The sequence below is a fragment of the Equus przewalskii genome, chromosome 14 (genome assembly GCF_037783145.1).
Source record: "Equus przewalskii isolate Varuska chromosome 14, EquPr2, whole genome shotgun sequence".
NCBI lineage: Eukaryota > Metazoa > Chordata > Mammalia > Perissodactyla > Equidae > Equus > Equus przewalskii.
The window spans coordinates 85,864,075-85,936,163 of NC_091844.1; the positions used below are offsets into that span (position 1 = coordinate 85,864,075).

The following is a 72,089-nucleotide window of genomic DNA, read 5'->3' on the forward strand; positions in this document are numbered from 1 at the left end:
TTGTTCTGGCTTGGAGAAGATTGGGGTTGTACAGAAAAGTGAAAAAGAAAATCCCAACACACATGACTGTAAGGAAACACAGGTGTGCAATATTTGTATTGATTTGGTTTCCTTCCTTGTTGAACTTCGACCTAATGATTTCCAAAGCCTTGTTAAACGCTACAGAACAACCCATCAAAGATACATGGGAGGTAAAGAAAATAGAGTTTCCTTTAAAACTTTGTATGTGACACTTTTAACGAAAGAGCCAATAAGATGTATGTACTGTTAGACCATTTCTCTACTGCCACTGCCATTAAGAATTGTATTTAAATAAAAAAGTCTGTTTAGATGAGGAGGCATTCTGGACTAAAACCTCTCTTTTGCTGAAAAAAATAAATGATGTCCCATCTCCTTATACGCTCCTGCCCTCTTGGAATTATTGGGCTAGTTTTTTTTACTTTCCTGTATGTCGATAGTGATACTGCATTCTTGCCCAGATGTTTGAGCAGGATGCAGATCTAGATATTGAGAGGATCACAGTTCACTTTTCATTCCTCTTCAACCTGCCTTGAAAGCAAGAGTTAATCACTATAGCCAACCAGTGATCCAGGGGCATTCTCGGGGAGACCCCACCGTTAATTTCACCAAAGCCGGTGCAGAGACTTTGCCTTATGTTTAGACCAATCACACTGGAGTACTGAGGGTTAGCGTGGCCCTAACAATGGCTCAGTGTTGTACATACATCAATGTCAGCAGCATCAGGTAGAAACAATTTTTCAGGAAAGAAAGGCAGATTGGTAAAGAGAGTATGGTTTAGTGCAAAATAATACAACCTAGAACGTGAGGACATGATTTCCTGTACTTTTTCTTGTTTTAATGCTAAAAACATAGTAAATATATCAGGTTCAATTGTAAATAGTACAAAAGCTCTTGCAATGATAAGCAACAATTCTCCGCTCCACCACTCCCAACTCCAGCCCCTCCTCAAAAATCAGCCATATTTCACCATATTTTGTATTAGCTCTGGTAGTTGCCTTTCTAGCTAAATAATATTCTCTTAATATTAATTCAGATGTTGACTATTAGCTTCTACCTATGAAAGATGGATCTTTAGCTCACTTTGTTTATTCAACACTGATACCTCTTGAATTCTGAGTTCTGAGAATATAACAGGAAAAAGACAGACGACAACTCTGCCCCAACACAGGTTACCTTCTAGGGGAGAAGACATAAAATAAACAAATAGACACACAATATAATTCTGCACAGTGATCAGTTCCATGAAGAACAATAAACTAGGGCAAGGGAATGAAAAATTGAAGGAGATTCCTATTTTAGAAGCGACGGTCAGGGAGGCCTTTCTGATAAGGTAACATCAGTAATCTGAATAGGGAAGCAATTAAAATCTTTGGGAGGGAGGAGAGCCTTCTTGAAAGAGGAAACAGAAAATTCAAAATTGTAAGAGAGGTGCTTTGGCATGTCCAGGGAGAAGCAAGGGGCTTGGGGGTGGGGTTGGGCACTTTGCCCACAGCCTAATGGGTCAGGGAGAAAGTGCCAGGCTGCATGTGCTGGCAGCTCCCAGGAGCCAGCTCAGGGGGCAAATTGTAGGAAATGACTACATCTTCGAATGTATTAGAAGTTTGTGGGGAAACTTTGGGGCGTTTAGAGTAGAAGAGTTAAATAATCTGCTTTATTTATGGAAATATAACAAATGTACAGAGCTGTGCGTACATCATAATGTCGTAGGTCCATAGATTATCATGAAGTAAAGAATACCCAGAGTGAGAAATATAAAATTAAGAGAAGCACAGATCTCTACTTGGGCTGCCTCCCAGTCGCTCCTCACTCCTCTCCAAAGGCAGCCACAATGCCAACTTCTATCAGCGTAGATCAGTTTTGTCTCTTTCTGAACTTTATGTAAAGGGAATCATACAATATGGCATATTTACGTCTGCCCACATTTACTTAATATTATATTTCTGCGTGTCATATGGCAGCAGCTCATCATTTCATCGCTGGGGAAGTTGGTTAAGATCTCCAGTTACGACCACGGGTTTGCTATTATCTCGTTTTAATTCTATCAATAGTAGCTTTATATATTTCGAAGCTGGGTTATTAAGCACATACACATTTAGAACTGTTGTGTCTTCCTGTCGATTTGACTCTATTATCATTTTGGAATTTTCTCCTTACTCTCTAGTAGTGTTTCTTGCCGTAAAGTCTACTTTGTCTTAAATTAGGAGAGATATGCTGACTTTCTTTTGGGTAACTTTTTCTTTTCTTTAGCTTTTATGTTTTTCTCCCCTATACTTAAATGTATATCTTTTAAGCAGTATATGACTTTGAAAATTCAATTTTAATTGGAGTAATTATTGTGTTTTCGTTCAAATTAATTATTTTTTTTGTTTCAACTTCCATTGATTTTCCTCATTTGGGGTTATGAGCTAAAAGAGTTTTAAGCTCAGGATCATGAACTAGATTTTCCTTCATTGAAAATTTTCCATAACAATTTAGTAGGCTATGTGACATCAAACATATTGCAAACAAATATAGGCCGTAATGTTTTCATTCTGACAGTGAGGTAGATAACACCACCTACCGACAAATTATCATATACTGCCTTACTTATCAAATTAGAGAATGAATTTAGCAAAAAGCATGTGGTGCACATTAGTTATTATTATACTAATTTGGAGTAAAAATTTGGTATATATTTATCATGATTTGGGTTGGATTTGCCTAATTATATTTTCTTTATATGGCATATTATTGATCTGTGAAATTGACAGATTTTTCATTACAAAACAGAATTCTCTGTCACTATCTCTGGAAAAAAATGTTTCATGCAAAATTTACACATTATCAGAACAAAGCAATCTTCTTCATTAGGTGTAAAGTGATAAAGCTGTTCTGCTCCTAACTGTGCAGAAATGGGAAATTCGTCTCATAGGAGCTGTCCATCCACTGGCAATTCTTTCGTAAGGCAACCAAAGAAGTAGGGAATATACTCACTTGGTGTCTTAAATTGCACAAAACTGTATATGGTTATTAGCCAATCATCTTTGAACTGTGATCCAAGGAAATACAAAAAAATGAGGATCGAGGAAGTTATTAGTTAACTCAAACAATGGATAAACCAAATAAGATGCAATTAAACTGAACTAGATATTAGGACCCACACTTTAAATCAAGAAAACCAATTACAGAAATATGCGACAAAGGGGAAGATTTGGTTTAGCATCGGATTACGTGAACAAATTTTGGGACTTTTAGATGATCACATAAAAGTAAATATATTTAAACACTGCAGTGTGGTTTCCAAAAAATCAACATGACCTGAGACTGAATTCCTCCAAGCATGGCGTGCCGAGCGGGGCATGTAGAGTTGCTGGGTGATCAGAAGTTAAGTTCCCCTATAAAGAATGTCACTCTGTGCCTGGCAGTGACATTTACAGGAGAATGGCCAGCATGGTGGAAGAACCAAAGCCATTCCACAGAGGAAATGGGTGAAGGAATTTAGTCTGTCTTTCCTGGGTGTGTGCAAACAAAAGCTGAAGCAGCCCATGATCTTGGAAAATTCAATGGCTTTCTGGGATCGTCTTGGGTAGGATGGGGATAGAAATGGTTGGATTTGATGACTTAACTTTCTTTTCAGTTGATAATTAGAGCCAACAGAGCAATGTGTAAATGTGAATTTCCATTAAGACTCTGTCTAAGTAACTACCTAATATTTGGAAAACAGCATGAAAACAGAGTGCTAGGGAGATGTGGGTTTGCATCTGGATCTTACCACTTAAAATGCTTTGTCACTTTACGCTTTATCCTCCCTCAACCTCCACTCTCCTCATCTGGGAAAATAAGGATAATATTCATCACATGGAGGTTTTTATAAGAATTAAATGACCTAATGCATATGTAATGGCGATAACATGTCTGTAAAATTACCTTCCTTTTAAAACTTAGCTATGAGGCTGGAGTGGGTAAGGAGGACATGACTTAGGGGAAAACGACCAAAAGTAAACAATACCAGAAACTAGTTAGAGGCAATGAAAACAGACTTTATTGTCTTTTGCAAAAAGAAAGAGAGTCCAGTCCAAGCGGAATTCATCTTTTGGCTGTGTGCTGAGGTGACTGGATGTTTTAAAGGAAGAACAAGGGAGCAGAGAGGGGATAAGTGGAGAATCAGGGAAGGGCAAATTAACAAAAAACAGGAAGCAGGCATTGGCCAAAAATTACAAAAAGCAGGAAGGGGAGTTTGTCTATGAAACCTATATGGGTTTGCCTACTGGTGCATATGGAAGTTAGGTTCCTGCCCTCCCACTGAGGCTGGGAGACAGGGCACCCATCTGCAGGTGTTGGATGCAATAAAACAGACAATTGTTTTGGCGGCCTTGAGGTCTCCTACTGTGGGGGGTTGGAGGTGCGCATGGGGCTGGAGTTGGCATGCTGGTTACATGTCCTTGAGCTGTTGGAAACCATGCTAGAACTTGTTCAACTCCCTTAGTTGTTGCTGGCAGGGACAAAATCATTTGTGCTGAGAGTCTGCAGTCCTTAGAGGCCAAGGTTGAAGCCTAGTTGAGGAGAGGGCTCAGAGGGGCCTGTGTTTAGTTAGGAAGAGTTAATGTGGAGGACAGAAGGGCTCCAACACGCTGTAACATAAGAACAAGTTTGGCTGTGCCAAGAAGATATTCAAAAAGAGACCCCTTTGTCTGAGTTCTGGAGTTGTCAGGTTACCCAGTGTAGGAGGTTGGGACTCGTATGGCAGGTAAATGGGACCTGGCCTCACAATGGGTTCTGATGGGATACGGCAAGGAGCTACCAGAGCAATGTCTGGGGTGGGGTTCCCTAGTCAGAAGCCACATGGAAAATGTGACAGGGATCCTGCAAACAGCTTCACAGCACCAGTGAGAGCAACAGCAAGGTTGAGCAGACAGGACACACACAAGACAACATGGCCAGGCTCACAACTCCATCAGCTGCGGACATCAGCTGTGCATTCCAGCTGTATCTCAGTGGTCACAAGCCTGGGCACACCAAGGACCAGCCTTGAAACTCAATGTCACGTGATTCTCTTTCCCAGTCACTCTGACAGCAGCTTAGAGAGAAGATGCGTCAGGAGTGAGAGGACAAGGAGAGGCTGAGCCCAAAGATTGAGCATTATCTATAAAGACTACTTAAGTTATTACATTGGCTCAAGCTTCACACACACACACTCACACACAAACACCACATACACCACATACACCTCCGTCTAGTGGGTAGAAGCTTAGAAGGAAAACCAGATTAGCCATAGACACAAGTTTACACTCATGATGGGGGTGTGAGTAAGCCAATTACCACACTAGCTCCCTGTCTCAATAATTATACATTATTATTTTCATTTCTGCTCTTATTATTAAAGCATCCAGTGCCTGGTACATGGTAGGTATCCATACGTTATTGTCGTTATTCTGGTTTTCAATACAGTTTTCCATGGGAAGCTCTCTTGCTTCACATGCCATGCACAATTCAATGCCAAGGCTTCAATTTGGTTTTCAAAAGTTCCTGTGGCTTCTTATGCTCATTGAGGGCAGCGAGGATTGTCTGAACCTTCTTGTCTATTCTGGGTCTGCCTTAGTTGCATGCTCAGGGACAGTCTACACATGCTCGAGTACTGGAGAGGCTGTCTCGTGACACCCTTGAAACCAAATTGACACCAGATAACTTTCTCTACTTCGTCTTAGGTTTACTTATCTCTAAAATGATAAGATAGAGTGAAGTCATTTTTGAAAATCTTTCAGTGAAAGCATTCTGTCTATAATCTCTGCATTCATGTGAAGGACGTGAAGGCCAATTTACAAGGAAGTGGTGGATAAATGAGAGGACATATGGGCGGGGTCAGAGGAGAAAGGAGATGAGTGAGGAGAGCAGAGTCAGAACGGGAGCAGGCTGGCGAGCTGAGGAGACTTTGCCGGTGGATGGCTCCAGCCCATCCAGTCCCGGCCAGAGGCTCTGGTCTTTGGACATTTATACACTGGTAGGAGGTGTTCTTAAATCCTTCTTAGCAACTCCACCCCCAGGGAGGTGGTGGCTAGGATCCCATCATCCACAGTCTCTGCCACCCACACTCTCTCACAAGTCACATCGCTGTCCTTTGTTTCAGATGGTCTCTCAACACGATTGTGACACAATTATGGATAAGCTTTTATTAGGCATTTTAGATTGAGAGTGCCTTAGTCAGTTCAGGCCATTATAACAAAGTACCACAGAATGAGTGGCTTATAAATGTCAAACATTAATTCTCACAGTTCTGAAGGCTGGAAGTCTGAGGTCAGGGTGTCAGCATGTTTGGGTTCTGGCAGGAGTTCTCTTCTGGGTCACCCCTTCTGCCTGTATCCTCACCTAGTAGAAAGAAAGGGAGACAGTTACCCCCTGGGATCTGTTTTACAAAGGCACTAATCCCATTCATGAGCGCTCAACTCTCATGACCTAATCACTTCCCAAAGACCCCACCTCCTAACACCGTTGCCTTGGGTGTTAGGTTCCAACATTTGAATTTTGGAAGGACACAAACATTCAGTCCATAGCAGAGAGAAAGGAGGAACAAAGAAGGAAAAAACAGAAAGAGAAGTAGGGAGGATGTGCCTTGAACCAGACTCCTAGTCATTATGGTAGACAGAATGGTGTTTCCCTTCTCCAAGAGGCCCAACAGCACAGCTGCTAACACTTCTCCACTTTCAGGTATCTTTGTTTGTTCACGAACAGATAGAGCCGAATTAGGTAAGCATGGGTAAATATGAACTTTGTATCGCAAATTGGATATAAAGTCAAATTAAATCTAAAACTGAATTTGGAGAAAAGTATTCCCCAATGCTCATACTTTTACTGAAAAAGTATAGGCTCTGGAATTACATTCATCTAGATTTGATTTTCTTCCCCATTATTCTTTTTTTGGTGCCACGTGTCCTGGGACAAACTTTCAGAGACTCAATTTCCTAATTTGAAAGAGGAACTCTCAGTGTGATTAATACAGTAAACCCAGCAAAAATACCACTGCATATGTAATGCAATGGGAGACTGCCTCAGACTCTCCTCCCGGCTTCCCTGTGCTCAGACGGTGGTGCACTGAAGTTCTTCCAGAACTTTGTAGAGAGAACAAATTGGGTGTGGTGGTAAGAGTAAGTCCTGAGAGAATAGCAGACAACCTCACAGGACGGGGGAGTCGAGAATGTACCTCCATGTCCCAGTATTCTACCGCCCGTGTTCTTGGATCAGGTTGACCAAAATATTCCTGTTTTGGAAGCGTTAGTCATCCACAGTTCCAAGGCCCATCTCCATCTGGGTAATTCTTGCCTCACCCCAAGGCTGCCATCTTATCTGCCCCCTTCTGGGCATTTCTGTCACCCCCACTCTAGACCTGGCTTCCTCTCCTGTGACAGGATTTTCAAAACAACCTCTTGCTGGTGTTCAGCCAAGTTTATCTTCACTTCAGCCGTATTTTCTAAGTGCCATTTTCTCCAGGCTCCTCTTCTCTTGTCCATGCCCAGCCTGGAGCGGTGGCACTGTTCCCCATGACCTGCTACAGCCAATCTAAATTTGTCAGCCTCAAATCAAGTCCTTGGACCAACTAGAGCATCAGGTCTCCAACTTCATCTTTGGACTTCACTGACACCCCTCCTCTCTAGCTCATGGGTTGGCAAACATTTTCTGAAAAGGGTAATAAATATTTCCAGCTTTTGGGGCCATGTGGTCTCTGCTGCAACCCCTCAGCTCTGACACTGTAGTGTGAAACTGGACAATATAAAAACGAACAGGCCTGGTGCGCTCTAATAAACCTTTATCTACAAAAACAGGCACCTGGTCAGATTTGGCCCTCAGCTTGTGGTTTGCTGACCCTTGTGGTTAAACCCTCTCGGGTGGTTATTCCTGCCTTCTCACTAATATGCATAGGAGACACACACCTGAGCACACCAATGTTCCCACCCCTGAGCCTTTACAGACCTCTCTCCCATTCTATGAAGCTGCTGCTCCTTCCTGGGGACAAATGCACTTAACGTTACCTTGGTATATCCTTCCTGCCTTAACGTAAGTGCCAATCAGATAAGCAGCTTAGTGACTGAATCTATATACTGGAACCAGCTGCTTGGATTTGATTCCTGGATCTGTCACTGCCAATTATTTGACCTTAGTTTCCTCATCTGAAAATAGATGCAGTGTCCACTGGCAGTTATGGGCAGCTCAGCTGAGGCTGAGGTCTGGGAGGGCCTCCTTCACGTGGCTGTGGCCTCAATTGAGGTGCTGGTGCAGCGAGGAGGGATGGAGTTTCTCCATATTTTCTTTCTTCCTCCAAGATGCTAGTCTAGGCTTGTACATATGGATAAGGAAGTGTCCCAGCAGGGAGAACCGGTTGGCCCTAACTTGCAAGCACTTTTCAAGCTTCTGGTTGGTGACATTTGCTATTGTTTCATTGACCAAAGCCAGACTCAGTGTGAAGGGGCAATTGTAGGGCGTGTATACGGGGTCGGTGGTGGGGGGGGGGGGTTATGGCGGCCATGTTGCAAACACTTCCCCAAAGGGATAATGATACTGCCTAGTACAGTTGTTTTGAGGATTGAATAAACTAATATTCATAAAGCATTTAAAGCAGTGCTGGAATACAGTAAGTACTAAATAAGGGGTTGCCATTGTTAACTCCTGGGGTCTTCTCAGTGCTAAGGTCTGTGACCCTAATGATTTTACTCCGGAAATTTCATCCTCTCTTTATCTTATTTTGACTGTACCACAAATTAGTGGAGTGAGTTTGGGCATGCAACTAACTTATTCTAGTGGTTCTAGTTTCCATTTAATTTGCATATATTTTTTAGTTACACAAGTAATACATGAATACGTGGTTATTATGGATAAAATGAAAAACATAATGTAGAATAAAAAGTATAATTCCTCTACCAATAGCCTTCTCTTCAAACTCATTTTATATTCCTATTAAAAGTTTATGATTTAACCTTCCTCCCAGTTATGTATGTGTGTGTATACATATATATACAAAATCTATTTTATATATACAAAATACGTATAGAAATAGAGATATAAATTTCACATACATGAAATCTATGTATGTCTATATATTACATAATTTATAAATTACATAGCATAATTTATTGTATATACATAGGGCCATACTCTGTCTACTTTATTGCGAATTGCTTTGTAAAATTAATATATATTGGAGATAATATATATTTAATGATATGCATAATTTATATCATATTTTTTTAACTCCATGATGTTTCATAGTATGAATACACCTTAGTTTATTTCAATATTCTTATGAAGAAATATTGAGGTTATTCCTAATTTTTCTTAATTAAGCAAGCAGTGCCATGCATCTCCCTGCTTGTGTTATGAGCATCTATATAGATATTTTGAGAGTTGTTCACTTGCTGGGTTGAAGCCGTGCATGTCTTACATTTTGAGAGACTTTGAAAAGACACACTTTTCAAAGGCTGTGTCAGTCCTTCTCAGTGAACATATATATTAAGTGGCAGGATTGGAGAACATAATTTCTAAATTATCTTCCAATTTTATAATTCTTAGGTTCTGATCAAGACGTTGGCACCAGAAGCATGATGACATTAACGAACTGTCCTGTACTTACCATTACAGAGTTCTGCTGTAATTTGAGGCCACATTCAGATAACTTAGTGAGTTAGTAGGCACAAATAGCTAAGAGCTAATTGACTCTGTGCTTTTAAGTTTTTATTTTATAAAATCCTCATATTCTGGGTTAAGTAGGCAAGGACCTCCCCTCTCTGCAGGAAGCCCAGGTCTGTCATACTCCGTGCCACGTACTGCTGTTGGGTCACGGTGTGCACTCATTCAGGCACAGTGTGTCCATGTGCTTGTTGCCAATGCTAACAGAGGAAGCCCACCTGTCCTGCTGCTTCACCAGTTTCCTCCCAGGAGCTTTAGTGGGTGGTCTTGGGGGCCAGAGTCGTTTGGGGTGGTTCTAATAAGGTAGTATGTGCTAAAGCATGACTGGCAGAAATAATAAGTTAACATTTATGGAGAAACCTCAGTCCTGGAGCTGTGGTAGGCAGACAGCCAACAGAAATTGTTTTGTGGATGAAATATTTCCTAAAAATAGCTCTCCCAGCTCAGCCTAATGCAATTAAAGTTAGTGATGTACATAATAAGAAAACTGGGAGCTCTTCCTGCTAATAACCACTGTGGAACCAAGGCAATCCATTCCATTAATTTAATATACACTTTCAGAGTCTCCTGGTAATAGAAGTATAATTAAAATGATATGCTTTGATAGGCTTTTCTTTCCAAAATGAAATTTTGCGAGACCGGTTTTTGAAATAAATATACATATTTTTTCCTGTAATTATTACTCATTGTACATTTATTTTGGACTCTGCGTCTTCCACTCCCCTCTTCTCAAACATTTCCTTAAGGTTGAATCCTCCTGACAATGATCCTGATACGTTTCCTGATACAGGAAGTTGGTGGAAGGAGCGCTGTCAAGAGCACGGGAATTAACTGCTGAAAGAGGAAGGCTGGGAAGATTTTGGATTTATTTAAGATTTTTCTTCTACCGACATACAAAAAGGCTAAATTCAACTTATCAACTAAAAGAACACAAGACTTAAAAATCAAAAGGATTGAAAACAATTAAAACCATGACATTCTAAGAAAATAAACTCCCATGTAATGAACAATTGGATAAGCTGTCATTTCCTTTAATTTTCTGACCATAGAATTTCCACAAACTTGTTAGAATTAACGTTGTAGATTATTTTAATTAAAAAAAATTGTGCTGCACTGTTTGGGGTTCATTTGGAAATAAATTGTCTTATTATTTATTTAACTCTATTTTAAGTTACATGAAGTTAGTCCTTCTGTGTCTCCAACTAAGGATGAATATGCATGTATTTAAATCAGCTCATAAAATGAAATTCAAAAGCTATGTGCCATTAAAAAAAAGAAAGAAGACACTTTTGAAGGGAAAGGATACTACTGTGTGGGGAAGTTTGAACTAAGACGTACAATCTGATGGGAAGTCAGAATATTGATATAGAACATTGCTGACCATGTTTTTCCATGGCAGTGTTTTGGTTTTTGTTTTTGGGGGGATTTGCTGAGGAAGATTAACCCTGAGCTAACATCTGTGCCCATCTTCCTCTATTTTATATGCAGAACACCTCCCACAGCATGGCTTGATGAGCAGTGCCATGTCCACGCCCGGGATCCGAACTGGAGAACCTGAGGCCATCTAAGCGGAGTGTGCAAAATTAACCACTGTGCCACAGGGTCAACCCCTCTGTGGCAAGACTGATGATGATGCAAGGGAATGCACCATTTTCTACCACACTGCATCATCTTTGAGAGCAGAATTAAACCTTCCCCAGATGCTTTTGTCATTGTCAGAAAAACTCAGAGTAGGTTGAGAGGTTTCCAAGAAAGTCAAGACTTGGCTTCACAGTGCCAGGCAAATGTTGCCTGGGAAAGATGGGGGATGGAAATGGCTCCTTTCTTGTGCTCCAGACTCTTCCTCACCTTCCTCCTCTAGCAAAGGAGATTTAAAATTTTTCAACTTTCAAAGGAAATACATCTGCAATTAGAAAGATTTGAGGACTGTCAGATTAATGCGGAAATAATGTCTGTGAGAAATTCTACTTTATCAACATTGAATTCTTCCAAGCTTGGTGATGGCTGCTGAACTGTTATGACTTAAGACACGTTTGTCTATTTGGCATAAAAAAGAGTTTGATTATGCAGAGAAATAGCACTCTTTTTGCCCCATCATTTCTTCATTCATAAGAGAAACAGCTAATTTATCGACACAGCCATACTCTCCCTTCTGCTGGCCCCAGGGAGAGGTCATGGCACATAATGCCTGGTAGTGGAGAAAGGACTGGGAAGTACTCTTTTTGATACAAAGTTCTTAATCACTCTGACTTAGTACTCAGATTCTTAAAATCATAACACACTGTGTTCGAGAAGGAAACAGAATCCTAAAGTTTGCATAATTTAGCAGTTTTTAAATTGTTCTTTCTGAGGGAGTTTCTTCACCGGTTCCTTAAACAATGCAGAATTTTTCCACCAAATACCAACAAGACTGAGGAACTATACAGCTCCACAACCTGCTTCTGTGTTTTCTTTTCCACATCTGGTGTTCCCATATTTATCTTTTTAAGAAGTATCAAAACTACTGATGCCCAATCCTTTCCTTCTTAGATGAAGAAAGTGAGAAGGTGCAATGATTTGCTGGGGGTCACAGAGCCACCTGATGGCACACACGGGACCAGTGACTACAAGTCACCTCTCCTGGTTCAGTGTTTTTTCTACTGGTGAAGAAGCTCATACTACTTGTATGCACATTTCTTTTCATCTCTTGTACCTCTACTCAGAGCCTGTGTTAGTCAGGGTTCTCCGGAGAAACAGAACCAATAGGATATACAGATAGACATAGAGATAGATATAGACATCTTATAGATACAGATAGATAGATATCAATCTCTATACCTATCTGTGAAGAGAACTATTATGAGGAATCTGTTCACATGATTATGGAGGCTGAGAAGTCCCACGATCTGCCATCTGCAAGCTGGAAACTCAGGGATGCTGGTGATGCAATTCAGCCTGAGTCAAAGGCCTGAGAACTGGAGGAACCGATGGGGTAAATCCAGTCCAAGGGCCGGAGAAGACCAATGTCCCAGCTCAAATCAGTCAGAAGAAGGGTAAATTACCCCCTCCTTTGTCTTTTCTTTTTTTTTTATTCAGGCCCTTGATGGATTGGACGATGCCCACCCACATTAGGGAAGATAACCTGCTTTATTCAGTCCACCTATTAAAAGGCTCATCTCACCCAGAACCACCCCCACAGACACACCCAGACATAGTGTTTAGCCAAATATCTGGGCATCCTGTGGCCCAATCAAGTTAACACATAAAATTAACCATCATAGAGCCATACTGCTGGTATTTGCCTACTGTCTTCTAGAATGGCCCCAAAATGTAATTATTGATACTCTTTTTAGCAATACATAGTGTGGCACATGAATAAAGTTCAAGCAGATTATGACATATTCCCTTAGTGTGTTTGAAACCAAAATGTGGTAAACACGAAGCAGTCTTATGTAATTATGGGTGATGCTTAGGACACCAAGTCAACAACAACAATAGAATAAATAATTTCATCAGAAGAATGATAGCAATTCTGAAAAAATGTATGTACAAGGTTATATGGAAAGGAGCAGAGATAAATGGAAATATTTGTTTTTTGGTGTTAGAATTTTTTTCTTTTAACTTAATTTCTGCTAAGGCTATCATAATGTTATTTGTACAACAAAGTATTGCAAATAAATTTAAAATATGGTTTACAAGTTAAGATATGTAGATGCTTGTTTTACAGCTGATATAACCAATATTACTCATACAGGAATATACATTCTAATACGGACTTGTAGAAAATACTTCAGAACTAAAGGAAATCCCTTATAGTGTTTGAATATCTAGTCTCATGACTTTAAATATCATCAGTTATGCTGAAAGTGCACAAATTGATATCTCCCATCTTCTCTGACTTCTAAAACTCCAGATTCTGACACAGTCACTTGGCTCTTTCTTAGGCTCTGAAACTTAACACGCGAGAATGTTTTGTCTGCTCCACCCCCTTCCCTGAAACTCAAGCCTCACATCACTCAGTCTCCTTCATCTCAGTAAATGGCAGCTCCCTTTTTCCAGATGTTCAGTCCCCAAAGCCTGGAGCGACACTCCACTTTTCTGTGTCATACCCCACGTGCAAGACATGAGCAGAGCCTGTTGCTGTGTTTACCTCCAAAATATATTGAGTTTCTGACCCTATCTCAACCACATTATCACTAAATCTTCGTCCAAGGAATCGTTGTCTCCTATCTTGACCATTTAAATAAACTATGGACTGGGCTCCAACTTCCACACTTCGCCTTCTTGTAGAAGATTGTTGTCCAGGGAAAAGAGTTAGCTATGGCCCCTTTATTCTCAAAAACACTCAGTGCCTCCCTTCTCTCTCTCCCTCTCCTACCGCCATCCCCATCCTTTTAATCCCAGCCCAGACTCTGTGCACACACACCCAGCTGTGCTGGTTTCCTTGCATTGGCTCCAGGAATGCTTTCCCCAGATATCTCAGTGTCTTCTTCCTTCAAATTCTTTGGCTTTGCTCAAATTTTGCTTAACGAAAAATGCCAAGACAGAACACCCCCCAAAAAAGCAACTCCATCATGTCACTATCCATATCATTTACTCAGCTTTTTATTCGTACAGCCCTTAGTACACCTGACATGTTATATATGTATTTATTTCTTGTCTATCTCTCTTCATCCAAATCTACGATCCTTGAAAGAATGATATTTTTTGATCATATTCTTGCTACCTAGAATAATGCCTTGCACATAACAGCTATTAAATAAACACTTGCTGTATACATTAATTTTCCTTTTTTCATTGCAGTGTTCAGTAATTTCTAAAACTCCAAAACTCCATATTCCATAAGGAGAAGGCCATAATCCAGTTGATAACACAAATTTTGAGGTATATTATCTCTACAATTTCATGGATTCATCACCAGGATTAAAGATTATTCATCTGTTTGTATGACACATTCCTTATACTAGTTTTCTTCATTAAAAGTATAAAATAAAATTTGCTGATTAAACCTACCAAATTCACTATCAAATGAGTTGTCATGGACATGATATAGTACATAATTTTATGCTTATCAAATGAACTTGCTTTTTTAAACAGAGTTTTAAAGCTGATTATACACATTGACATAGAATTAGCCATGTCCTGATTAGATCTTTCATTTGAACACTAATCTTAAATTAGTGTGGATCTATTTTCTGATTGATAATTTAGAAAAGCTTTCTGAGTGTAGAAGTATATTTTCTCTTGATTGAAAACAGTTCCAGGCTTTTTGAATTAATTTGTAAAATGCCGTTCACAGTATTAGAATTTTAAATATATTTTTGTGCTGTATGATAGATGCGTGCTCATATTCTCAGTTATATAACATATCTTGAGAACGGCCACAGTGAAAAAAGAACATGAAACATTATATTTTGGAGATATTTTGCAGGTATAAATGTTGAAGGAGACGGGCATTATGGAATAATTTTTATGTAAATTAAATGATTGCCTAAGATTCTTACTTAGTAATTAATTAATCTTATTTAGTCTACTACAATATTATAACTTTATGAAATAGTGCTTCTGTCATTCCTTTACTTTTTATGTGCTTATTTTATCTCACCAACTTGATTACAAGTCCCTTGATCACTGGAGCCATATCACACCCATGGTTATTGACTGAATGTTTGTGTCCCCCCAAAATGCATACGTTGATAACCTAATGCCCAATGCGATGGTATTAGTTGATGGGGCTTTTGTTTAGGTCATGAGAGTGGGGCCCTCATGAATGGGATTAGTGGCCTTATAAAGGATACTCCAGAGAGCTCCTTTACCCCTTCCGCCATGCGAGGACACAGTGAGAAGATGCTGTCTATGACCCAGGAAGAGGGTTCTCCCCAGACACCCGCTGTGCCAGCACCTTGATCTCAGACTTCCAGCCTCCAGAACCATGAGAAATAAATTTCTGTTGTTTATAAGCCATCCAGTCTGTGGGGTTCTATCAGAGTATCCTGAAAAGCCTGAGACACCTACTTTATGTATTTCTAGATGGCCCAACACAGTATTTTATACATGGAAGATACACAAAACGTATTTCATGGTCCATCAATTGGTTCCACAGGATACAGTGGAAGACAAGATGATTAACCTGCAACTAGATTGAAACAAGTCAGGAACCATGTCTGTTTATCTCTGCGGCCCCAGGACTTAAAACAATTCTTGACATCTACCAGGCATTCAATAAAAGTGTCTTCATCTGGACTGTGGTACCAGTATACATTCCTCATTCTTCAGGAGTACCACAAAATAGAAAAATACTAACTGAACTCATACAATATTCATGCAATAATCAAATGAAAACTTTTGCTTTGATTGCTACAAAGTCTTATTGTACCTGAATCTGCATTTGGGGTAAAATAGTGTCATTTATTTACATTATTTTCTACGAAGATTATCTATATTTTGTGAAAGAATGAATTATTTTGCACAATTGTGGCAAATCCTATACAGTTTTTACTATTGTTGACCATGTACTACTATCATGTGTTAATGCCTTTTATAAGAATTACAGCCATTAATATTATAGCTTTTTAATTTTTCTGTTGTCTCTTTGCATAATTTGCATTTTTTTGTAATATTTCTCTGGAATTTCCGTGTTTAATGGGACTTGGTTCTTTCACAATGTCATAGAATGGTTGGGCGGGAAATGCTACTATCAAACATCTATCCCCCCACTCCTCACATTATTTTACTGTGGGAGAAAATATGATCCAAAGATATGAATGCTTTTCCCAAACAGATGCAGAATCAAATCCCAACTGAGTTAGGCAAACATCACTAGGAATGCACTGTCCTCACTACCTTAGAAGGGACTCTGCTTGGGCCCACTGAACATTGTTGCACAGGTTGTGCACTGAAACACTCCAGGGTATATCATTTATATTGCAACCCTTTTTAGTGGCACCCCCATTTTGCACGGTATACAACTATGCAGCCAATCATCTAGATCCTTAAGCTGTTCCATGTTTTCTTCTTGGGTTAACATGCCCTGTTTCATGAAACTCAAGTACTCTCACCATAGTTGAAAGGACCAAAAAGTGAAAACCTCACTCTAGGGCAGCCAATCCATGAGATGGTCAACTTATACTTCGATTCACAAAAGAATAACTAGACTAGTCAGATTTCTGTCTTGGATATTGGGAGAACAATGTAGCTATTAGTGGGGGTAGAAACTGACAACAAAAATATGCTGAGAAATGTCATGATGTAGAAGAGGGAAGGAATCTCTAACGAGCCATGCACAAGCAAGAGTTATGAAGGATCAGAAATTATGAGTGTACAGAAGAGGCAGGTGTTTGGATAGAGAAGAATGGAAAAGAATCCTAAAGAAGAGTAGAGATACATTTGCCCTGAGAGACAGAACTGGGTAGCAATTTCTTTAGCAAAATTCTCATATCGTTGGGTTCATATTGCTTGGTCACCTCTGTGCTTTAAATATTTAATCTTAGTGCTTTTAGGTAAGAGTGGCATTCTCCTCTTCATCATAGTCTTATCATCCTCTATTGTCTTCTATCTCGACAAACATTTGCATTATTTACCTGGCTCTTGAAGGATTCTAGTTTACACCAGAGGTTGACTTCCATTCCAGAGCAAATATAGGTGTGTTTCAGGTCCTGTTCCATTCCTGCGAGAGCCTGCTGTCCTCACCACCAAGCTCATTTTCCCTGAGCTATTTTAAGTGGCCTCTCGTTCATGTAACAGCAACAACATTCCTGAATAGAGCCCCAGATCTTTCCACAGCAAGTTCAAAGCTCATTTCATGACATCCAGAGTAGACCTGTCAGCTGAGCTAGTCATTGCAAGAGGGTCTTTTACTTCATCCTATCCACAGACGAGTTCTTAACCTGGCTGATGGACTTAATGATTTGAAAACTAACTAATATTGATTAGTTGTATGTTAGAATAAAGAAGGAAGAAAAGTAGACGAAAGAAAGAAAGGGAAAGAAAGAAAGAAAGAAGGAAGGAAGAAAGGAAGGAAGAAAGAAAAAGAGAAAGAAAGAAAAAAGAAAGAAAGGGCAAGGAGGGAAAAGAAATAGGAAAAATGTAATCCTTCTGATGGTAGGGAGATTCCCTGTTGCATCTAAAGCTGCAATGGCGTATTTAAAACCTCAGGGCGCTGGGCTTCCTCACTTTGCTCCTGCTTGCACTGTTTTCTTTTGGTAGATTTCAATATTTTCTTCAGCTTTGTTGTTTTCTACTTCAAACTTTTCCAGTCTTTCTTAGGGAAACTGCTGTAAAAAATCCAGACTCTTCAGAAAGGCATTCCTACAGATGGGGAAAGATGAGCTCAAGTGCTTTGTGTTTCTCCCTACCAGGGACAGGACACACTCCTCCCAAATGTTAGCTATGGGAATTCTGTAACTTTGGCATTTTGGGAATGAACGTGGGCACTGAGAAAGGATGTGTCTGAAGTAGAAAAGAAGCATCAGGTGACAAATTGAGGTTACTGCAAATGTGCTTTTATTAACAATAAAAATCATAATAAAGTGTCATCTTGTATATAAACTCAACGTTGTACAAAGGCTTTGTTCATTTCCCCATGACAACCCTACAGGGTTGGTATCATTTCCATTTTATAGATGAGAAAACTGAGATTAATTGTGTTTCAAAGTCTCCTGATCAGATCTCATGATTGGAAGCCTAGTGCTCTTTCCACCATACCACACCTGCTTTCCACTATGTCGGGGCCAGGCACCAAATGAGACAAACATGGTTGCCATGTGTCTCCACTTCTCCTTCATCGGAATTTGTTGTGGACGGGATGGTCTCACTCTGCCTGGACGGCTCCTCATTCATAGTCAATTTGCTTTTTACCTCCTCAGCATATCTTTATGCATCACTAACCACTGGGTTTAACACTTCTCAGAAAAGCAGAGATAACATCTGCGAAAAGTTAAAAAACTTAATAGAACTTAGAGATGCTAACAGAAGACATGAATGATCTGAGTCTGAACGTGCAAATGCCAACTACTGACGAGATTGACTTACAGGTGAAACAGACCAAAGACAGTGAACCAAAACATCTGCCTGTTAGAATTTCATCGAAAGCACTCAAATACAGCTCTTTAGAAATATTTTGCTAACAGTCCCCCATAGCATCAACTGTGTGGTTGTCACATTTGGATGGTAACATGGTTGATGGAAAGAGGCCAACAGACACAGTTAGAGGGTGTAATGTTTCTTTAATGGCAGAGGATGTGGAAACTTCAGAATATCATTACAGAATCAGAGATGACACAGCATTCTCCCACACAGAGTTGGAATCCAAGCTGTCTCAAAGCTCCCTTTAGATAGGGTAGTGCTAAGGATACTGCCCTTGTGGAGTGCGGATTTTGCCAGATAAAAGAATCTTTGTTATTCTGAAAGCTACTCTGATTTTCTCCTGGTGGCTCTGGGGACTGAGCCTCCTCTGCAGATCTGTGTATAACTCATGTGGAACAACTCCAACAGAATCAGGAGTGCATCGTGCCTCCAGCAGTATTAGGAAACTGGAGGTCAGCTCCGAGGAGCTCTCCTGGCAGGCCCTGATCCTGGCTCTGTCTGAGGACTGCTTTGGAAGCAACACAGTGAAATCATTTAAGGTGACTAACTGCATACACAAAATCAATTTGTATCTCAGTTTATTGCCATCATTGTGTATACAAAGGTTTGATTTTTTGATGGTCTCTGCTATAGACTGAATGTTTGCGTCCCTCCAAAATCCGTATGTTGAGAACCTTACCCCCAGTATGTGGGTATTAGGAGGTGGGGCTTTGGGAGGTGGTCAGGTCATGAAGGTGGAGTCCTCATGATGGGATTAGTGCCCTTCTAAAGGAGCTCCCAGAGAGCTCCCTCAGCCCTTCCAGGATGTGAGGACAGCGAGAAGAAGGCGGTCTTTGAGCCAGGAAGCAGGCTCTCATCAGTCACTAGACGTGCCGGCACCATGATCTTGGACTTCCTAGCCTCCAAAACTGTGAGAAATAAATTTCTTTTGTTTATAAGCTAACCAGTCTATGGTATTTTGTTATAGCAGCCTGAATAGTCTCTAAGCGTTTGTCAAGTAGGAAGAAAGAAACGTTAATGAGATGCAAAATTACTATTGTCTGGGCAGAGGAATTTGCAACATAAATCTTGTTTACTGATGATAAATTTATTTGAAAAGGGAGATAATCTGAGTTTGGCCTCATGGTAATGCCGTGATAATGTCAATCCTGTATCAAAGATTGATCACTATCAATAATCAGTAGCAATGTGTTTGTAACTAGAGCCTAGAAGGTCCCACTGAACTCTCTTCTGCTGAACAGAAATCTTTCTGGGACAGTCTTTCTGACTAGCGGAGACTCGATGAATTCTGTTACTGACAGAGAGATGGGGCCATTCTGTACTATTTCAATCGTATAGCTGTGGGCGTTTCAGGCTTTGCCCTGAGTACTACATCGTTAGCTGTGGGACTGTAGGACTGACCAGGCGTGGTGTCAGAGGTGACATAGCAGTTACATAATTTCACTTGCTTAGAGTGACGGGCTTGTTCTGGTTGCTCCTGAGCGTCTTTCTTGCTTTAATATCTAAAATTCCCTGAATGTTGATTTTAGTAACTTTGGGGGCAGGATTTAAGCGTGTTTTTTAAAAATATTTTTTAAATATTATGTTTTACCCCGATGTGAAATCTACCATTACTGTAGTCTACACACACCCACATGCATGCACACTAAGAGATTTGTTTCACAGAACTGGCTCACAATGATTACGGGGGAGTGGAAAGTCTAAAATCTGTAGAGTCAGCCTGTGGCTGGAAATTCAAAAAGAGTTGACACTGCAGTCTTGAGGCAGAGTTTATTTTTTGGTGTGAAAGTCCAGTTTTTGCTCTTCAGCCCTTTCAACATATTAGAGGAAGCCCGCTTACATCATTACTGAAAATCTCCTTTACTTACAGCGAACTGATTGTACATTTTAACCAGTTTGACGAAATGCCTTCACAGTGACACCGAGACTACTGTTTGATTGAACAATTGGGCACCATAGTCCAGCCACATTGACACATAAAGCTAACCATTGCAGGGTGTGAAAAAGCCTTGGATATATGTTTAACTCACTTTAGAATGAATAAATTCTTCACCATAGTGGTAATCAGTAACTTTTCTTGGACTTCTCATCAAAACTGATCTATATTGCTATTCTGAAAGCTGGAAAGGACCCTAAAGCTATCTCTGCTGGAGAGTTTTCTGGAAAAGAGGCTCCCTTCCCTCCAATCCTGTGTTTTCCATTTGCAGTGGATATTTTACTCCTGACTTGAAGAACGGGTGGAAATCTGGTTACTGTCCCACTCTGAGCTTATCTCTTAGAGCAGAGAGAGACCAGAGGACTAGCCTCTGACAGCCCTGGGCAAGGTTTTATCTGAGCTTCCTCGTTCTTATCTTGTTTCATTTGAGGGAGAGTCAGGAGCTGGGAGGCAGAGTGTAGTGGGAAGAGCAAGGACTTGTGTAAAACCTGCAATCCCTTCTCATCTCCTCCCTCCCTCCCTTCTTTCCAGGACCATTCCTCAGGCAGATCTGAGCTCTGGAGCTCCCAGTCCCGAGATTCCTGGCTAGCTTCACTGTCTGAGACTCTCCCAGCCTTTTCCAGCTCCCAATTCACTTTTTTTTTCTCCACAAATATCCCCCCTAATAAAATCCTTGCATATTTATCCCCATCTTGGCGTCTGCTTCTCAGGACCCCCTGGGTGACCAATCCTCTCAGTTTGCCCTGGACTCTCCCAGTTTTAGCTCTGAAGGTCCCATATCTTTGGAAGCCCCAATCCCTGCCAGTCAGGACAGTTGATCACCCTGGGGCCAGATCTAACCCAAGGGGAGGTCACCTTTCAGGTTCCTTGGGGCATGTGCAACTGGGAGGGCAATTCTGGAGGAGGAGAGCAAGTAACATGGTGTGGCGCCCCTGCAGAAGTAGAAGCAGCTCGGGGAAATAGAAATTGGTTAAAAGGGAATTTTAGGCTTTTTTTAGAAAAGATTTTCAGTGTAAACCTCTCTTTCTATCACCCTTACAGAATCTTCTATAACGTCTTCACTCCTTGCTAAATTTGGTATGTTGATTCTTTCTAGCAAATTCTAAGGAGCTGAGTTCCATGCCCAGATTGATACAGCATGAAAACGGGCTGTTGTTCCTAACGTGTGTCCCAGAAAACAGGGGAGAGGAGTGAAGTTACACTGGGTTACAGTGAAGTTCCGAGATGGTGGGCAACACCAAGGAGATGCTTACTGGGTGGGTGGTCCATACACCAAAGATGGACCCCTCAGTCTTAGAGACCTTCTTTCCCTCGATGAACATTCATGAAGCATGAACTATGTGCCAGGCGTGTGTTGGGAACTAGGGATCCAGGGATAAAAAAGACGCGGTCCCTGCCCTGGGGGTGCTGAACAGTGCAGTAGTGTCAGACATGCATTTAAACACTGAACTATTTAGTCGTGTGGTTGCTCTGACGAAAGTTTGTGAGTGCAGTAGGTGGCGAGAGATTATGGAAATCAGCCTGGAGAAATCCGTGAAGTCATCAGAAACTTAAACCGAGGCTTGAAAGGAGAATAGGAGTTTGTTGTTTATAAGGCAGATAAGTAAATATTTCCAATAGGCAGAAAGATGTATCCAGTGACCCAGAACCATGAGCAAACCAGCGGTAGCTCTGCATATTTGGAGGATAAAGAGGGCAGGGCAGTTAGTGCTGCCAGACAGCTGTGTGGGGTCTACTCTCCGACAGCCTTGGAGGCTGTGCATAGAACTGTATATCCTGCGGATGACTGAGTACAAGTGAGGACTATGGAAAAAGGAAGAAGGCATGAGGTTAAGGCTTGCACTAAAAAAATCTGCGTGTAGACTAATTTTGAGGTAGGCTAGAAATAGGGCCATAGAGAGGAAGTGATGGAAATGATGCAGGGAACTGAGAAAGGCAGATTTGTGGAAGACATCTGGAAGACAAAAGGAAGTGCATCTTTTGTTTTTGGTGAAGAAGGGTCATGAAAATTCTGAATTTTGCTGTGTCTCCACAAAGCATTATGTACACGAGGACACAGTAGTTTGTCTCTATTGATACATTCATTGCTGATGTTTTTTAAACTAGTACTTATTTTTTTTTAATTGGATAAAGACCATTTGCCAACTAAATTTTATGTTGCTTAGAAGAAATATAAAAGTAAAATCTGTATTTATTTGTTGATTTATTTAGACAGGACTTTACTCTACCCATCACCTAGGAATCTACAGCGTCTAGGAAGTACCAATTAATGTGTTGTCTGATTTCAGTGAAATTACAGAAATCCTATTGGTAATATGCATCACGTGCCCAGAGGTATGCAGCCGGTGGAAAATGCAGCCTGTGCTGAGCAGGCCCATCTTTGCACCACGCTCCCACAAGACAAGCCAAGGAACAGCTTTTTGCCTTGCTGCTCCAGTGGAGCAAGAGGGATATTTTACAATCAAAACTCATTGTATCTTCACCTAAGGTTTGGCTCCTAATGTAAGCTTCCCAGGACCAGTCTTGCTGTTTCTCTAGTGAACTCTAGAATGCAGAAGTTGAAAGATTCATCTTTGTGCATTCATTCAACAAATATTTGAAGGTCTCTTAGCTGTCAGGAAATGAGACATTTACAGAGGGAAGTTGAGCAGAGAGAAGTCATTTTATTTCTCTTCTGGGCGTGGAAGAAGGCTGCACTTCCCCATGTCCTTGTCTCCATGTAAGACGATGTGATTAGTTGGGGCCGTGGCATTTGAGCCACTTCTGGCCACTTACTTTATCTTTCACTCTCTCACCTCCCTGTTTTGTGGTCTAGATTATGGGCAGCACAAGGAGATACTACAGGTTGGTGGATCCACTCAGTGGGAAGCCTCTTGCCTGAGTCATCACGTGGCAACTGCCTGACAAACCTTTCATTGCCCTACTGTGAGGGAGCAAGAAGCCTTTATTTTAATAATCCAATGGATATTTTGGAGTTAGCTGTTACAGCATCTGAGCTTTACATACCCTGACTAATACAGCTTAAATTTTTCTGCCAGCATCTATTTCCTGCTACCATATCTGTCTTTTGGAATACTGAAATACCTGACAACTCATCCTTCCTCATGCTCTCTTGCCCTCCTCCAATCTATTTCTAGGTGTACTCAGAAATATTTTTAAAGCAAAAATTTGATAACTACCTCTCATTGCTTAAAATCTTTTAATAGCTTTCCAAAGTTCTTAGGGTAAACCTTCCCCCTAGGAACTGGTTCCTACCAGTGTCATCTCTCCTCCTTGTCTCCCTTTCTCTCTCTCTATTTCTTTCATAACATCTGTCTTCCAGCTCTTCTATTACAGCATGATAAAAGTTGATCTCCTACCCAATGGTGTTCTGTTAAATGTTTAATGACTAGCTCTCTGGAAAAAAAACTGTGTATGTGTATAAGTAAAATACACAATATTCTTTGTTGTAACTTCCATTTTGCCAGTTGCTTCTCCCAGAGTGTGTTCACCGATATTTGCCAAACTCCTGTATTCATCATCAGCCTACGGATGCAGTCAAACTATAATTTAACAAAATCAGAACTTCAATAAATGTTTGATTACTGTCTGATTCAGCAAAGAAGTTGCTCACAACGTTGACAAATGAATGTAGTTACAACACGAATGTTGGTTGGTGTTTTACTTTAATTAACAAGTAAAACACCAAAGATTTCTCTTGGAACTCCTCTCTTCCATTCACTCCAAAGGGTGACTTCTTTGCTGAACAAGGTTTTTCAATTATTGGAAGAATATGGCTGCAATTTTTTGTGCTACTCACAATGTAGCAGCTGTAGATGTACACACTTATAAATTGCATCAGCATTATTAAGATTTTTTCCATCACTTTCTTAAATCTAGACAATCAACCTAATCTTAAATCTGGACTATAAATCAGGCCCTATTTGTAGAGTTTACCTGTTTTTATGATGCAAATACTCCCGTCAAGGCTGATTTTAATCTGCCAGTGTAACACCACTGAAGGCAGAATTGGTAAACACACATAGTCACCCATTATATAGTATTTCCACCATACAAACACAACAGATGTAAACAATCTAAGGAAAATACGTGATACTAAACTATAGAAAAATAATTGGGAAGTGAGTTTTGAGTGTTTATCATCTTTGTTTTTAATATAATTCATTTGACTGTAATTATTTTTTAACAATGGCTGTGTTTAACAACTGGCTTGCAAGATTCCTGACAATTTCATCATTAGCTCTCTTAAGCTAGTCTCAGCTGATGCCAGCCCGCTGTGGCTCCCACACAGGACCTTTGTGTCTGCTGGTCCACGTCTGGAATTCTCTTCTCACCCCTTCATTCTTAGATGTCTATCCTGCACACTCCAACTCATACTTTACTTAGTCAGGGAAGGCTTTTCTGAGTTTCTGGACTGTATTTTTGCCCCATCTTGTTCTATATGATTATAAGTGTGTTTTTGCAGATGATAGAACAAATTTTTATTTTGATAAATTTACCATGTATAAAGAACTTTTACACAAATTTTGACATTCTTTTTTCACTTCTGTGTGTTAGCTAGAACATATATACTGTCCTCTCTTTTTAGCTGAGAGGCAGAACTTCAGAAAATATATGGGTGTTTTCTTAAATAACCTGCACAGGTGGAAGTTACAGAGATGATATCAGAATTCAGAGTCTTCAGACTTCAAATGCAGTGTTTTCAGTTTTGACACACAGCCTTCAGGCTGTGTAACCTTGAGAAATCATTCTATGGCTAATGTTATAAGAATGAAAATTGTTTTAGGAATGCATTTTGATTTGAAAACTAATTAGGAACTGTTATTAAGTAAACATGTTGTGCAAAATACAGAAAAACGTTAGGTAAGTTGCCACAAACTTGTTGTTTTCTTAATTTAAAAAATCACCATAAGTACATAGGATAAGAAAGAGAATTAGAAGGATAGCCATGGGCAGGATCAGGAACTGGGAAAGCTTCCAGGTCGGGCAGCCTGGGAACTTCCTGCTGCCTGAGGGTTTTCTCTCAACTCACATTCTGTCATTTTCATGGCATCTTTCCTTACTTGGGTGCATCACTTCCCTTTTGCTATGAATTGGTGAATTCTCTTTGCATTCTCCAGTGTAGGATCCAGAAAGTTCCCATCTGATTGACCTAACTCATGACTATAGGACCTCAGGGGCAAAGCCCTTCGTATTGGAACACCTCCTTGGTCACCTGCCAGCTTGCAGGTGGGCCACCCAAGAGTGACCTTTCAATTGTTTCCAGTCAGCAGTGGCGTCTTAAATAATAGCTGATGCTGCTTCTTTTATGAGGAGGCTGAGGGTGGGGCAGCTTCAGTATCCAGGTTTTGGAGAGAAATGATGATCATGACCAGCGTGGGCTCCAGTCTGTATCTTTGAACTCCAGAGCAATGAGATGACAGAACAACTGAATTTTTTTTTGCTCAGAAAGAACTGAGTTAGTTTCTTGAGTAATTTCTATTTCTTACTACCTATTGAAACCCTGTGCAAATCGCTTACCTTTTTTGCGTCTTGATTTTCCTAACAGAAAAAAGGAGGGATTCAAAATATCTGTCTTACAAGATAATAATTAAGGGCAGCAACATATGGAAATCTCTTGGCTTGGTACCTGCAACATGGTAGGGACTCCAAAAATGTCATTTCCTTCCTCTAGATGAAAATTTCATTCAGAAAACTCATTTACACAGTTAAAGGGATTTTATACTAGACACTAAAAATAAGGAAATGAATAATAAACTTAAGTAATTTAACTGCAAACATAATTTTCATTTCGTGAGATTAGGTGTCTTGCACCGTTTTCTCCACATGATAATTTAAGGCGATGTCTGGTGGGGACCTCAGGGCGCTAGGGGATGGCAGAGGATGCTGGTCAAGAACCAACTCTGGAGCCAGACTCCTTAGTTTGAATTCTGGCTCAGACATTTGCACGCTGTGTGAGCTTGTACAAGTTATTTGGCCTCTCTGTACGTCAGTTTTCTGATCTGCAAGTGAAGATATGGAGAGTACCTACTTCATAGGGTTATTGGGGATATAAAATGTTACCGGAGAGAAAGCAACTAGAACAGTGCCTAGCAACAATGCAATCATATAGATGATTTGTCCACCATGCAGTTTGTAGCATAATATCCTCATATCACTGAGTATTTTTGGATCATCTCTAAGTACATGGAACAAAATTAAGCCCCCTCAAGAGTTTTCATTAGACCCCTAACGACGAGATTAGTGTGGACGGTTCCACAACTTCATTCGGTCCTTGGAATTGAGCGGGACGGTTCTCCGTGGCCTGGACCCACCCACATGGCGTGTGTGCATATAAAACCGGCCAAATCACCCGGGTGAGCTCGGATTCCAGACAGACCCCTGCAGGTGTGGTTGGGAAGAAGATGGTGTCATATGCCCTTGTCCTCCCTGGGGACATACCCTGGAAAACCCCTCTTTTGTCCCGATTCCCAGCCCCATATTTAAAGATGGCAGTGACTCTAAGGGACTGTTAGCCTTGCTAGCATTAAATAATATTATTTTGTGATTCTGTGTTCCCTTGTTTGGGGTGGCATGCCAAATTTGGGGCAACCAGAACAGGTTTTAAGGCAGTGCAGGCATTGTCTACAGAACATTCAAAACAGTAATAAAACTGACTTTCAGTCTTCTTTTCATTATCAAAATGTGCTGGCAATTCTAAAGAAAGCCAGCGATAAAATATGCCTCTCTGACAAATAATATATTTGTTGGTCTAAGTTGTAAACAACTGCTCTGGCTATTGTTGAGTTTTAATAATATATCTGTAAACTTCAAACTAGCCCTTTTTTTTTTTCCTTAAAGATTTTATTTTTTTCCTTTTTCTCCCCAAAGCCCCCCAGTACATAGTTGTATATTCTTCGTTGTGGGTCCTTCTAGTTGTGGCATGTGGGACGCTGCCTCAGAGTGGTCTGATGAGCAGTGCCATGTCCGCACCCAGGATTCGAACCCCAAAACTAGCCCATTTTTATAACTTATCCTTTAATAAACATAATAGTCCACAAGAAGTTAATTTAGAGAACTCTCAGTTATATAGTTACCCCCCATCACACACGGACTCAGCTACATATGTTTGTTTGGGAATAAATTCTTAAGAAATCGGAATTGTTGGTGTTCACTTTAGGAGCAGTTCTTATCACGAACCCTGTGTTACTCCACTTTCCTGTATTTAATACACATTCCCATATTTAAATAGTACTTTTGAAATAGACAATCATAACTCAGTGGTTTTGCAGATAAAGAAACAGAATCTCAGTTCCTTCAACTCTGCCATTCTATACGATCACTGGAGTTTTAAGTCTGTCTAAAGTTTAAAACAGTGAAACACTGCTAACTGAAAGCCATGAGGTTTTAGTTTGTAAATTCAAATTTTTGATCATATAATAAATATTTCATTAAATTTGAATGATATATTTATAATTAGTTTTTGGGTGGTGAACGTGATATAATCTACACAGAATTCAAAATGTATTACAATGTACACCTGAAAGCTATATAATGTTTATAATCCAATGTTACTGCAAAAATAAAAAATTTAAAAAAATAAAAATTAAAAGAAATAAAATTGGAACTTTTTCTTAATTTTTAGTTGTTTTAAAACTAATGAACAAATCAATAAAATAATGATTATTACTGAAAAATAACTTCGCTGTAGAGAGGAAGAACGTGTTGAGAGGGTGGAAGGATCCACTTTGGGTGTAACGTCGAGTAAGTGGCCATGGCTTGCCCATGTGCTTCTGGAGGCTGTGCATTTCTCAAAAGCAGGGACCATGAAGGAATTATCTGTGTATCTGAGGGACACAGTATAGTATATGGCTCACAGTAAGTGATAATCTACATGTTCCTGGAGTAAAGGAATAAAGGAATGGGATGATTTTTCATTCAGCTGACATAATGAGTGAATTCTATTTACTAGGAAATACTCTTGGTTCTGCAGGTACAGATGAACAGGAGGGACAAGAAAGGAGGGAAGGGAGGGTGGAAGGAAGAATTGGAGGGAAGATAGAGGGAAACAAGGAAAGAGGGGAGAAAGGAAGGGGCCCAACAGGGAGCGGCTTTTGTTCCGGCACCAACAGCTGTAAGAGGTTTCCGTAGCTGTGATATTACTGTCTGGACTCCAGAAAACACAGGCTGGCTCCTGACCCTTTGAAAAAATTGGAAGACTCTGGTTTGGACCAATCTAGAATTGACAAATTATATGTGGAATTAAGCCAGGCTCAGGAATATTGCAAGTTTGTCCCAGATTTTACGTTTTTTTCCCAAGCAAAATGCATGCTATAACCTTAAAAATCTAACAAATCAATGTGCAAATAATCCAAGCATTTTCTTAATGAAATCTGCTGTTATTCAAATTAATTTATCTACGCAGTGTGCATGTACATAAATCTAGAACATATATTGTACTTCCATTAAATAAAATATTTACTTTAAATAAAACTAACCTCCCTTTTTAGATTCCATTTGAATTTTGGAATGCATATATTTTCCAAATTTACTAGAAGGACCTTAGATTCCTAGGCCCTTTGTAGAAACTCCACACAGGACCTCTCTGAGATGAGCGTCATTTTAATAATGAACATATCTGATCATACCATTGAAAGAACACACATGCACATATTAAAATTTCACATCTATATGGAACAGTATTTGGAAACAAAGCTCACATTATTTGAATGTGTTTTAACACTTTTCTTTTATATTTAAAAAATATATTTAATTATTCTCCCATAGTGAGTAATACTGTGTGTGTGAATACATATGTGTAAATGCATGCAGGGATGTATGTGTGATGCGGTGTGGTGTGTGTTGTATGTGTGTGAGAGTTTGTGAATGGTGTGTGTGGTATGGTGTGTATGTAAGTGGTGTGTGTGTGATGTGTGTGTGAATGCTGGTGTGAATGCACACACACTTAATGGTCAGGTCACGTGGGCTTTAGTTGGACAAATCGCTATTCAAACTTCTCCTGTCATTCCGCGTGCACTGCTCGCTGCTCAGTACTGTTTAATTCATTTTATGCAGCCATGATTTTGAAAGAGATGCGTGGGAGGGCTTCTTCCAGAGGCTCACAGGTCATCAAAGGGGCGTGTGTGTGTGTGTCGGGGGGGGGTGGCCTCCTGAGCGCAGCGGGAGGGGAACCCCTCAGACCATCCTTTCTGAGCCTCAGGTCCAGCTGCAGGGCCTCTGACAAAAGCACCACAAAAGCCTGAATCTGAGAGCCAGGATCACTCTGTCTTCTCCTTTCAGAGCTTCTGTGCTAAGTGTAGCCATGTGTGGGGAGGGGATGGACGCCTCCTCGTCAGAAAGAGACTGGAGGGCTCTGGAAATGAGAGGAAGCGCTAACCTCTGCCTCCTAGAAACTGGACCCCATCCAGAGTGGACCCTCAACAATTCCACGGGGATATCCACTTCTCCTGGCTTTCATTTAGTTTTAAAGCATTTTAACTCCTCAATTTTGCAAGGTCGCAATTGATTTTATTTGGACGACACTTGTTTAATATTCCTTTAAAAATCGTGAGTTTCCATGTGGATTCCCTAAATATATCAATACATTTAATTGTTTTAGGCACAACTAAAAGAAAAAATAGATCAATGTAAATAAAATACAAGAATGGTTACTTCTCAAGAATGTTTCTGTTAATGAAAAATGGCAGACACAGTACAAATAAACCAAAGGTAACCATTTCACCAAGGCAAGTAGCAATGTAAAAGGTCAAGTCCAAGAATGAAACCAAATTGTGTAAAGGTTATTATGTCACAGATCCTGGACAGATCTCAGACTCAGAGTTGGCCATGTTAATTCCTACCTGGCTGGAGGGCTACCGTGATTTACATTCCAGGAATGGTGCTCAGAGTATTCTACTTTTGTTTCATACGGTGTTCCTGTTTGTTAAAAGTTGTTTAGCATCGCTCAGACCAGTAGAGGTTATCCGGAAAGCATCAATCCTCTACCAGGAATTTCCCGGAACTGTAGTATTCAACACAACACCTCACCTGCTCCCCTTCCTGCGGCGTCTCCTAAGTCCCAACAAGAACAGCCGAGTGTCAGAGGCCAGGGAAAGGGTGCTGCTGGGTGGGGGCCCAGTCTGCAGGCTGCATTGATCCGAGCAGAAGACTCAATGCACTTTGACTGCTGATCAATAGATATTGATGTAATCCCGGCTCGAAATGCAGCAGGGTTAATCAGTGTCTACACAGAACACTGGGCTGAAACGCAATCTCCCTATTCGAGGAGCCTGGGGAGGTGGGACTGTTTTTGCTTCAGCAGCTGCCTGGGGAGAAGGGGGAGGCGGCAGCTTGGACCTTTCCCCGAATGTGGCCTGGAGCAGTCTGGGCTGGCCCGGGTGCTGTGCTCTAGAGACAGCTGCACAGCGGACGCTGACGCGAGCAGCACGGTCAGATGGCGTGTTTCTGTCTCTGATAGACGGCGTGTGAAACTGCTCATGGTTTTGTGCCTGAGACCTCTGGGTCTCGTGGATTAGCCCTCCTCTGGTCACATTTTCAAACAGGAATAAGAACAAAAACGTCTTAGATCAAATTATTTCAGTTCTATGATGTACACTTTTATAACTAATTATTTAATTGCGTGAAAAATGGTATTTCAGTGTTTTAATATTTTAGATTTTCCACATATTTCCTCAGTCATGACCTCTACTCACAGCCTCCTCATTCTCTGACTCTTGTGTCTGATTCCGTTACTCTAGAAGCTAAGAAGAAGGAAGGAAGAACAGAAGGAAAAGAGAGTCCTCAAGTACATTTTTATCATTTTTATGCTTAATGTGAGGATAAGGCAATAATATCAATTCTGCAACCCAAAATCAATAGCTCTTTTTATTAGTGCAACTTTACACGTTGTGGGCATGGAGAACTCTGGCAGAAAAGTACTGGAAGCCAGTAGAAAAGTCTGGGTCTATTTCCTCTGTTCTTACTGGCAAGTAATCTAAGTGAGCAATTATCTTCTTTCTCTGTTTCTTTCGCATTAAAATGAAGGTGGTAACAGTGGTCTCTCTTCCTTGATAGGGGTGCTTTGCAGATAGAAAGATCTTCAGTTTATAAGCTTATAGTAACCATATTCTTTAAATAAAAATATTAAGCTATATTCTGGCAGTGGGATAAGCTGTTTTAAATCAGGAATCTTCTGGAAAATCTTCATAGAAATAAATTCTAATTCATTGCAAAAACTGACAATTATTTTCCCTTTTGCATGAAAACATATTCATTACATACAAGTATGATCATTTTCTGAAGTTAGTATTCACAACACGGTCATTATGGAATTTTTAAGTATGTGTGAATTTAACAGATAGTTGGTACTGCTTTATAGCTTTTGAATAAGGTTGTAATTCTAGGGTTGTGATTTTGGGTTGTTTTCCCTTTATTTCTTCCAATAAAGAAGGCTTTCGTGTCTACAGGGAGCTATCATCTTGGGTAATCTGCAATGCCAATTCTCTGCGTTTTGCTCCAGCGAGAGTCACATGAAATGAGCTTCAGTCCCACTGAAATAGAGTCTGAAGGATGCAAATAGGTAAATTGTGACCCTTTAAAAATTACGCTCCTTGTTTTCTTTGGACTTCTCAGCCATATTGGGTATGGGATTTCCCATTAATCTTCTGATTTTGTTATCTTACCATATTAGACAGAGCTGAGGCTTTGGAAATGGAAATAAAGAGAAGTTGGAACAGATGGAAAACATACAGAAGTGTGTGACTATGGGTAAGTCATTTAAATACTCTGAGCTTCAAATTATAATTTATAAAATAAATATAATATCATCTACCTCGAATAGATTATTTTCTGAATCAATCAAAACTCTTTAAGCATAGTGCTCACAGTGTCTGGTGTATCATGAATGTTCAAATTGATATCTTTTATTATGATTACTTTTATCTACACTATGAGGGGTTAAGGAGCCCTGACAATGATCCAAACCAAAATGAAGACAGAAAAGGAAAGGCCGCCACAGCCTGGAGAATAAAGCTAAATAGCTTGAGGAGTCAGGTTTAATTTATTTTCTGTGGTCAGCCAGGTCAGCGTATCCGCCTGGGCCCGCAATGTCTGAGAAGCGGTGATTGAGAATCAAGAGGGACAGGGCCCGTATTGACATTTCTTTCCTGTTCTAACCTTGAATCCACTGCTATTCTTTGTTGCTGAGGGGCTCTGTCTTTTCTGGAGGATGTTTATTCTTTCTACTCTTAAAGGTCCCTTCATACCAATCCTCATTAATACAGGGCAGTAGGGAGCAGCCACGTTTTCCGCTTCTACAAGTCATTCCTTCACAGTCCCACACAGCCCATACTTGATCTACTTCCCTTTGCCCAAAGTGTGTAAGTTGTGTTTATCCAAGGCATTTGGTGTGAATCTCATTAAGGAAATTCGACCAGACAGTGGTGAGTGACTCTTCCAATCTAACTGTGAGTTCCAACAACAAGAGAGAAGCACCGCTGTCTCTGGCACGTCTTTGGACTTTGGGGGAAGACTGAGCTGAATATGTAAATCAGCAAGCAGACACATGAGAAAGGGGGCTCACGTGATAGGCCAGTTCTCAAACTTGCTGTGTTGTTTCTCACAAGAAGTGGCAGGAAAACAATTCTTGGAGTGTTATTTATGTTGTGAGGTCCTCCTGGATCAAAACGAAAAGGACTTTTTGGGAGGAGAGAAGTGGTGCTAATACTCCAAAGACAACTGCTAACATGTTCGCATAAACAGGAGGCATTAAAGGAGGAATCAAGAGTAACTTTTCTAAATAAATACTTAGTAATTCTGTAGAAGGAATGGAAGACAAATTTGAGGAGATTTCCCAGAAAGTTGAACAAAAAGACCAACAGACAGATAATAAAAAATTTCATCAAATTAGAGGCTCAGCCCAGAAGTCAGGTACTAGGGTTTTCAGACAGAGAAACCAAAGGAAAAGGAGAGAAGAACATTTTCCACGAAACACTTGAATATCATTGCTCAGAAATGAAAGGCATGGATTCTGAAATTGAAAGTATCCACACGATGGAAGGAAAAAGCTCCATACTGAGTCACATTACCATGGCATTTCACACACTGGAGACATGGACCCCAACAGCTCCTTGAGAGGAAAAAAATAATTCACTTACAAAGCAAGGGGCTTCAGAACATAATGGATTTTGAACCAGCAGCACTGAAAGCTACAGAAAAATAGAATAATGCCTTCACAGTTCTGAGAAAAACTGATCTTCGATTTACATCAACATTCAGAGAAACCATCGAGCAAGTATGAGGACAGAGTAAAGACATTTACTAGACATGCAAGGTGTCAGAAATTTACTGCTATAGGATATGCTGCTCAAGATGAGCATGAAGACTAAGAAACAGGAATATGTGAGTTCCAAGAACTAGAGTGTTCATAGAAAAGAAAGGTAACAGGGATTGCTAGGATGATGATGAAGAGAGAGGCCAGGACAAGGATCTGTGGGTGTGACCAAATGAGAGAAGGAGGACCATTTACACCAGCAAGAGGGAAAACTAAGAGTCGAAGAGCATCCAAATTGATCTAGTGTATTGAGTGGAGCTTTATGTTTCGTATGGAGATCTGGAGATGAGTTAGTTGAGAGACACATAGAAACCAAGCTAATACAAAAATGAGAATTGAATTTCACGGCACAAAACAGCCTCCAAGAAAGGAACTGTAAGTACCATGGGGCGCACCACTCAGCTAGCATTCAGATTTATATAGTAATCTTGTTGCCGAATCTTGGTCCACCCACAATTATGAAGGGACAATATTGGAAGGATGCGTATATTGCCTTTGCTTTGACAATTGCTTCTCACACCACAGAGTTGGCAGACTCTCCTCTCAATTTTGACGACAGGCAAAGTGACTTTAAAGTTTTTTATGAGATAAGCTATTCTTAGGATCCGGTTAAACAGTTGTGGGAAACATTGCAAAGACAAGATCATTTCTCAACTGGGAATTGCTCTTTGGTTTTCAGAGTTTGCTTTATTCAGATATGAAGTTAATTTACTTGTTTTTCTCCACAGAGTTCTGAAGAGGATGGGCGGTTTGTTCGGAGGCTGAAGGGGCAGTGAATGAAGGCTGAGAGTGATTTGGAGGCCTGACTCTGTGAAGTATTTCGATGCCAAAGAAATCTGAGGAAAAAAACAAAAGAACCACTCTGGCGAGAGGTCCACTTCCAGAGCATTTCCAGTTGTAAGAATCATTCCCACAGCAGGTCATTAAGTGGAGACCTGCTTCTAAGCATGAATCTTCTCCTTCCTCTGCTTTGGTCTGCCATCTGTCATTGAAAGAAATTAGGAAAGCATAGAAAAATACAATGACGTGACCATTGGTGTCATATCGTCAGGTTTTCTTCCCATCTTTTGCTGATGTACTTCTCAAACAGTGGGCATTTTTTTTTGTATATAAGAGTCTATATTCTACTTTCTGCTAAACCTTGTACAATGTTCCCATTCATTTAAAATTCTTTATAAAATGCCTTTTAATGCTGAACAATGTTTCAACGTATATGATAATTTACATAACTGTGTCTCTGATATTGGTATAAAGGTCTTTCTGATTCTTCATAATGTTGAGGCAAATATCTCTGTTCAGAATTTCTTGACTATATTTCTGAGTATTTGGAAGAAGATTTCGAAAAATGGAATCATTGCATCAAATTGCTTTTGGAAAGTTTGCGCCCAGCGCCACAATTAGTGCGTGCAGGAAGGAGTCCATTTGTTCTGTTACATTCCAGTCATGACTGTGTCTGTTTTAAAGATCTTTGCTTATGTAGTAAGATAATATTAAATATTTTGATTTATAGTTCTTTTATTTATGAGTGATATTGAATATGTTTTCAAATAATATCCATCGTTTGTATTTTTGCTTTTGTGGATTATCTGTTAATGTGTTTCATTCGTTATTCATTTGAAGGTTTTTAAAAATGTATTTTGACTATTTATCTTCATCTGCCATGTCTGTTGCAATTACATTTTCCTCTGGTGTGTTAGTTTGCTAAGACTAGTCTTTGTATTTTTGTGTGCAAAGTGAAATTTTGATTGCCCCCATTCTCCCTCTCACAAAACCTGGGTCTGCCTTGTATTCCGCATGTCACTGCTCAAGGTAGGAACTTGGCTATCATTGTTGGTTTCATCTCTCTCTTCCTCTCCATCTTTAAGCATTAGAAGTCTGGCTGCCAACATTATGCCTCCAATCACTCTTATTATTATGTTAACTACACCCCCTGGTCCACAGTACCCTCATCTTTCATTTGGGCTGCTGCAGACTCCTCCCTGGTCTCCACTTCCTCTTCCACATAGGTGGCGTTCCAGCTGCTTGGAATGCATTCACCAAGCACAGGCATACATTATGCATGCACACTCACACACTCTCTTCACAATGTCTGTCTTCTAGATTCCTCATATTTGTTAATCCCAAAGTCATCTGTACTGAGTTTAATGATGGCCCCACAAAACATATGTCCTTGTCCTGGCCTCCAGAACACGTGAGTGTGACTTTATTTGCAAAAAGAGTCTTTGTAGATGCAATTAAGTTAAAGATCGCGCGATGAGGGCCCTAAAACAAACTATACATCTCTTTATGAGACACAGAAGAGAAGACACTCATGGAGGGGAAGACCGTGTGGAGACGGAGGTGGAGGATGGAGTGATGCGGCCAGAAGGAAAGCTTACGGCCACCAGAAGCTGGAAGATGCAAGGAACGCATTGTCTTCTAGAGACTTTGGAGAGAGTGGGGCTCTGCTTACCCCTCAGTTTTGGACTTCTGGCCTCCAGAACTGTGAGAGAATCAATTCCTGTTGTTTTCAGACACCTGGTTTGTGGCAGTTTTTATGACAGCCACAGGAAACCAAAACACTCTCTTCTCAGAGATACCTTACGGATCCTCTGGTCCCAAAAGGGTTCTGCCAGTGTTTCCGTTACTGAAACATCTTTGGCTCCTGTATAGAATGCATGATATTTTCTAATTGTAATTTTAAAAAATTTCTTTCTCAATGTTATTTTACAAACAGCATAAGGGCAGGCACTGTCTTTAATTATTCTTTAACGTATATCTAGCTCTTGGCGTATTGTAATTGCTCACATTGTGGAAAGAGAGGAGACCAGGAGAGAGAAGACAAAGAAGGAAGAAAACTCTAAGTGGCTCTGCTCTTCACTGCATCCTTCTCTTCTGAGTTAAATGGTTAACGATGTCCATGCGGTCAGATCTCATAGAAACATTGAGTGTTTAACCTTCATTGGTAAGGGTGTTTTATTTCTTTCTGATTTTTGCTTTGGTTAGTTGTGTAATACGTGACAGATTCTAGCAGAGTTCAGTCAACACACATGTCTATTGAGTAAACCGTGAGAGACCCCTTCACCTTCCACTGACATTCCCATTTCATGGATATTTTACCCTATTATTATACATTTACATACGCATACATATAAACATGTGCTACGTATTTTAGAATATTAATAGGCTCATATAAGCACAAATGTTTCTTAAAATTTGCTTTTCTATTTAGTAATGTGAATACGCATTTTCAAGTCAGCTCCGGTAGCATTAGCTCGTCATTTTCAGTAACTGTGTTTGTTCCATGGGGGACCTTTGCGTGATTTCTTTCACCATTGTCCTATTGATGGACATTTATATTTACTATTCTACCAAGTGTGACAATGAATACTTTTATACTTAAAACTTTAACTTTTTTGAATGTCCTTAAAAAATACTTTCCAAGAAATCCAATTACGAGATCTAACAAAATTTAAATTTTTGATGGAGACTGACAATTAGTGTGCAAAAGTTTTACTAACTTACACTCTCTTCAAAGTTATATGATACTACCAGTTTCTCACATTCTTGCAACACTTTAAAAGCTTTTGCAATCTATCCGGTGAAAAATAATGTTCATTTATTGTTTTAATTACTTTTCACTTGACTGCTAACGACATTAAGCTTCTTTTTGTATTAATTGGCCATAAAATTTCTTCTCCATGCACTGCCTGTTCATTTGCTTTGCTCACTTTTATTAGCTTGTGACTATTTTCTTTTATTGATTTGTAGGTACTCTTTATATATTCTTGAATAAATCATTTTACCCTTTCCGTTACTTATATATTTTGCACAGTTTTTAAAAAATAATTCAAATAACACATTATGATAATATAGCTAGCATGGGAACACTGACCTTTCCAGGGGAAACTAGTTATAGTCATGCTCTGTAAAATAACATTTTGATCAATGATGGACTGCATATATGACAGAGGTCCCATAAGATTAACATCATATTGCTGAGGTGGGTAGTAGGCTATATCAAGTAAGTTTGTGTAAGGACACTCTATGATGTTCGCACAGCCACAAAAATCACCTAATAATGCATTTCTCACAACATATCCCATCATTCAGTGATGTGTGATGGTGTATGTCTACGAGTGGAGTGTAATTCTCTTTCCATTCTTAACTAATTATTGATAGTGTCAAGGTCCTATATTTGCTGTAGTTCATTCACACTTGAGGACAAGGTGATTGACGATAACAGAAATGCCATTTGACTCTGCTTGTCAAGTGACCTACCTGTGGAAGCAGAACACCTGAACACAGGTTGTAACAGGACTGAATCGGTTACACTGAACCACAAGGGGGAGGTGTCTGACCTTAACTGTGAGAGATAAAATTTAATATCCTGACCCTCAATTGAAAGACAAATGGAAGACAAAGCACACCCACCTGGCTGTTAGCCTTGATTAACATATTAAAATTTTTCTCTCCCTTGGCCGAATCACATGCACTAATTTAGTGTCATAATTTAACAGACCCTAATGACTGCAGGACATTTTTTGAAATGTAAATCATATCATCTGTTTCCTCCATCAGTGTGACATCTGCCAATTCGAAGGACATCTAATGTAGATGGGATAGAGTACGTTTGTATATGTGTCTATTTAATACCTTTTAAGCTGTCATTTAATTCCTATCTTCTTCAAATACCTGGACAAATGCAAGGAAAACATTTGGCTGAGTCAAAAGTGCAGAATTATTAATCAATCCTCGCAAACAAGTGGGCTAGTTGGCCCCCTAGCTGGGCCGAATTCTCAGAATTGCAGAAATGAAGGATCGTGGTGATATGGACGGCATTTTATTCTTGTCTGGCTGAGTTTATCTCAACTCCCTGTTTACTCTTCATTACCTTTGAGCAAAACACAAAATTGCCTTGGAAGGTGCGGTACTTCCACCCTGTGAGGGTCTCTTAATTGCTAACCCCATCCATTAATCAAAGGCTGGAGAGCCCGGCCTGGGGCTCACTGGTGACCCAGTGGGTTTAGGCCACCTAGTTCAGTATGCTAATGACAACCGACTCTTCTAATATGCTCATCAAAAATGACTTTCTCTAATCTGCCCTAAACTGTTGTGACACTCTGAGCACACGGTGACAGCTGTGAAGTCAGACGCTGCTTCCCCCTCAGAGGGGCTTGGTGACTCTGTTTAGCATCTCAGGGGGGCCGTGGGACGCAGGAAAGCCTGAGAGGGCAGAGCGGGGCAAGCTCTCACAGTTGGGTCAGAAATGACAAGGTACACATGACTCCCTCAGTGACTTTCACGGATGTGAAACCACAGCACCCCAACTCCCCTTTTGTCTCAGCGTCAAATCCTGCTGGGAGACCCATCCTAGATATTAAAGGATCAACAAAAAATCATCGAAAACTTGAACTAGCCTAATGTTTTAGTGAACACTTAAAAAATATGTTCCTTCCAGTGGGGGGCATGGGGTGTGGTGGGGTGGGGCAACAGTTTGATCCAGAGACGTGTTTCAGAAAGTTTCCTAACCTAGGCTGCAATTGGATTTACTTTTTCTGAAAGCCTAATGCTTGAAGGCATGAGCATCTTCGCAGACAATGTAGCTGGGAGCATAAAGGGTTCAGAGGCGCTCTTTTATCTGATGAAGGAATGAAGCAGATGGTGACCCGGTTATGAGCATTGTAAACTCACCCTGATGGTGTTTCTTCATTGTTTCCCACCCCAAACTTTGAGGAAACTCTTTCCTCCCCCCTCTTAATAAAAACACTGCAAATACATATTTTTTTTTGGTGGGAGAGGGATGCAGGATTTGAAAGGGTGGCTCCCTTTGCAGGCGTTGCTGCGACGCAGGAGACGTATGAAAGGTTTTTAGCAGAGTGGACACTGTGGAGGTCCTGACAGCCTGGGGACGATTTGTTTGTGTTGGACTAACCAGTAAGTCGGCCGTTAGCATTTGAGTAATCGCTCCTGTCAGCTTGTTAAACATGAAAAACAAATGCACTAGAGAAAAGCCATGCCTCTTGTTCGGAGAGGGAGGCATTTTTAGGACTGTTTCCAGTCCGGGTGGTCATCGGCAGTCCTGGCGGTTGTGGAGGTGGCGTGTGCCCTCTCATCGACCACATCTGCGACAGAGCAGGATGGAGACGTTGAACTTCTGACCTGGGAGCCAGTCCAGCCCTTGGCTTGGTCTCTAGGTGGTCGTATTTCTGGTCACTGATGTCAGAGCATAGAGAACAATTTCCTTCCTGGGGGCTGCTCTGGTTCTTCTAATCATAAAAGTCTCTCAGGTTTAGAGGAAGAGGGAGCCATTCAAGAGCTGTGAATGATGTTTAGTCAGAAAATTAACGTCAAGTACCAGGCAGGTGCTGAGGCTGCTGGGGACCAGCGGTCTAATGGAAACTTGCTTTCTCTTATTTTTAATGCTCTTCATCGCCTCTCCTTTCTTTCTCCGTTATCCCTTCTCCTTCACGTCTTTTTACATTCTCTCTGCATAAGTTCTATGCCACCATTCTTCTTTCCTGCCTCTAAGTGTACGTCTCCTTCCCATATCTGCCTCAGGGATCACTCATCTATTCTGATTGTATTGTGTGCCTGGATGCATTCCCATGTTGGACTAAGCCTTAGCAGGAGTCTCTATTAAAAAGGTGTTTTATAAAACAACTTGTCCATTCTCATTCAATAAACAGCTGTTGACTGCATATAAGGCAATCCCCAAAGTTATTAAAACTAAAGGTATATATTTTAAGAGGAATTTTGGGGACTCTTTCAACAAGCTAACTCTATTCTACAAGGTAGAGCCGTGATCTTAAGGACGTTTGTTCTGCAGATATAAAGTGAAAAGTGGCTTTCTTCTGTGGTACAACTGCTTCTTTTTAGGCTTAAGTTTATTGAAATTAATCAGTTGGTGATCCATCATCGGTGTGTTTATCTTTGCGACACTGTGTGGAGTTTATTTTCACATCTCACACAGGAAGACTACGAGTCAGAGAGAGAATCTTTGCAGGGACAGTCTATACTGCACATTGAAATGGGGTATGTGGTCATGTGACTTGCTTTCCTCTTATCCTAGAGAAAGGAGTTCATGAGCAAAGCAGCCTCTGCTCCTCTATAAGAAGACACTTAGCATTAACCAGGCTGGAGAATTTCAGAGACATCACTGGCGCGAGATTCAACGACAGCCAGACAGGGCCTACTTCTAGAATTTTATTGAATATACACTTTCTAAAAGCTGTTTTTCTTTGTTGAAATGACTTTTAACCAAAATGTCACTTTTAAAAGCCAGTTTCAATTATCAATCTGTCATCAGGTTCAAACTGCAGATCCCAGAGCGCCTTTTCAGACAAACTAAGATAAATACATTCACTGGGAACTCAGGGTAAGGCTCAAGGAAAAGTCAAACCAAAGGGATAAAAAGTCTCAAAAATGCATCCGTGAGATAAATTTCCAGGGAAAATTCATGAATTCTACCAAGAACAATCTTAGGTTCCCATATTTTAGGGGATATTTAGGGATTTTAAATATTCCTGCAGAATCGGATCCATGCAGCAAGGAAGACCTAGAAAAATTGACGAGGGAAGATGAGAAGGAGCTGTCCGTGGCAGATTCTAAACGCAGTACATCTGACTTTTCCAATGAAGCTTAGAGTGTCCAAGTTGCCAGTAAATCATAGTATAAAGGGGCAAATATGCATAGGATTTTAAAAGGCAGAGCTGTGAATTGTTACTGTAATCTCTTTAAAAAAACTCAAAATAGAAAATACGCCTTAAGTTCGAATTTAGAACAAATGTATAAATTGAGAGTCTAAGACTTGGAGAAAAAAGAAAGGAGATATTTATGTTGACTTCAGGAGAATTATTCAGTCAGAATTATTATTTAAAATAATAATAGTAAAAAAGCTGTAAGTTTCTAGTGTTTACACACTCTTTAATTCTGAATCTCTGTACCTTCTAACTATACGTATTTTTGATAGAAAATAACCAATTCCCCTATTTTAATCAATTACCCACTGAACTCATTATAAAAGGAAATCTTTGTGTTAATGATGGCATGAGAGCACAGCTGCCTTCATTAAGAATATGCAGAGTTCTATGCTATAAGCTCAAAGCACTCCTAAGAAATCTCTGCACTATTTACTCCTTTGTGTTCAAGCGATGTTTCCAAAATACGTTTCTTAAAGAATGGCTCTTACTAGATGTTTGGTGAAAAGAATATCCGTATTCTATTTTTCTGTTGCTTACAATCAGCAAAATTTGATCCCTGGGAATGAGTGGATACAGGTAACAGATGCTAAAATGGAGGCAGATTCTATGTGAAGGAGGTAAAGAAAAGGTAGTGAGAAATCTATTTTTCTAGACTGGGCCGTTGGCAATCTTTCCTATGCAAAACAATGTAGTTACCAAACTCTAATCTGTGATGACCACTGATGCTTGAGCATTAAGAGACTTAACTGGAAAAAAATCTGGGTTTTGGACCGTGTGAGTTGCCTCTTACAGTGATCAATAAGAACCTATGTAAAGACGTAATCTTAGTAAGGGGGTAAAAACCCCACGATTTTCCAAAATAAGACCATCTTTGTCTGTGGCTCACAATCCAAAATCTTGAATCTGTTTTCATTGAAAACATTAAAATAATAATAATAACCATCACAAGGTAAAGATAACATAAATAGAGGCAATGATATCCCCTCCATCTCTCATCTCAGTCCCCAACCCCCAATTTAGGGTTCTCTGCTTTAAAAGAAAATTGATGCTCATACTCTTTGTGAAGATACACCTGAGATGTGGTCCGGGTCCAATGGGCATATGTTTTTGCTTGAGGCCAGAGTCTTCCAAGTGGCTAAGAGGCAGAGGCCAAGATTAAATCAGCAAACATTATGCTAAGGCATCGAGGGATGGACAGTGAGCAGAACATTATCACTAACAGACAAAAATATCCACTTTTAAAATCTTGATCAAGGAATATCTTAGGTTATGGTATTCGGTCACGGAAGTAACAGAAAGTGTAACGGACTAGAGAATACCAAGTCTTTAAAGGAGATCTCCTGCCATAGGAACCAGAGCTTGGCTACAAAGATTGCTCAACTCTAAGTCAACCTCCAGGTCTGCAAAACTGTGACAATGGGGCAAGTTCCCCAAAGGAACACCTTCCTTTGTTATCAAGGATATGGCCACAGAAGCAAAGGAAAAGGGAGATTATCCCTGGAACCTGACCAAGAGCTCTCTAACCAGGCAAAGAGTCCTTTCTAGAATCACCCAACAGTGATCACGGGTCAGTGTTATGGGTTAGGTGTTATGGGTCAGTGGCCACAGGTAGCCAGTTTCCCTTCTTCCCCTTTCCAAACAGGAGATTTGGGGTTGTTTTCAGAGTTTTCCTGTTCATTCCCACCACATGTGTGGAATGTCTCAGTGACACATAATTCATCATCATCAGGGATCTCCAGGCATTGGGACCTGATAGAGAAGAAAGCACATCACTGAACCGCCCTAGACTTGGAACTGGACATAGTAGATAAGACTTCAGGTTGTGCAATTTTGGGAAAGAGGTTAGTGTATTTTTATAGGTGTGAGCATTTTTGAAAGGAAATGTACGCAAAGTAGCACATATGTGAATGTTGGATGAATAACGGGGTAGACCTAGTAGATATGGTTAGCTACTGATGGAGCAACCACTTCCTCTTCCTTCCAATCAGAATCAGAATCTTGACTTGTTTTTATTTATTTACTTATTTTTGGGTGAGGAAGATTGGCCCTGAGCTAACATCTGTTGCCAATCTTCCTATACTTTGTATGTGGGATGCCACCACAGCATGGCTTGACAAGCGATGTGTAGGTCCATATTCAGGATCCAAACCTGCAAACCCCGGGCCACCAAAGCAGAGAGTGTGAACTTAACCACTACACCAACCGGCTGGCCCCTTATCCACTCATTTTTCAAGGATCTCCTATGTCTCAAAGGAAGATGAATCAATTTTCTCAGTCTCAAGAATGAACTTGATTGATTTAAGGGTAATTCCACTTCCTGAATTATTAAGAGGAAAAGGCATGAGACCCAATTTGGGCCAGTGATGACAATTAGGAATTTTTATGGGTGTTTCTTCTTATCTTGTTAAGATCTCCTGGAAGTGACCTCTTCTCAGTTTTTCATGGTGTTGTACCATGTAAATGTAAGGCCAAAGATTACTTCGATGTCATGCTATCAGCCTATGTAGAAAGCTGGCCTACAGAGAAGGGCAAAGATAGGAGAGTTCTTAGCCAGAGTTACTGGTTCAAGTTAACATTGAAATCCACCTTACCTCTGGATTTCATATTATGCTGTTCTTTATACAAGGAGCCTGTTTGAGTTGGTTTGACTGTTATTTGGAGACAAAAGCATTGCAAGTCATATGATTTTAGTGAAAGAATTGCCCCTGCAACAGCCACAGATGACTGGTAGAAAGAGTGAGGGGAAGAAAAGAAGAGCATTACCAGGGAGGAAAGACAGGAGGACAGAGGAGGAATAGTGGGAGGGGCATGTGTGTTTTGACAACTTAGCATTAGTCCTTGTGCAAAGTATCAGTTAGGATGTTAGAATCACAGAATCTCAGCATGGAAGGCTACTAAAACATGGTCTGCAAACGGGTACTGGGTTAAAATAAGCACTGTATCATGTTTTTGAAAATCATATGTATCAAATATATTTTATTCCATTATATCTTTTCCATTTTTGGGGGGTTTTTTTGTATCAAAGCTACATATTCTTTTATTGAATGATAGAAATTTTTTGTTTAATTTCTTAATTTGACAAAATAAAGAGATTAATATCACGTTAGCTAGCTCCAAATTTTATATTATTTAAAATTTCACTGGTCTGGAAAACTCAGGATCTGGAGATTGCCAAATGAGTTCAACATCGTTTACTGATCATGATGGTTGCTTTTACACACCAATTTGGTTAGGCTATGGTGCTCAGCTGTCTGCTCAAACACCAGTCTAGATGTTGTTTTGAAGGTACTTTTTAGATGTGATTAACATCTAAATCTGTAGACAGTGAGTAAAGCAGATTACACTCGATAATGTGAGTGGGCCTCATCTAATCAGTTGAAGGTCTCAGAGAAAAGAATGAGGTCCCCCCAAGAAGAAGGAATTCTGCCTCCAGTCTGCCTTCAGACTTAAGACTGCAACATCAGCTCCCACCAGAGTTTCCATCCTGCTGTTCTCCTCTGCAAATTTCAAACTTGCCACCCCGTACAATCACCTGAGACAATTCCTTAAAATAAATGTCTTTATATATAAACAAAACTCTCTCTTCATATATATGTATAAACACACATCGTATTGCTTCTGTTTCTTTGGAAAAGTCTGTTATTCATTTTATTAACTCGTGTTATTTAAGTCCTTTCCATATATAAAACACTGTACTATGACAATTGGAGTAGAAAAATGGTGTGTGTCTTAGCAGGAGTGTTGACAGTGTCAACACACGCAGAGTAATGTGACACGAACTGCAGAGAAGGTGAGGACAAAATTCTGTTTACTACAAGACAAACAAGGCTGGAGAAGTCAGGATGCTTTCCCAGAGGAGCGGGCTTGAGCTTGGTCTCGAGAATGAGAGGATGTTTATCAGACGAGGCAGGAAAGAAGATGCTTCTCAAGAATAAACACATATGTTAACCCTCTGCTGGAAAATCTCCCATGTGATCAGACCTTGCGAGCGGCTGTCATCCCAGTGACAGATAGCTCCAATTATAAGAAAGTTCTTTCTCAGCTGAACTGAGAAGCTGCCTCCCTGTACCGTCTTCCAGTTTGGTTCTGATCCTGTCGCAAGCACTTACGAGACGCCTGGCTTGGAGCGGTCATCTTTCTCTCCTGAGATCCACTGTCTTCATCTGTGAGTGAGAATGATAAGACCTCATGTGGCTATAGTGAATGTCTAATCAGATATTTTATTTAAAATGTGTGGAAAATACTAGGTGTTTGATAAATGTTAGTTTACTTCATGTCTCTTTAGTGTCCCTTCTGGGTTCAGACAGAGGAAATCTGTTCCAAGTCAATAGAAAAACCTTTTATAAAATGGCGTATCCATGAATAGAGATGGCGAAATGAGTTAATACCCAATGTAATGTACCGTTGATAACTTACATAAAATATTATTTATATATATTATAGAAATGAATACAGTTAACAACATGTTTCTGCCTGGACGCATTACCAACCAGCATATGAGCCTGGTGACAGAATGAATTAGTATAAAATTACAAAATCATTAAAACAGACCAAAAAAAGTACCTCATTTCACTTCTCAGTTCAATAAATGATAACTATTGGCAGATAATATATTTTTCACTCAAAATCAAAGCTCCTTATATTTTGAGCCCTCCTGGTTTCGTGCTGAAGAGGAAGAAGTGTGTTTCCTTCTTTGTACTACAAAAAGAATTTTCATTTTAGAAAAAAGTGCTATTTTTGACATTAGCAATTATTCTAAAAGTCATGAATTCCTTAAAGTATCTCTCATTTTTATAAAATGAAATGATCACAAACAGGTAAAAGAAAATAAGAAAGTAACAACTCCACTAAGTATAGTGTCCGTTTTGAATAGTACTCTGTAGAATTGGTTATTTTCCCTTTTCTGAACAGGCTGAGGCATCAGCGAGTAAGTATAAACCAAGGGAAGATTTTCTTCTCAATCATTCCTTTTCCTCACCAGCAGCTCTCCTGAGGGAGGTGCCGGCCTCCTTGTCTCACTCGGCCATCTCTGCTGGCAGGGGCGATGTTGAGGGCCGAGCTGTCCCAGTGGTGTTCCCCTTGGCTGTGCATTAGCATCACCTGGGGAACCCTTGAAGAAGGATGCCCAGCTCCCACAGCAGAGCACCAAAGCGTTTGCTCTAGAGTAGGGTCCTGCCTTGGTATTTTGAAAACTCCCTGGATGGTTTTATTATGCAGGTAGGGTTACGAAAGGCTGTGTTAGCTGGTAAGACAGGGGAGGGTAGGAAGAAAAGAAAGAATGAATGAAACTAAAAAGAAGATCAATTGGGTTTTGGTGGAGCATTATTGAAAATGATGAATTTTTGTTTATCTTTTCCACTTACCCATGCTTCACGTGGGAGGTATCAGCAATGTCTTTCGTTATAACCTGTGTTTCTCCAGGAGAGAGTGATTGTGTCAGTATCCGACCTAGGATCGGGGTCAGGGGTGCGGTTAATTGCATAAGGCCCTTGTGTGTTTTACCTAAACCCAGAGGGGGTGCTCCCCTTTGAATGAGGCTGAGATGGATGACACCCCCTCTTAATTTTCCCAGCTGGTGACGCCTCCTCAGCTGGTCCTGGAACCTGCGCCCCAGAGGCTCTTGAATGTACAGTCTCCGAGGCTTTGAGGGAATATTTGAATTTCAGGTGTAAAATGTTTTAATTTTACTTGCTATGCTTGGTCAATTTAGTCTTGGTCGATTCTTGAAGTTGCCTTAAAACTGAGCCACAAAATTTATCAATCTTAAAAATACAAGCAAAATAGACATTAAGTTTTACTTGGCACTCTCTCATCAATTCCCTGAGTTTGGATTACAGTTCAAGTATATGTATCCATATAGCATATAAATATGTACACTACAAATATATACATATATATGTATAAATATATATAAAATAGTAACCCCAGGAAACTTCAACAAATTGCTGCTCATTTATGTTTTCAAATCATAAACCTTATATTAGCATCTTTTCCAGTGTCACCCTGGGGCTTTCTTTTTATTCTCACCCTTCACTGAGCAAAGGAGAATGCTTTAAGCACATCCCAGGAAGTGGATTTGCATTTGAATTTTTAAAAGGCCATCTTTAAAGTGGAGCGGTTGGAAGCTCTCTGCGCTGCAGACAGACGGCCATGGGGGGGCTGCCTTGCGCGTGGTTTAATTAGTTTCCAAATCATAAACGTACACATTTTACTCAAGTGACTGTTGAAGAAAAGAAATCCTAGAGATTGTCTAGACTAATAATGTAAACTGAAACGTTTCTTTCTGTTTTCCATTTAGTTTGGAAGGATTTTTTTTTTCTCTTGAGTCTACAAACCATATTACTTTGGATCTCAAAATACACACCTGGTCAAACCAATCATTATTAAAACTTTTATTTAAAATAGAAACTGCTTTTATGAGGCATCTGGAATTCTTTTTGTTTTGTCATTAGACAAACAAACAAAACAAAACAAAACCCATCTGATTCCAAAAATTGTGAGCATCCCCTGAGGGCCCCTCCCAGAGCAGCGGCCCTCTGGGAACAGTCAGCTACACTAACTGATCTTTTCAAGATTATCCGTGAATTTTCTCAGACAGTGGATTATCTTAATCTGGAGAACAGAGCTCCATTTCATTAGCATACACCAGTCCAGAATCACTTAGCTGTAATCCCGGACAGATAATCCAGACATCATATCCTATATTTTGAAACACTCCTCAGTGGGTTTTGGTGCAACATTCTGTATTCAAACATTTTATTTTGTTTTAAAAGAATTTTAAATTTTTATTATTTATTTATTGAGGATGATTAACCCTGAGCTAACATCTGCTGCCAATCCTCCTCTTTTTGCTGAGGAAGACTGGCCCTGAGCTAACATCCATGCCCATCTTCCTCTACTTTAAATGTGGGACGCCTACCACAGCATGGCTTGACAAGTAGTGCCCTGTCTGCACCTGGGATCCTAACCGTCCAACCCCCGGCCACCAAAGCAGAACGTGAGAACTTAAGCGCTCTGCCACCAGGCCAGTCCCTTAACTTTTTATATCTGCAGCAACATAAAATATTCACAGTGAGTGAGATAAATAAATATTTTTCATAGTCTCAAGTCAGTCGAGGCCAGGAATTGCTGCCAAATGAGTTACAAGCCCTTGAAGTTAGCATGACTTTTGAAGTTAGGACCATTGATAAAGAATTGTCCCCATAAACTCATGACAGGATCCATTCATTGTACCTCGGGAGGTCTCTGAAGCAGAGCTAGGGGTGGCCTCAGCCCTGCCTGGGCCTCAGGGGTTTCTGAAGCAGAGGTGCATATTGGGATCATCTGTGGATGCTTCCCCCAATACGCATGCCCGGGCACAACTCCAAAACGACTGAACCGGGAACTCTGGGGGATGCACCTTGGAATACGCACCTGGAAGAGACAGGCAGATGATGGCCATGTGCATCTCTGAAGCTGGTGGCAACACTCTCCACACACAATAAACCCAGGTCTCAGCCCAGGGGGATAAACTGGGCTCAACAAATCATAGTAAGGGGCCTTAGAAGCTCCATTTATACACGAGTATCTTCTGTAGAAATTATCTATTATTAAGAATTTCCAGTACTTTTAGGGAGCATTTTTACTTAAAGAAGTCATTAAAGTGCACATATTCAGGTATTTGTTTAGGGCCAATAGAACCAAACAAAATGCAGACAAATGAGACCATAAATAAATTCAGTCAATTTGAATGCAGTAGTGCCCTGATCAACCGCTAAGTTGTTTGTTTTCTCTAACTATTGGAACTTGGTAATAATAGTAATAATCGTAAAAAAAAAAAAAGTAGTTGCAACTTAAAATATAATTAAACAATCAAAATACGATTACCCAAGTGAAGAATTAATACGAAATTATAACGTTGCACTCACTATGACATATCTTCTCAATAGGAGATAGAGAAAGAAGAGCAAGAAATTTGAAGAAGATAATCCAGAGAAACGAACTATGAAGTTGTCACAAAGATCTCAGTAAGGGCTTGTGAAAGCCTGGGAACATGGCCACGGGGAAGGAGAGAAGAATACACATGAATGTTCAGGGAACTCACAATTGGAATTCCATATTCGGGAGTTATTAGTGTGCATTTGGTATGCAGTGAGAACGTGGGTCTATGAGCACAGGACTCCATGCAAAATTCACCTTTAAGGGGTGGGGTGGGAGGAAAAGGATGGTTGAAATATTAAGTGAACATTATTCTTGGGAGAGAATGCCAAGGTAAAAATGCTCGTTCTCCAATCATGGTCTAAAGACTTGCATCAGAATCACTGGGCGTATTTACAGAAATTCAGATTCCTGGATCACAAGTCAGGCCTTCGCTGCGTCAAACGTGTGGGAAGTGAAGCTCAGCCAGCTGTCTTTTGAATCAGACCCCCAAGTGAACCCGACTTGGGCTGAGGAAGAAGACCTGCCTGCCAGGGGAGCCCTTAGAAGACGCGTCTCTCCGTCCCAACACCCTGGGAGTCCAGGAATGGGAGAATATGGGCAAATTGATTTCTTATTCCAGGAAAAGTACATGCAAAAAAGATCACATGGCTTCCTTGACATCAAATAGTTTTTACCATAACAAACTGTTTTGATAAATTGAGTGTCTCCAAATCAGAGGCGTCTGGGTGGTGCTCAGACCGAAAGGGCAGCAGGAGCCTGGGTGACTGGCCAGAGTTCAAGCACCAGAGTAGTTCTGGGAGGCAGACAGCAGGGTCCGAAGGGCCTCGCCAACCCCTCTCTTCCCCCTCTACAGATGCCGTCACTGACTCTATTACTGCTAAGCACTTTAGTTGCTCATTATTCAGAAGACTAAAGCATAATTAGATTAAAATGAATATTCCGATGTTACTTAGAGAATTATGTTCCTTTATGGCGAAACGTCTAACAGGTCGTACATAACAAATGTATGGATTTAATATTTTTTAAACAAAGAGGAAAATCTCTTCCCTTCCAGTCTGTGTAAGCATGTGAGCTGTGGAGTGGATATGATGGAGGGTGGGCCAGTATCAGAGGGGAGGTCCCAGGAGCCGAGGTGATTTAGGCTTTCACCATCAGCAGAGAGGTGTCATTGTCTGTAACTAGAAATTTCGACCCACCTGCAAAAATGACATTTCTGAAAAGAAAATACATCAAACAACATGTTATACTTGTGTTCACTATATTCTGCTGACTAACTGTATCTTTGTGTGGTAGATTCTGGAGCCCTCTGACTTGGTGTGCCTATTACCATCTATTAGGGAACCTCGGGAAAATTACTTAACTCTTTTTACTTTAAATTCCTAATGTAAAATATGAAAATAATAATATATACCTCACAGGATTGATTTGAGAATTAAACAAATTAATACATATAAATCACTTGGGACAGAGCTTTGCACATAGAAATCCATCGACAAACGCTAGGTATGTTTTCAAGTAAAATAATGAATGATACATATACCAGTAAAACATCTTTTATATTAGGAAAAATTCATGAGAATTTTTTGGTTATTTTTAGAGGAAATTTTTTTAAGCCTATTTGGATATCACTGGGAGTGACTTTCATCATCAGATTTGCCTATGAAGCCAAACAATTACAAATTTCATAGACTTCTCTTCTTATTTAGTTCCAATTTTTTTCTCTCAATATACCCTAGAACAGTGGCTCTCAAACATTTTGGTTTCACGAATCCTTAGTGTTTTGTTTATGCAAATTATATCTATCAATATATACAGCATTAGAAATTAAAACAGAAATTTTTAAAATATTGTTAATGTTTTTAACATAAAATTCAAAATTAAAATATTAATATCAATAAATTGTTGATAATGAAAAACAATGCTAATATAAATGACAGTTTTTAATGAAAAAATAACTTTTTCAAGGCACAAGGTTAGCGAGAAAAGGGATATTGGTTTTACGGGTTGTGTTTCTTATTAATGTCTCTCTTCGCAGAAGAGCACAGGATTCTCACGTCGGCTTTTGTGTTCAGTCTGTTGCAGTATGCAGATAAGTAGTTGGAAAAGGGAAGAGCGTTTTAGTAATCTTTTCAGGTAAATGTGGAAAGTTTTATTTTGTACAAATGTCCATTGTATTGCACATTAAAATTCATTGGTCTATCTTGCAGTTTGAATGTATCTGTTCCCTATGCATGATTTTGTAACATCACGCGTCGGTCATTTGAAAAATCATTGGCTCATTTGAGTTATACAGCTCTTCAAATGTTAGCACATTTTATTATACATTGTCAAGAAATCACATTTACTATTCTCACACCAACTTCATCAGAAAATTCTTTACTTATAGGAAAGCTATCAGGATCACAGTGGCAGATTTGAGTTTTCCAAAATTCTAATTTTTCTCTTGAGAGCTTGAACTTTATAATTGGCAACAAAAATTGCCAATTGATTTCCTTAAATTGACAAGTTGATGCTGTTCATTTTTAAGAATGCGTCCGCCAGTCAAGCCTGAGTGATTAGTTTGCTGTCAGAGGTTCTTTCAAGCAGACATGGTGTTCCACGAAAAGAACTGACTAGTTCAGGTCGCAACTCCAACAGTCACACACATGATTTCCTTGAGGCAGCCTGTGTACCTCCATATGTAGCAGAACACTTCATGAGTACTTCCCATTTCACCATAAAGAATATTTAGAGGACATGAAATCACTGGTGAAATTTAATAAAATTAATAATGTAACCAATTAATCAAGTACCTTCTTAAACAAAACAGGCCTTTTTTTTCACTGATAGCATTTTTCCATGACTATAGATCCAGTGTGTTGCAAATGCCTTGATTCATGCTAAAGTGCCAAAAATTTTTGCCTCCATTGCTTTGAAACCACCTGTGCAAACGTTAATTCTGTGAAAAGGCGGCTGACCTATGAATGTCTTAGGAAAATGACAGTGACCCTTGAAATTGTGAAAGTGTCTCAGGGATGCCAAGGGGTCTAAGGGCCTCACCTTGAGAAGCCAAACTGTCTCTGCTCTCTCTGGCCCCTGTGAGCTATTTCACAAGGCTGCCAGCAACCTGAGAGGAGGATTAACGTTGCCTGTGTCTGTATTCTGTGTACCTAACGCAGAGCCTCATGTTGTTGAATGAAAGACTGAGTCAGTGAATGAAGAAATGAATGAGCAAACAAATGAATAAGTGAGCTCAGTTCTAGCTGCACTATATTTTTCTGTTCTTCAAACAGATAAAGATGGCTCCTATTTTTGGGTATTTTGGTTACCACTTCCCGCTGCCATAAGTGTTCTGTCTGATATTTGAATGTCTGGCTCTTATTATACAATCTCAGGAGAAACATCACAGGCATTTCCTGATTTCTTAAATTAAAATAGCCCCCCCCCCATTTCCCTTTACATGCCTGTATTTTGCTTCTCTACAAGGCACATATCACGGTTGAATATATTTTTATTTTAGCACTCAACACAGGGTAGCCATTTGGTAAATATTTTTGAATGATGGGATGAATGAACAGAATAGATAATTCGTTCCATAGATATTTATTCAGCATCTACTATGTGCAAGGCACTATTGATAGAAAGTCTTTGCTCTTAGTGAACATACAGTGTAATGTATAGGGGGCAGACAAACAAACAAAAAGTGTCCATGTGAAGTAACAGTGTGTTATAGTTTAAGGAGCAGGACACATTGCTATGAAAGCGTATGAGGTGGGATGACAACTTTCAGAGTCTTCGATAGGTTCCCCAAGGAAGAGGCTGCTGAGCTAAGACCTTGAGGAAGAGTAGTCCTTAACCACTGAGGGAGAGAAGAGCCCAGGATCCCTCCAAGGAGAAGTGTTGGACCTTAGGGCTGTTCACTGTCTGTTAGCGGTGCATGTCTTATTTCCAGACACGCACAGCTAACACTGTGCTGAAACACTGTCATCTTTCCTATCTTCCAAGAAGGCAGCCTGAGTCTTAAGCTCCTCTCTCCCATGTGATACGTAGCAGAGCACTGGGCTCACAGTAAGACAGCCATACGTTTGGTTGCTTGGAGGACAGACATCACAGTGTCCCTGGCAACCTATCCACACCCATGCGATGCTGAGTTGCGCAATAATTAATTTTCCCCCCATCTCCTTATTTTCAAGTCAGCCCTGCATGTGTACCTGCAGATGAGGCTTTCCTCAGAATCCACTGCCTCCCTCCCCTTATTTCTCCGTGGTCTCCACTACACTCCAAACGTGCTCTAGAGCCAATCAATCTTTATTTCTTTCCCATTATTGGCCCTTCCATAAATCAGTCTTGCCCATGCGGTGGTTAGTGTGACAAGGCCTCCGACTGTCCACTGCCTGCAAACAGTGCCTTTTTTTTTTTTAGCTCACGAGAGCCAGCTATTCCTGGAGCCCTGGAGCCCCTACATTTTCGACAAGTGTCTCATCTGTAAAATTCTTTCTCTATTTTACCCTTTTCCTCTTCCTTGTTCCTGGCAGCCGCCTGCAGAGCTGCACCCCAGCCATTTATCCAGAGCACACCCAGCATGAGTCCACAGCCGGCTCTTCGGTAATAAAAGCTGGCTTTCAGTAAATCATATCAGTAAGGAGATCCATAAATCTTGTTCTTGCCTTGAACGCATCAATCCTTATTGTCGTGACCACTGCAGGCATGAGTCACTTGGCCTGCACACTACTCCTGGGCCCAGCCACCGACTTGCTGTAATGGAGTAGGGAGGATGTCCTGGAGGAGACTGTACTCTAGCAAATTGCTGCCTTCTGGACTAAATGGTGAATTAGAGTCAATTCAGGGAAATGCTAATGAACTCAGTGGACCCCCGTCCGCCTGTCCACCCTGCTAATGTAGTGATGGGCTCACTTGCTCCTGTGGCTCAAAGGTTACTCCTCCTTCAAAGCGCGCAAGGGCATGTGAAGTTCGGCGGAGAGACTGGATTCAAAAAGCTGCCTTCATTGTTTTCGCAGCATTTAGGACTTCATCATTAGCTCCCATCATGACCATACAGCTGTCTTTTTGTAAATGTTCTAACAGAAAAGTCACAGGGCAGGCAGGTCCGCCTTAGCGTCTAGCACTGGCTCAGCCTTGAGGCTCAGTGACTGCGGCCTGAAAGTGGCAATGAGAAAACCTGCTTCACAGTATTATCTCAAGGATGAGCTATGCTAGTACTTTTGGAGCTCTGAACCTGGGATCTTGGATGTTGCTAGTGTTTGATACATGTTTGTTGTATGACTTCAGGCTCATAAATCTGGTAGGTCCTTTGCTTGGATGGATAAACGACCTGCTGTACCCTCATGTGGCATTTGATGTAATCACAGTGAGATGGAAGGGGAGGGCTCGGTGAGGGGACAGTTTCAGGCAGCATCTGTCTTCTTGTCCAGTTCTTCAGTCATTCACACTTTTCAAAGATGGGACCATAGATGACAGCAGAGATTGGAAGCCTCTGAACTTGAACTAATATGATGACATTGGAACCAAAATATGTTTTCTTGTACTCAGAAACCTCTCAAACATCTTAACACCCCATGAAAACAGCATAGGCCTGGAATTGAGAGTCCTCTCCACAGGGACGGATGGAGGAGTAAGGGGAGGGCAGTGGAAATGGAGATCGTTTTCTGATTGGGACACTCGGGCTGGCCCTTCCCTTTATGTCAAGTCTGCCCCACGCTCCAGACACTGGGTAGGAGTCTCGCCATACACAGCAGAGCTGCAGCCAAGGTCTCCTCTCTCTTCTCTTAAGTATCTGCTTCCCGTATGGCAAAGGCAAACTAAACAGGTTACCCTTGCATTCTGTGTCTTTCAAGGATACAAACATGAAAGCATAAGAGAACTTCTTACAATTACAGTACAGAAACTGGAGGGTTTGATCTGCCACCCCGTTTCTTTCATTTCCTTTCCTCTTATGCCGTTTTCCACTTCTCCCCTCGGTTGCTTCAGAGGTCAGATGGCGTGGCTGCAAGACAGAAGAGGGTCATCTGGCCTGGTTGGACTAATATGAGCAATAGTGTACTTCTTTATAATCCCACATTAAGATTTGGGGCTTACTTTTTGCCACAGCATAGACTAAACAATCCTGACATACACCGTTGTAAGGATGAATCTACTTCTTTTCTATGAAATATAGTTGTAGCCACGTATGAGCATGGGAAGTAGCAAATAAAAATACTGTTTACTTAGAGTTTAAGACTCCTAGAAATGTAGACCATTAAACAGTCACCGCTCATCCATATGCTCAATGTGGAAACCAAAGAATTTTCAAGTGCCAGATACAGTAACAAAACCATGAGGCACTCTGACCCTTCACCAACCACTTGTGTGCTGGTTCCTTAAATTTCCCCAGGTGTTTTAATGGGGCATGTCAGATACAAGATCATCTATCTGCTCCAAAATGTTATTTTCTTTCCTGCTCCTGTGTTCACTCTCAACTCCTCACTTCTAGGCCAGGAAGGAAAACTCCAGATTTACTATGCAACTTGAATTCATATTATTCTATTATTGTTCCACGTACACATCATACATACCAAAGTCCCACAGACTGGGTGGCTTAAAGAATAGAAGTTTACTTCCTCACAATTCTGGGGGCTGGAATTTCAAGATCAAAGTGTCAGCAGCGTTGATTTCTCAGAGGCCTCTCTCCTTGACTTGCAGACAGCTGCCTTCTCGCTGTGTCCTCAACTGGCCTTTCCTGTGTGTGCACATCCCTGGTGTCTCTCTGTGTGCTCTCATCTCGTCTTCTTACAAGGACACTAGACATATTGGATCAGGGCCCACGGTAAGCCTTCATTTTAACTTTACCTCTTTAAAGAGCTTATCTTCAAATCAGGCACATTCTGTGGTACTGAGGGGTTAGGGCTTCAACACTTGCGTAATGGGGAGACATGATTCAGTCCATAACAGTGGTAGATGGATTGAAAGGTAGCCACAATTCTTCAAACCCACGCCAGTATCCACAACCTTTGCAGGTCATGCCATCAAGAGGTGGCTTCTCTCTCACACTCCCTGAATCTGGGCTGGACTTGTGACTTGCTTTGGCCAGGAGGATTCAAGAGAGATGACAGCATGCTATCTCTTAGCCTAGCCTCAGGAGGCCTTGCTGCTTCTGCTCACTGTCCTGAAAAGCCACCTGAAACTTGAAACCAAGCCCAGGCTTGCCTGCTGGTGGGTGAGAGATGACATGGAGGAGAAGAGACTGATGGCTCTCCTGGGACCAAGATATGCTGGTCAGCCAGCCAACTAGCCCAGCCCCACCCGTGGAACTGCCTGGAAACACATGGTTGACGGCAGGTTCATGGGGGAGCCCAAATGAGAGAAGAATGGCTCAAGCTACCTCAGACCTATGAGCTAAGTAAATATTTGTCACTTTAAGCCACTGGGTTTTGTGGTTCTGTTTTACTCCCGATTACTGTGGCCGTAGATAATGATACACTGATCGTAATAACTATACAGCCCTATTTATCCAAACGGATTTCCAATCTAAAGCATCTTTACCTATGTGTTTTATTTGATTTTCACAATATTTCCATCAACTAGGTACTTATTCATGTAGCCATTTGCCTAATAGGAGTATCTGGGTTTGGAGAGTCAAGTAATTTCAGAGATGTCTCATGTCACTAAGTAACGGGACCTGTTCTGAAGTCCTGATGCTCTGATCTGGGGCAGGCGGAGGCTTTATTTCAGCGCTGCCTTCACAAAGAGAGCACGTGCCCGTAGCTGCTGTCTGGTGCCTCTCTTGGTCTCCCACCACAGTGCCGCCAGCCCTCCCTGCAGGATTCCCACAGACAGACCACTTAGCAGCTTTCAGAAGAATCACTCAGAAATCTCCCTGGAACATTTAAGAAAACTGAGCCTTTATTTCCGGTATTTGTCTAGTTTTTTTCCTTTTTTGCAGTTGATAAATGTAGGAGACCCGGACAGCAATCTCAATATGTGGGGCTTGTCCTTGTCCACAACTCCTTCCATCTCAGGAAACCAAGTTGTAAAAGAGTGTGCTAAATTTCATTGGTGGGGGCATAGATTTCCTCATATGAAATAGGAAGCTCTTGAAACCTTCCGAGAGGACCAAGGCTCATGGCACCTGATCTGAAAAGAAACACACAGGAAGTGACCACAGAGAGCATTTCTGAAGATGCATCACTCGCCTCTATCAGGGATCGGTTTACCCTCTCAGGCTTCAGCCCTGCAGTGCTGGAGGTGCTGTGACCTCGTGTGGGAGGGCTCAAGGACATGTGATGGGGCCCACTCTTTGGGAGAGCAGAATTCATTTTTTCTTCTGAAATCCTTTTTACAAACATAGCTTTGCCGTTGTTATTTTGAAAAACAATTCATTCAATATATTTCCGCTTATGGTCAAAAACATAGATGCTGATATTTTTAACACCAGCATGAGGCGTTTTATCTATTTATCTTTATTTCACAGCTTTGTTGAGATACGACTGACATAGAAAGGTGTTTGAGTTTACGGATAGTATCGCCTTTAGATTCAGCAAATCGAATGTCAAATTCTTCTTGAAACGGGTTTTTGTTTCTGGTCGATACAGCTTGAGACTTGCTGGGGGCTGGAGGCACCAGTTCAAACAATTTAAGTGAGGGACTAAGGATACCCAGGAGTCCCGTTGTGCAGCTATCAATAGGGTGGATCATAGTGGAAAGACTGAAACAGCAAACTTTAACTTCCTTCTCTGTGGATTTCACGTGCTCCTTTCTGGGTTAACTAGATTATTTTCCTATTCTCTTGTTTGACCATATCCATATTTAAATGGCCATCCATTTTTATCCTAATTCAACAATGGTACTTTAAGGGCACCTGGAGTGAGTTCAACACCCGGGAATTTATAATGGCTGATAGTGTTGCTAAGTACATGAATAGACACCATCATATATAATTCTGCCATATTTTACAGTGGAAATGAGAGAAACTGCTTTTCACTGACACAAAAACCCTATAATTCTTCCAAAAGCCAAATAGCCAACCCCCAAAAAAGGCTGAGTAGCTAAGCACACCACTAAGAGCTCCTGTTACTAACACTTCTGCTTTCTCAAAAAAAATCTACTGTGGTGCCTGGTCTTATGCACAGCAGAATAGAAGCATGGCTAATGACAGCCAAGTGACACTTGACAAAATTAAAGTCCATTTTCCTAAAGTTGTTGCTAGGTTTCAGCAACCATTAATTTGCAGGTCTAGGAAAATTGCAGCAGAGCTTCTTTCCTTAATGGAAATTAGCAATTGTTACGTGTGAAGAAAGAATTGGACCACTATTTCTGTTTCTAATTTTGACTCAAGACCCATATATGCTTATAGCAATTTTTAGCCAAAGTGGAGAGAAATCTCTGAACGTGTTGACTTTAACTATGTGACATGGAAGAGGAAATGGACAGCAGAGGATGTGAGTCATAGATATCTTTGAAAGTGCATCAGCACTCCCTTTGATGAAGACAGACCAGACAGCTTGCTGCAAAATCTAAATGCAACTCATTCCATATCCTTTCCAAATAGCACACTGTAAGTTGTGTTGTGGCTTTAGACTATTGATTTTGGTCTACTATACTTACAGTACCTAAATGCAAATATAGAAACACATTGGACAAACGGAAGATACTCATATGTCATTTGAAGATTTCATAGGAGCACTCTTTATATAAATTAGATGCATAGGATTTAGGACTTGTCTAGAGAAGGTGAAAGTTTGTTTGTTTGGTGATAATAGATGAAGGAAAAATTTTCTAGTTTAGGTCAAATCCCCCTAAACTTTTTTTCCCATCTCCCTAGAGAAAGAATTCCATCCAGAGGTTACCAATTGTGACAAAACCAGTGAGCTAGACAAAGTCACCTTAATGCTTAAAGGTCTTATCAGTGTGGAGAAAGGAATGGGCGCATATTACATACTAAGTGCCCATCATGTGCACATGCTAAATGCTCTTTCTTGTCACGTCGTTAGTGCTCAGTCAGCCTATCAGTCACCGTGATGGTAAATTTTAGATGTCAACTTGGCTAGACTATGGTGCCCAGTTGTTTGGTCAAACACCAGTCTAGATGTTGCTCTGAAATATTTTTTAAATGAGATTAACAGTTAAATCAGTAGATTTTGAGTAAGACAGATCACTCTCCACAATGTGAGTGGGCCTCATCTGATCAGGTGAAGACCTTAAGTGAAAAAGATAGACATTCCCTGAGGAAGAGGGTACTGTGCCTCCAGACTGCTTTGGACTGGAGCTGCACCATCAACTCTTCTCTGTATCTCCAGCCCACCTACATGCCCTAAAAATTTGGATTTGCCAGCTCTCACAATTGCATGAGCCAATTCCTTAAAATAAATCTCTCCCCCTTTACACATACACACATACACACACACACACACATGCTATATCCTCTTGGTTCTGTTTCTCTGGAGAATCCTGACCGATACAGTCATCTGTCTTATTAAGGAAACCGAAGCTCAGAGTGGTGAGGTGACTTTCCCAAGATCACAAAGTAATATCGATATTCAAATTAGGACTTTACACTCGGTTCTCTGCCGGAGTTGGGATGCCAGAGCAGTCTGGCTATCATTTGTAGGAAGAGATCCACGTACTCTAGCTGTTGGAATCAGGGAGCGTCATCCACAAGAAACAAGAGCCAGGTAAGAGAACGTGATCCGAAGGGAGTTCCTGCTCTCTGAAAGCAGGAGAGGACTGTTGGGTTCACACGAACAGCCCCACTGGGTGTGGGCGATGACTGGATCTTGGAAAGGGAATCAGAGGGCAGAGGGAATTTCTGAGGAAACCCATGCAGCTGCAGCAAACGTGACAGGCCCAGGGAACCATGTGTGATTAAATAGAGTTAGAAATAATTTGGAAGTCAAGCAGAGAAGTCTACACTTGATTCATGTATTTGTAAAATATTTATTTAATACTTAAGCACAACGTGGAACTTCTCAAACAAAAGAATGAGCGAGCATATGAGTTCATATTCTAGTGGGTAGATAGACGTCTAAGAAATGATTACTCATGCAGTTCTGTTATTACAAGTGTGATAAGCGCAGTGAAGACAGAGCTGTGCACACTCAGCAGACCACCCTTGGCTGGAGCACCAGGAAGGGCTTCTTGGAGGAAGCGGGACTTTATGGAGGAGGACAGGGGTTCTCAAACTCCTTCCCAGTGTGAGCTGTGCCGAGTGGACATGTTCTACTGCTAAGGGGAGAGTTTGAGTCTCTTTTCCCACCAGCAGAAACAAACTTAATGAATGGAGAGGATTTTCTCACTTCTAGATTTCCCTTCCATAATATATTTTTAATCATGGCACCTGCTACCACTCTGTGCTAGCAGATGACAAATGAATGAACAAGTTGCGAATGAATATTAATGAAAAACTGTAAATAATGCATGAAAGTTATTTAGGCAGTTTTTTTTTGTCGTCCTTATTGTTGTGTTTTGTGGACCATGTGCTTGTTTTGTTTTCAAGGCATACTAACATTGTCTTAGTCGAGAGGATGGAATTCAACATACAATTGTCACTGTGTTCTACAAAATGCACCAAGAGCCAATCTGAGAAACCCAGTGGGGCAATAGGGACCTTAGTAATTCTTTGTACAGGGCGAAATGGGATAGGAAGTTCTGCCATTTTCCAACCACATCCTATGTGCCAGGACCTATATTTGCATGACCTCACTTGTCATTTACAACAGTACAATGAGGTGGGCATCCAAGGTATTCCTATTTTAAGATGAGAAAGTGAGGCTTAGAGAGATTCAGTGACTTGCCCGAGGTCAAACCATCAGCATGTGGCAGAATGTTTGAAATCAGGCAATATAATTCAAGACACCTGTAATAGTGAAATAGCATCAATACGATATATATGTACATTATTATATAAATAAAATATGTTACATAGAACCTATATAACACACATACACATGCGCACACACACACATACATATTTATATATGAGAGAGAGGGAGAGAGAGAGAGAGATTGAGATTTATTTTAAGGCATTGGCTCATACGATTTTGGGGCTGGCAAGTCCAATATCTTCAGGGCAGGCCAGCAGGCTGGAAACTCAGGCAGCGTTTCTATGTTGCAGTCTCAAGGAGAATTCCATCTTCTCTGGGGAAACTTAGTCTTTGCTCTTAAGGCTTTCAGCAGATTGAGTGAGGCCCACCTCCATTATGAAGAGTGATCCATTTTACTCAGTCTACTGATTTAAATGTTAGTCATGTTTAAGAAATATCTTCACAGCAACCTCCAGTCTACTGTTTGACCACACAGCTGGCACCACAGTCTCTCCAAGTCGACACATAATATAGCCATCACCACACCTTTCCCTAAATTACTGGGTTGTACTTCCTAAAACTCTGGTTTAGAGTTGTTCAGACTAGCGCTGGACTGGCGATGATTTCAGACGCTTGCAGGGCCACTGTGTGGCTCATGCCTCGGTGCCATATGACTGGCTGGCACCTTTGAAAGCAGCTTCTCCACTCAGCCTCCCCACCCTACCCTTTCTCAGGAACACTTTTGTCTTACTTTCCCCACTGATATTTTGTTTCCTCGGTTCCTATATTTGCCTCTGGCCCCAACACGGTTCAGGGACACTGCCTTCACCCCAGCTCTTTCTAAACCTCACCTTTAGCCCTAAAAGAACTTCAGTGGACCCTCTGGAGAACTTAGTGTCCCACCCAGCCCAGAATGGCCACCTGGGGCAGTGTCTAATGGGCGGTTTGGATAGACCTTTACTCAGATCAGGTTCTCCATTGCAGCTTCCTGCAAACCAAGGACATGAACGGGAGTTTCCACGGAATGTGCATGGAGGTTAAGGGAATCCCTTCCCACATCCTCAGCTTTCAGATTCCTCTTCCCTAAAGCTCATCTGCCCAAGAATGGACCTGAGGGGAGACTTTACTCTAGAACTTCCCCTTTTCATAATTCCCTTATCACATTCTATAAGAGAAAAGTCTCCTGCGTCCCAAATCTGATCCTGGGAGGACGTTGACCCCATAAAGAGCCTAACAAAGTATTATTCAATAATTCCTTTGATTGAGGCACATGATTCTCCCCAACCCAATCCATCTCAGTAAGAGATGCTTTTGCAATTTAAGTTTACTTTTTGTGTTAACAATTACTTATAAAATTTTAATACATTTATGCTTTGCTAGTCACTTGTGTACTACTAACACTTTTAATAACAATTCAATCGGACTACATTTTTAAATCCTTGGTGCCTATTATCAAAGGTACGTGCGAATATTAACTTTAGTTCTCATGTATATTTTTATTGAAATGAAGTGTGAAAAGAAGTGTCCATAAAAGTCTGTCAAGCACAAAAGTGTATCATATTACGATAAAATTTTCACGAAAAGTAGAGAGAAAATACAAGCTCCGGGGGAAATGGGGCTGATTAAATACCGGACGATGAGGAGCTTGTTGAGACCACATTTCTATGAGATTTCGATTCCATTGGATCCTTTGTAGAGTGAGGTAATCATTTTATTTTAAAGTACCCATATTTCAATATACTGGACACTGCATACTTTGCAATTCTATAATTTATGATGAAAAATTCAAACATAACTTAAAATATACAACAAATTTTGTAGATTTTTAAAGCAATTTTAGTAGCATATGAGCAAAAATTTTGAGGAATTCTGTTGCATTGGGACTACTTCTCACCTCTACTAGCTTTCCCGCCAACCACTCCCCACCATGTCCCACCATGGCACACCACAGCACTCCACATGTGGCACCATACCAAGCCACGTGTTGCCATAACATATCACACTGCTTACCACATGGCATTACACCACACCACCCTGTGTCACAGCACACAAGGTACATTCTTCACCTTGTCAACTCCTGTTCATTTGTCAAGACTCAGCTCCAGCTCTACATTCTAGCGGTGGCCCTGACGACCCCCAAGCATGGCCATGTGTGTTCCCAGATGACGTAGCATGTGCCTCTCTCACAGAAGTGTTCACATTGAATTTAGTTATCTCATTCTTGGAAAACAAGGCCTGTGTCACCTTCTCTCCCCTGGGTGCCACCACAGTGCCTGGCATGGAGAGGGTTTCAATAAATAGAGCTGTACAGCCCCGATGCAAAACACTTGGGAAGAAGAAGGGCTTAGCAGCCGAGACCAGCTCTGAGGGTTACAGGTGGTCATGTGATGTCGAGCGAGGGGACGGGGCCAGGGTAGAAAGCTATCTTTGTTCCATTGTGGCATCTCTTAGGTAGGGGGCAAGAAGGTCGACTTATTCTGTGATACTTCTATCTTGATGCTGTTTGGTTAATATAGATGTGGAGAGAGATGCACCTTTTCATCCTACACCAAACTTACTCCAAAAAAGTGTTTTCATCTTTCTCTCTGGTGTCTCAGGGAATAATGAGCCTCACCTTCCATGAGTGATACTAATTTAAGTCATACTAAATGAAGGCTTGGGTTTTGTAATCAGGTGACTGTTTGAAACCTGGTCCTGCCACTTATTGACCTTAGGACACTGGACAAGTTACTGAGCCAGTTTCACACTTGGTTCCTCCTCTACCCCACGGAGCAGTGAGTATACGAGATCAGACACATGGAGAACTGAGCACACAGTTGATGCCCAATAAATGTTAATTTCTTTTTACTTGTCTTCTCAAAGGGAAGAAAGATGCAATTCATGGGGATGAATTTTTGGAAGGAGTTTAGAAGATTTCAGAATTGAAGAATTAATTCCAGAATAACTTTTGCTTTGATATTTGCTGAAATGAGATCTAGTCGGGAACTGAAGTACATATTGGTGGACTTTCATTAACAAGGTAAATAAATGAATCTTTGCCTTTGCAAAGCAGTCTTCATTGTGTCTGTTCCCTTCATCTCAGTGCCCTGTGACTTGGTTAAGACAGTTCTCAGAATTTCCACTTTACAGACGTGAAAATGACGCATAGGGAGACAGGCCATGCCCTCAGTCAAACAGATCTCAAGTTTTAAGCTGCTGTTATGGATAGAATCTGGCAAACAAACACATCAACTTTTCAAGTGTATTTTCTCCTCTCGTTTCTCTAGAATAGACTCTGGGAAGATCCAAATCAGGGGTCTTGCTTAAACTATATTTTAACCTGGGCAACATCTCATCATGATTATCTCCATCAGATACAAAGACATGGAAACAATTTTGTGAGTTTTTCTTTTATTGGCTGATTGTTTGTTTTTGACTTTTCCTACTTACAACTTTATAGAAGGATTCTTATAAAACTAATGTCCAGGAAGAAGGGAGTGGAATTTTTGTGGGGCATGTGTGTTTCTGACAAATGAGTTAATATTATTTTTTTCTTGGGCTGTGGCCAAACGACTTAAGAAAAATATAGTCCAATGTGGGCAAAGATGAAAGGTCTACTTCTTGGAAGATCTTTATCGAAAGTGACAGATGGTTTCAAAGGACGGCTACAAATCCTGTGACATCCTTCCCGTCGAGAGGTGGGATTGGTTTGTCCTCCCCTTGATCTGACCACCACTGCATGAAAGATCCCATATAAGAACAGCCCGTGCAAGTCCTTGTCAAAAAGGAGAGTAAAACGAAGTGGCCAGCTTGTCACTAAATTTTGGGGGGATTTTGTTATGAGGCAACAGTAACTTGAATGGTGACTATAGTTTCTTAAACATCATAGTACATCTAGGTCTAGATGGAATTTTAGCTCACCTATTTGTGAAAGTAAACATCAGTGTCTAAAGAATAAGTATTTAAGTGGAGAAAGGAATGTATAATTTTATTAATTGCAACATTTGGATACCTCTTCTCCTATCCATTATTTCTGCTTGTTTTTCACTGAAAGCTAAGATTCTGAAATTGTTTTCACAGTCTACCTAGGCCACAGAAAACCTCATTCAACAGAAGAGCAACAGATATTCTCCTCAGATGGGACTCTGCGTCCAGCACTTTATTTTGTCTGGAGGGTGAGGGATAGGGAGCATGTTTCTGGCTGAGTCCTCCTTGGCATTAGATGTCAACTTTCCCCCTTCTTGATCCAAGATGGTCAAAGTGATTGTCTTTGCTGAGTCCTAGTCAAGGTCATAGCAAACCCATTGGACTAACTGTTGCAGGGAAAATTGTCCGCTGAGAACATCAGTATTTCCTAGCAGTGTGACTAAAAAGAGTTCAAAGGACACATATTCCATGCTGGACATTATGCTTTCATTGCAAATGTAAAAAAGATTTAGGGACGAACTAATTTGATAACTAGTCTTCTGCCCCGGGTGGAAAAATGGAAGAGTGGTCTTTTCAGAATCGTTCCTCATTCTTGGAAGACAAGGATAAGCAGAATATTCCCTGCTGGCTCTTTGCCTGGTTAAATGCAGCATTTCTATACATTTAACTAAGGTTTGGTTCTCTCTCTCCTTTTCTCTTTCTCTCTTTGTCTTTTTAAGCTTTCCCCCATAAATATGAATTATTTCTCATAATGATTTAGGAAAAGCAGAGATTTTCTTTTCTTTCTTCAATAAACCATATTGGTTTATTTGTATTTTAAGTTAAATGTTCAATTTTTGATATCACTTTGTAGAAGGAGGGTAGGGGAAGTCATAAAAACCACATTAGTCAGCCATCAGTTAATTTATTACTTTTTCAATTTGTTGGAAGAGAAAGTCTACCCAGAGCACGATGTGCAATGATACCATAAAGGGGGTGACCAAAGGGGAGACTGGTTTGTAGCTATCTTTGAAATGCTTTGAAAAGAAGCATTCCTTTCTAAAAACAGACGGTGGTCAATTTTCTGTAGCCCTTCTTTCTGAAAGATGATACCCTACTGTCCCAACCATACTTAATTGATCTCAATATATTATTAAAGTGCTGCAATTTGCATGGGCAAAGCTGATTCACTAACGCTGCCTTCGTGCTCCAGCAGAGAAGGGGTGAGGAATGTGTTTTCACAAGGAGACACAGATGTTGCCCACATCACTGGTGCTCACATGCCATTGGCAGAAATTTGGCTTGGAGCTTGGAAATGAAGGCTGTGGCTAGATGGTCACTGCCCTCCTGAAGTGTGCAGGATTATATTACTAAAAGTAATAAGGGAAGAATAGTTTCTGGAGAACAGTCAAAATCTCCGCCCCGACCATGAAGAATGTGTCATGCTCTTGGAAATAATAGAGCAACATGAGAAAGAGACCCTGGGTCCCTGTCCTTCCACGTGGAGCAGAGTTGCCTATTGGCTCTGCAGCATCTTATGACCTTTGTATCTTACTGGGCTCAGGTTGCCACAACTCAATACCAGACACTGGGTAGCTTACACAACAGAAAGTTTTCTCATGGTGCTGGAGGCTGGAAAGTCCAAGATCAAGGTCCAGGGTTTGGTTCCTGGTGAGAACTCTCTACTCGGCTCACTGTGTCCTCACGTGGTAGAAAGGGGGAGAAAGCTCTGGATTCTCTCGCTCTTCTTATGAAGGACACTAATCCCATCATGAGGGCTCCACCCTCATGACCTCATCTAAACCTAATTTCTCCCTAAGGCCTCACCTCCAAATAGCATCATATTGAGGTTAGGGTTTCAATATATAAAACTGGTGGGGGAGGGGAGACGGACACAAACATTCAGTCCATAACATCGTGACTCGTTGTATGATAGAGAATAAAATTTTATTATGTATGAGATAATGCATATTTGCATCTATTTGTTGTAAGAGCTTAGCTTATTTTCTACATGGAACATGCTCAAAAATGAGCATATTGCTCCAGATAGGGTTTACTCAGCGTAGGACAGAGTAGGACAATTCCCACTTGAGTTATAATAGTAGAAGCTACTCTATTAACGTTAGCATCACATTAACTTTGTGGAGAGAGTTGTGTCACACTGTTGATCCCTGCTAAGCTTGCTGTTGACTAAATCCATAAGCCTGCCCATCAAAAGTTACTACTATATAAAATTTTCTCCACTAGAGTATTGTAGTCTTGGATTTTTGGACTTCTGCAAATTGGCATTGGATAGCTCTCACATTAGTCATTTTTAGAATGGTTTGCTATTTGGAAGGGCTTAGTTACTCTCTCTTCCCTGCTTCTCAAAGAAATGGGAAAACAGATGCACATTATCTCATAGTTCACTGTAAAAAATATCTCTGGAACTGTCTGATTCACACCCAGGAAAAAAAAAAAAAAAAACCTTTACTAAGTGCTGTGGTTTTGTGTCCTCCCAAAAGATAGGTTCAAGTCCTAACCCCTAGTAGCTGTGAGTGTGACCTTACTTGGAAATGGTCTTTAGAGATGTAATCAAGTGAAGTTAAGATGAGGTCATACCTGATTAGCATGAGCACTAATCCAATGGCTTCCTTCTAATAAAGAAGAGGGAAATTTTGACACACAGACACACAGGGAGAATGCCACGTCCTGGTGGAGGGAGAGACTGAAGTGACGTGTCCGCAATCCAAGGAACACCAAGGATTGCCAGCAACACCAGAAGCAACGAAGAAGCAAGGAAGGATCCTCCCCTAAAAATTCCAGAGGGAACATCACCCTGCTGACGGCTTGATGTCACACTTCTGGCCTCCAAAACTGCGAGAGAATACATTTCTATTGTTGTAAGCCAACAGGTCTGTGGTAGTTTGCTATGGCAGCCTTAGGAAACTAATCAATGAACTCTGGGGCTTGGACAAGTTCACCTCTCCCGGGCCACTTGGATCATCTCTGAAAATGGGAATGAACATACATTGCGGTTATGAGGAGTAAAGGAAATAACATATGCAAAGCATCTCACACTAGCCTTAACACACAGAATCTGACTCAGTGAGTGTTAGCTCTCCCTCTCCTGCCTACAGACTGCGGGAGTGGAGGGGCCATGCAGAGGGCTCTAGTCCCCTGCACTGATAGAGGTTCCCTTCGTGGGTTTACAGCAGCCCACTCTCCATCTGGGAAGGTGACAGGAAGAGCAGCGACTGACTCTAGTTTCACAAAGACTTGGTAGTGAATGTCCTCTCCACTCTCCAATGTACATTTGTTGTATATTTCCCAGGAGTGCTTTGTAGCTGAAACATTCACAGCAAGACTATGTCTTCAATTATTTTTTTTGTCGTGTTTTAACCTTCAATAATTTTGCCTTTCTGAAAAATTCATAGTGATTGCAAGAAGACTTTGTCTTCCTGAAAAGTACAGCATGTGTATGTATTTAATTAACTAAACCTTTCCTATTCGGTCAACTCTAAGTTTATTTTTAAAATATTTAAATAATTGCATCAATGTGGTTATGTAGGCAGAGGCTGCATAAAAGGATAAAAAGCAATCAGGAACTGCTTCAGAACAGTTCCAACAAGGGCCTGGCTTATTCCATGGAAACGGCTCAATAAAACCCTTATATACTTATTTTTGCAGTGATATTATGATCCTATGTGTCTTTGTCAACAGAAAAATGCTACATCTGATAAGGAGACAAAAGGAAATTGTCATAGCGTGTGTCCAATCTATACGACAGATGCTGCTCCAGGAGTTTTGTACTTTCAATCCTGGATAGGTAAGCATAATTTCTTCATTTTTCAATGGAAGAAACAGTAAAATCCAAGGATTCAATTCAACTTCCCAACGTTACTCATCTGGCAAGTGGAAAAACTAGAATTCAAATGTACGCCTTTCCAACTCGGTGGCTCTTTCCATCAGGTATGTCTTGCTACCAAAAGGATTAGCTACAATGTAGCTAAAAAAAGAAATAGTTGGAAGAAAAGAGATGCTTTGCTTTCTCCATTCAGTATTGAGATTTACTATAAGGTGATAGTTTCATTAATTGACGTTAATACTGATACAAAGATTAATGAAACACAGTGGAGATACATCCAAAAACTCTTTCATATATGAAGCAATATTTTATAGAGCTAGCATTGATGGAGAGTGGGACAAAGGATGAAATATTTGACAACTAGTGCTGGGAATATTGATTAATTATATGAAAGATAAATAGGATTGTATCCCCACCTCGTACTGCACATACAAATCAATTCAAGATGGATAAAACCGTCAATAGGAAAGGCAAAAATGTTTAAACCTTTTGACTATCTTTATGATACTAAGTCATAAAAGGAATAAAAAATGTATTTCAAGACATTAAAATTAGTAACTTTTGTTAAAGAAAGCACACAAAAGACAAGCTATAACTTGGGAGAAAATGATTATGACACATACAACCAAAGAGATTTATTATCAAAATATATATTTAAAATTTCTATTAATGGATGAGAAAAAGACAAAACTCATCGGAAAAATAGGCAAAGGATACAGTCATTTCACATAAGAGCAAATACAATAATGAATAAATGTATGAGCTCATGAGTAATCGTGAAAATGCTAATTAAAATCCTAAATGTGTTACTATTTAACACCCAGGAGAGGAAAACTACAGTGTGACAATGTTAAGAGCTGATGAGAGACTGAGCAGCGGGAACTCTCATCCTCTTCCTAAGGAAGTACAGATCAGTTCTCCCACCAGCTACACAGCTGAAGAAGTGCATATCTAAGATCCAGAGATTTCACTTCTACGCGTACACCCTAGAGAAGCCTTAGCTCATGAGAATAAAGATGTGCAAAAGAGTATTCAAGCCTTTGTTTTTAATAGCAAAAAACTGGAAATCACCCAAAAGTCTATCAAATTTAGAAAAGATCAGTAAATTGTGAACTATTTGTATTATGGAATGTAATACTGAGTGACAGTGAATCAATTACTTGTACACGCACCAATATAGATGAATTGAGAAAATGAAACATTGGGTAAAAAAAGCAAGAAAGGATAACACATATGGCATGATTCCATTTGCATGAAGGTCAATGCCTTGGAAAATTAACAATATTATTATTTTTTTGTGTAATAAATCTGTAAGGAAAAAATAAGGGAGGTATTCACACAAAATAGAGGGAAGTAATTATTCCAGATTATGAGAGAGGGAGGGAAGTTATGGGAAGTGCAAATAAGAGATTTTAAATCTGCTGGCAATTTTTTATTTCTTAAGGTTGAAGACGGGCTCATGGCTATTGAGTTTGCCATTATTAGGTAAACACTAAATATGTTTTCTATACAATTTTGTGTGATACACGTTTTTCTAAAATAGCTTAAGATTTTTGGAAGCCTCCGAAGGAACACAGCCCTGCTGACACCTTGATTTTAGACTCTGATTTCCAGAACCATCAGGATGAGTTTGGGTTGTTTTCTGGCACTAAGTTTGTGGTGACCTGTTACAGCAGCCCTGGGAAACTCAGCCACATCCTCCCACTGCCGATGCATCCCCAAGCTTCACTGTGCATATAGTTAGACAGAAAAGAGCCGCAGGAGTGGGTTCAGTCACGTCCCCTCTCCTGCTTCCAAGCCTTTGGTGGATTCCTGTTGGGGGGAGAAAGAAAAAGGAGGAGAAAGAGCAGGAAAGGAGAAAACACGGAACCTGACCACACAGGAGGCCTTTCCTGGCCCTGAGACTCCCAAATTCTACCCGTCTACTCAAAAAGGTCTTCTCCTCACTCTTCACCCTGCAAACTTCTACTCATCCATCAGGCCTTGGCTGCCAGGTCACGTCTTCAGAAGCATTTCCTGATTCTCCACCCCTGAACACCACCTGGAGCCGTTCCTCTCCTCACATCCTGTGCTTTTCTCTTCTAGAGTTTTCAACATCGTGCGTGCAGTGATGGCTGAATTTTATGTGCTCTCTTCACATGCACCCCATCTCGGCCGAGGCCCTAGGAATATAAATGCCCCATCTGGTCACGTTCTGTCCCTTTCACCTTGGCACTGCTTCCCCGGACATTGAGGACCCAGCTGGGCATCTTTGCTCTTACACTTGCACCCGTACTGAGGGACGCAGAGTGCCACTGGTGTCCCCACTTCCCCCTCTCCTATATGGACGTGCAGCACAGCGGTGTTCAGTTTTTACTGAAGCAGCTCCGTGTTTTTCCTGCAGTCTGCACCTTCAGACGGGGCGCTGGCAAAGTTATAAATTCAATTGGCGGAGACCAAGCTGCACTCAGAACTGCCTTCTCTCTCAGAATATTTTATGTATGGCTCCTCTTTCTTCAGGATTTCTCCCCAGGAGCTCTTAAATCCCCAGGCAAATAAGCTGCCTGAGGCTGCTCCCCAGGCTCCGGCAGTGCGTCCTCACCTCCTAATCCCACGTTCTTTAAAAAAAAAAGAAAAAAGAGGGGAGGGATTTTAGACACGCTACAGGTAAGATACTGAGATGAGAAAATGTAAATTTTTGAAGGGTAAGGTTCCTATTAATATTTCAGTGGAAATGTTGCATCAGTGCTCTTGCTAAGCAGTGAGGGATGTGTTTAAGAGAACCAACCATCCTTGCAGATGGAGGAGCAGCCCCCTCGGCCAGAGGCTCTGCCGGGGACTGAAGCATCGCTGAGCCTGGCTGGCGGCACCGACCGCCTGCCCTCCAACCACACCGAGGAAAGAGACATTCATTTTATTTACAATAAACATGCAGCAGAGAAAGCAGAATATGCATCCTACTGCAGGCCAAAATGTTACTTATTGCTTTAATAAACGTGGAAGTATTTCTGAAAGTGCAGCA

General features: G+C 40.7%; 3 long non-coding RNA genes across 4 annotated transcripts; 2 read left to right on the plus strand and 1 right to left on the minus strand.

Moving 5' to 3' along the window:
• Positions 1–6,152: 6,152 nt before the first annotated feature.
• Positions 6,153–17,358, minus strand: LOC139075652 (uncharacterized). The gene is made up of 2 exons (XR_011526264.1): positions 17,232–17,358; positions 6,153–6,363 (listed from the first exon to the last, which is right to left on the minus strand). It is a non-coding gene; the product is annotated as an uncharacterized lncRNA (long non-coding RNA).
• Positions 17,359–19,463: 2,105 nt separating this feature from the next.
• On the plus strand, positions 19,464–36,823 carry LOC103547835 (uncharacterized). 2 transcript variants are annotated; one of them, XR_544112.2, is made up of 4 exons: positions 19,464–19,645; positions 32,116–32,228; positions 32,340–32,416; positions 34,709–36,823. It is a non-coding gene; the product is annotated as an uncharacterized lncRNA (long non-coding RNA). The 2 variants fall into 2 exon arrangements; XR_011525820.1 differs by lacking the exon at positions 19,464–19,645 and adding an exon at positions 31,003–31,454.
• Positions 36,824–45,635: 8,812 nt separating this feature from the next.
• LOC139075653 (uncharacterized) lies at positions 45,636–51,788 on the plus strand. The gene is made up of 2 exons (XR_011526265.1): positions 45,636–45,827; positions 49,591–51,788. It is a non-coding gene; the product is annotated as an uncharacterized lncRNA (long non-coding RNA).
• The last annotated feature ends 20,301 nt before the right edge of the window (positions 51,789–72,089 follow it).